We start from the raw sequence: 64,920 nt of genomic DNA, 5'->3' as shown, positions 1-64,920 counted from the left end.
TTTTGGTAAAGGTAGTAAACTAAAACTAAACTATTATTTTCACCCATTAAAAGTTGGAATTACGCAGAGGGTGTGCTAGCACACCCTTTCTCCATAGACGCTGTAGTTAAGCATCAGTCAAACCTCCTTTACGAACCAAATGGAATCAAGGTACATTCGGATAATTTGGTTTTCTCTTTCAAAAACGGGAAAAGAAAAAACAGAAAATTGAGCGAAAACCATTCTATTTTTTCTTTGTATTTTAATGATACATATATATCAAGGAAAATCATTTTTAAAATTAAAAAATCAGAAAAACAAACTGTTTTTCTGTTTCATCAGTTTCTTATTTTAACTTCTTCTAACCATATTCATTAATTTGAAATTAAACACAGACACGTTACTCATTCAGTTTTCCTGTTTTAAAAATGCAAATTTGAAAATTAAAAAAGTTACTTATTCAGTTTTCCTGTTTTAATAATGGCAATGCAAAATTGAAAATCAAACACGTTTTTAATCTTTCTTACTTGTGGCAGGAGGCACAATTGTTGCTTTCAATGATGGTGTGCATGCGTATGAACGGGATCTCCTGTAGGCTGTAATCTCTCGACTCTCCCTTTTATTTCAATTACTCAAAAAATAATAATTAAATTTCAAACCCTGTTCTCATTTAACTTTCTATTTATCACATTGTTTAGTCATTAAGTGTTTTTTAATAACTTTACTATCCACAAATACAGGGCCTACACAAAAATGTGCTGAAATTTAAAGTTTTTGAGCGCTCCGGTTCTGAGCCCCCTATGCCTATGGCTATGCCTATCCATGTCCATGACCATGTATCTGTACCACTACCAGCTAGCTACAGCATGACCAGTGCCGGTGCGCGCGTTTCCGTTTTACACCCTGGCGAAGGCATTTTCCGCAAAAATAGCAACAAAGCGACTAGTGAAGAGTCTACACACGTCGCTGGTTGCAGTGTGCGACACAGGCGAGTCCCACACCACCGCATGCAATCTGCACAGTTACTGATCAGAGCATAGAGTTCCTCGGCACTTCATGTACAGAGAGCAGTCATATATGAGTGAAATCCGAACATGATTTTGCAGTTACGTTTTTTAATGAAAAGTTATGAAAAAGTTTTTTTTTCTAAATATAAATTATTAACTAAATGAATAAAATGACAGACAAAATAAAAATAAACAGATACATATAATAGAAAGAAAATTGAAGTTTGATGGATTGATACACTTAGATGCCGAAAGATAGATATAGAAGACTGATAAATAGATAGAGACATAGATAAATAGATAGATAAATACATGTATATAGATAGAAGTAGAGAGAGAGAGAAAGACAGAGAGATGGATAGATAGATAGATAGATAGATAGATAGATAGATAGATAGATAGATAGATAGATAGATAGATAGATAGATGGGGGGGGGGGAGAGAACTTGAGAGATGGAGAGATGTATAGATAGATAGATAGATATATGGACGGATTAAGAGAAATAGAGAGAGAGAAAAAAAGACAGACAGAATGAGATGGATAGATAGAGAGAGAAAGAGAGAGAGAGAGAGAGAGGGAGGGGGAGAGAGGGGGGAGAGGGGGAAGATAAATTAGAGCAACAGATAGAGAATCTGAGAGATAGATAGATGTTAGATAGATAGATAAAGAATGAGAGAGACAGAGAAGATAGACAAATTAACAGATAAATAGAAACTGTAGTTACATAGATAGATAATAGATAAAAGATAGATAGATAGATGTATAGATGGGGGAGAGAACTTGAGAGATGGAGAGATGTTATAGATAGATAGATAAATAGATAGATAGATAGATAAAGAATGAGAGAGACAGAGAAGATAGACAAATTAACAGATAGATAGATACTGTAGTTACATAGATAGATAGATAAATAGATAGATAGAAGATAGATAGATAGAGAGAAATAGAGAAAGACAGATGGAGAGATAGATAGAGGGAGAGAGAGATAGAGAATTTGAAAGATAGATAGATGTTAGATAGATATATAGATAGATAGATAAATAGATAGATATATATATATAGATAAAGAATGAGAGAGACAGAGAAGAGCGACAAATTAACAGATCGATAGATACTGCAGTTACATATAGATAGATAGATAGATAGAAGATAGATAGATAGATTGATAGAGAGGGAGAGAACTAGAGAAAGACAAATAGATAGATAGAGAGAGAGAGAGACAGAGAAGATTAATAGATAGATACTGTAGTTACATAGATATATAGATAGATAGATATATAGATAGATAGATAGATAGATAGATAGATATATAGATAGATAGATATATAATTTGAGAGATAGATACATAGACGGATAGAGAGAAAAAGACAGACAGATGGATAGATAGATAGAGAGAGAGAATTTGAGAGACAGACAGACAGACAGATGGATAGAGAGAATTCGAGAGATAGATAGACGGATAGAGAGAAACAGAGAGAGAGAAAAAGACAGACAGATGGAGAGAATTTGAGAGAGAGATATATATATATATATATATATATATAGGTAGGTAAGTATATAGTGATATACTGCAATATCTAATAGTGCTCGACTGTGTAGGAGCTGAGTATAAATAATTTATTGGTTTATATATATATATATATTTTGGATTTTATTGCAATAAAAACTATCAAAATACAATCACAAGCAGTCAAAGACTGAAATAAGTGAATGTTTACATACAAATAGAATCATAACAAAATATAAAGTAAACATTATAAATAAATATCAAATACAATACAAATTTATACAGATAAAAATAAATGTATCATAAATAAATACAAAAGGCCAAAAGTACTACAAAGTGTCACCAAAGAAGAAAAAAGCGGAATGAAAGATTAAGAAAAAAGAGGAGAGAGAAGAGGAAAGAGGTGAGAGAAGGGAAAGAAATTGGGATAAGACAAAGAGAAGGGAAAGCAAGAGGTGGAATCTGAAAGAGAATAGGAGGCAACCCTTCAGAAAAAAAAACTCGTTATGCAATACAAGACATTTAACAATGGTAACAAGTAAATAAAGTAGTAATTGAATCGAATCGAGCACAAAAAGGGAAAAGTAGAGCTGAGGAAATAGACTCCCGAAGGAAGTCGAAGCAGTGTTGATATTGCACGAGTAGATTAATAGATGGATAGAGAGAAATAAAGAGAGACAGATGGATAGAATTTGAGAGATAGATGTTAGATGGATAGATAGATAGACAGATAGGTAGATAGAGAATGAGAGAGACAGAGTAGATAGACAGAGTAGATAGACAAATTAACAGATAGATATATCAATCATGTAGTTCCATAGATTGATTTATAACATAGATAGTGGATAGACAGATATGATAGATATAAGGATAGATATAATATGAAAAAAGTGTAATTATGTGTTTTATTTTTCAATATTTTAGCTATTATTCGTTTTCATTCATATAAACGATCATGTGCGATAAAGTAAAAAAAAATAATCATGAAGCCAACGTATATAGTTCAGCGGAACAACCAAAATACAGAGACTGAAGCTTTTGGTCTATATTGTAAGCTCAGCTGAATTTGCACGTATGTTCTGCGGATATCTTCGGTGCGGACTTTTGGATCGCGCGCCCAGCTGATTATGTAAACAAACGTAGACGTAGACTCTTCACTAGTCGCTTTGTGGCTATTTTTCCGGAAAATGCCTTCGCCAGGGTGTAAAACGGAAACGCGCTGCCGGTGCATGTCAACGAAGACTCGCAACCGGCCGGGCGCGGGCCGGGAGGCGCCATACGCATACGACCATGACGGCCGCGCCGTAAAGCTTGTCATGCTAAACTTACGTCTGTTTTCTGCTCAACGAATCCATAGAGATGAGAAGCATTGTATTTTTCTGGATCAGCTACTGAAGGAAATTCATCTTGATCACGCTGGCGGTCGTCCGACATCTTTCCTTCAACACTGGTGTTACAATTTGAGCTTTTTTTTCACGACGTCTATCTGCGCTCGCGCTCGACAGTTATCAATAAATTAACGTCTACATCGAAGTGCGCATGCGTGCACCGTACCAGTAAAGGGGAATTTCCCTATTTTTGTTTGTAGTCTCGTCGCCGAGAGGCAAGGGGATTCCCCTCATACGGCTGTCTCTGGCCTGGGGTTCATACCGAGTTCTATCAAACGTTGTGGAACATTTCATGAAATGTTTACTCAGTGAGGAGTGATTTCCACTGATTAATTTGATCCCAGCCGGTCAGATGCAAGGATTTCTAGTACCTCTAAACAATATTCATTGAAAATCAATAATTGATTCGTTGAAATGCTTTAATTCCTAGCTTCAGTTAAGTCAAGATCTATAATCATTGTGTATGATATTTTCCAAATTGTTTTTGTGGAAGAAAGTTAATCTGCATCAGATCTAGGCCTATGTATTATTGTATGATAAACATAAAACAGCTGAATCTGGAGTATGTGTACAGTACCATCAATTTTTCTAAAATGTTCAAATTTTTGGAATAGCCTTGAATTGATGCTCTTGAGAATCTGTTTTTTTTTTTTTTTTTGGGGGGGGGTGATTTTCTTTAACGTTTTAGGGTACCAGTTGCTCTGAAACAACAAAAATATATTTTTTTATTAAAATTGAATTTTTACTTGCTTATTTTTCTCCATGTATATTTTTTCTCTTCTTATAATGTGAGGCTGTAAGCCAATTGCCAAATTAGATTATTTTTCTGTCCATCAATTGTCGTTATACCCCAAGATGGGGAGGGGGAGGTGAGCTTTAAGCCCCCCCCCCCCCCCCCGCCCCAGCACACAACACTTCTTAAAAGATCCATTGGGCGATTCCATGCTAGAAAAATCAGCCATTATCACAACACTTTTCAAGCAACCTACCGTCCAAACCAGGAACTTCATAATAAAGTACTTCTGGGTAGTCATGTAAACAAATATATATTCCAACAATGAATTAGGGATGAAAATGTTGAGTGTCTTACGGGACATTTCTTTCTGAGTACCGTACGACACAACATCTTCACCTTTAATTCACCCATACTAAAACATTTTTTGTTGGTTATCAGTTTTTCATATCACTACCCGCAATAACGTTATCATTGACAAAAAAGTTTTATTGCTCAAGCATTCAGCTCAGATTGCAAATCGTTGTTAAAATGTCATGTACGACAAGTATGGAATCGCCCATTTCTGCATTTTCCAATTCTGTCTACGTGAAGGGTAAAGACCTATATTTTATTGTTTTAATGAAAACCTGCCCCCCCCCTGTAAATCTGACAAAGCCAACCAACCCTTCTAATGTCCTCTCTCCTTTCATCATTATCACTCTTTCGTGAACTAACCCTTTTCCTACTCCTCTCCTAAAATCCTCTTCCTTTATCATGTTAGTCTATATGTTCTCTAACTTCCATCATTATGTAGTCCCTCATTCTTTCTCTCCTTAATTTAATATATTCTCTCTCCACCCCCTCTTTCCAGCCCTGCCCCCCTCCATATTTGTAATTTATTTCCCCCTCTTTATTTCCAACCCCGACCACTCTTTCTATTTTTACCGCCTCCCCTTACTCTTCTATTCTTCATTTGCCTTTCTTTAATCTTCTCTTTTTCTCCCTCTTTCCCTCACTTCCTCCCTCTCAAACTTAAAGGTCAAGACCAACTCAGAAAAATGTTGATTTGAATCAATAGAGAAAAAAATCAGACAAGCATAATGCTAAAAAATTTCATCAAAATCGGATGTAAGTGAAAAAAGTTGACATTTTCAATTTTAACTTATTTTTCACAAAATAGTTATATGCACAATTTAGTCACCTGCAAATGAGAGAATAAATGATGTCCCTCACTATTTCATTTCTTTATTGTTTGAGGCAATATTTCAATTTTTACAGATTTGAAAATAAGGACCAACTTGACTGAACCATAAAATGTTAAACAATGGTACTTCCACATGTTCAGGGTGAAATAAAACTTTGTTTCACAGGAAAATGGGGAGAAAATCAGAATATTTCATATAGTTAAATACAAAAGAAATAGTGAGTGATGTCATCACTTCCCTCATTTGCATACTGACCAGGAATTGCATATAACTATTTTGTAAAATTAAGCAAAACTTAAAAATGTCATAACTTTCTTATATTACATCCGATTTTGATGACATTTTCAGTGTTGTGCTTGTTAGATTTTTCTCATTTTATTCAAATCAACTTTTTGTTGGGGTGGAATTGTCCTTTTATCTGTTGGAGACTGAGCAGGGCTGGAGCCTTTTTTTTAAAGAGGTGCACTCCTCGTTATAAAGAATGCATGTAGCATGTCCATTTATTTGAATGTAGGATAAAGGAGCACCGTTGATTAAATGCCTTGCTGACGCAGGGCATAGGTGTCATGGCCGGGGATCGGACCCCAGACTTATGTCTATTCAGGCACCATACACCACTCAGCCACAGCAGAGCCCCATAACACAAAGCTTTGCGATGAATAGCAAATATGAAAGAACGCTTCTGATTGGCTACTGCTCAGTATTTTGAGCCAAATGCGCGTGTAACAATGATCCTGATTGGTCAGTTTATTTAGCGATTGATTGCTAATCTTTGTGTTACGCTCTCCTGGACTCTTCAGAAAACATGTATAGCAAAATCATTTAGTCTCCAACAGGTTTAAGACTGTGTAGGCATACATCTCTCTCAATCTCTATTTAGTTTTTTGGATTTTACATAATAATGCTACAGAGAACACCAAATAATATTTCTTTAATCATTTAATTTGCATAGTTCAACATGTTATGCCCATCAAATGTAAACTATTATTCACACACAAACACACCCACATGCACATTTCATGCAAAGTCATGAAATTTGATACCAAATGCTGCCTCACTTTTCCACAGGGGCACCATTACATATCTGCCCTTGGACGTATACAGGTGAACAAATCACTCGAACACTCTCAAATAGTTGAAAATAATGCGGTTAAAGGTAACTGCTAGTTTTGGTAACGATATCAAAATGAGTTCGTACAGAATCCAATGAAATGACCACCAAAGTGTCTGTTTGTATAAATAAAACGCATGTGCCAAAGGATTCTGGAAGAAATTGTGTAATTGCTGAGAAATCAGCAAATAAGCACAGGATTCGGGTCAAGCGTCGGGCCTGACGCTCAAAGCAATAATTATACACAGTCCCACGTGCGCTTATCTGTGTTGGGGAAGTTCAGTCTGAACATTTTTCAGCGTAGATTTCAAGATTTCACAAAGTTCAGTTTATGTAACTGTACCAGATCTAGATCCTCGATGATATACTGACAATTAAGCCTGGTTTTACAGACTTTCTCATGAAATCAGTGTTTACTGCAACTACTGGAATTTCTCTTTAATGACGATTTACAAGATAATTCTGTTCATGTTAGCATAATTCTCCACAGGGTCTATGCCCCTAAACCTTATGGGGGCATGAGCAGTGAACCCCCCCCCCCCCTGCATGATTTTGATTTTCACCACAAGTTAACGACTTACATGTGAACCTTTTCAGCTTAGAGCGTTTGGAGACAAGTTATCTCTTCACTTTGCTTCTTTTTTCTTGTAATCAATGATGCCCAATAATTGGAACACCAGTTTGCCTGATTTGAGTGCTGCTATGTCAGGAAATCAAAGAACCTTATCTATTAAAGCGACCTTTAATTGACAAATCATGGGGAAATCACGGCTAATCTCGGAACAGAGAAGGGATTCGAGTCTTTCACTCGGCCGCATGCCTGGGGGTGTTATGTAATAGACGCCGGCATGTCTGGGAGGTCTATAGGAGAGCAATTAGTTAGTAGACTAACCAACCAGAACTAAACTGCGTGTTTTCACTTTTGAAACGTGTAACTTCACAGAGGTTATTTATTTTGGTTTAGCAATCAAGAGACATGCTATGAGTCTAGGAATTGGGATTGTTGGAAACTGGAACTGCGATGATCCGAAGTAAATAACCATCAAGAGTTCGGTCAAATTCGTGCTGTATGAACTTTTATCGCATTAGTCCGACGGGCGCTCATGACGGACAGATTATATTATGCAAGTCAATTGGCCTTTTGCAAATTTCGTATTGAATCAATTTCCCCATGATTTGTCAGTGGCTGGGCCCTTTAAGGTGGGTTTTAGATTTTAATTCAAAAGACCATTATCTGCACATATTCAGATTGTATCTACAAACTGGATCAACACTGAAATGACTGGGAAATTTTGATGCCTAAGAAGACTTGACGGGGGGGGGGGATCTTGGCTGAAAATAGGTATGCCCTCGGCTCGCTTGCTCAAACATTAACATAGAGGGCAATCTTCAATTTTCTGTTATGTCAAAGCAAAAATGAAAAAAGCAAATCAGAAGAGGCCTTCATTTTCTATTTCATCAAACAAAAAACAATCAGAAAAAAAAAAACGGAAAAAGATAAGATGTTGGTGTTCCATTTTCTGTATTTGCAAGTAAAATCAGTATGTAATGAGTTTTCAACAATTTGAGGGTGGTATCATTTCTGTATAGAACCAAAATTGGGGTTTGGTGCTTTGTAAGACAACCTTGGAAGTGTACAATGAAAGGATTTGCATGGAATTTTATCCATCAAAGTACTGTTTTATCTCACAATTACACTTAGAGTCAAAGCACTTCTCAGCCAATCAAAAACAAGGAAAGTTGACAGCTCTGACAAATAAAAATTGTTGATGAAATACTCTCCATATTCAAGCTTTACTGCCAGCACCAATACTGATCGATATCGTCACCTGGGCTCCGTAACACAAAGGTTTGCAATCAATCGCTAAATACCAATGACCAATCAGGATCATCATTGCTTGCGTGCTCTGTTTAAAATACTGACCGGGAACCAATCAGTGCGGTTATTTCATATTTGCAATTCACGCAAACCTATGTGTTACGGAGCCCTGCACTTCTTTGGCACATGTCAAGCGTTGTTTTATTGCTTCCCTGTATATCGAGTCTCGACGAGGGTCATGATGGATGCACGGCCCTCTTTCTAAGGTGGACTTCCGCTGACTCAGCCACAGCGTGCAACCGAGAGGTGTCTGGAGCATTATCTTCATCCATCCTTTGAATCTTCCAGCTGGCACTTCCATCCTGGCCGAAGGAATTCAATGCTGACAACAGCTGGCCACGTTCAGAGGCCTCCACGTAGTTCTTGGCAAAGTCCAGGACAGGTCCTTCAAAGGCCACAGGATCGTCCAACAGCCTCTTCTCCAAATCAGCAAATACCTTCTGGAGCTGTTGATGCGCTTCATGTGGTTCATACCTCTGCGTCTCCTCCACATCTTCATCATCACTATCGTCGTTGCCTTCTATCATCCCTAATGCTACTTGCTCTTCAATGGCGCTTGAGAGTTCTATCAGGGCCTCTTCCACTTGGATATCGTCAGCAAGAATGACCTCCTTGCCATCCGCTGTGATCTGGATTTCCTTGCTGACAGACAAGGGCTGGTACCATATGTCATCCTGACTCTCTTTACCTGTTATAAACAAGAACAATAATAACGTGTAATATGAAGAAGGGGAGGATATACAGGCAGAAAGATTGAAATGGAAAGACGAGAAAGGATGAAAAGAGGAAATTAGAAGTATTCTTTTCTTGAAAGTGAGCGAAGTCCTGAAAAGGACTGTAAACCAGACGAGATGAGCTGAATATGGCTTGAGTAGCGATGGTTTGAGTAGTAGCAGGATGAAGTGAAGAGAGGTTACTCGACGTTTCGGGCAGGTTGACTGTCCGTCTTCAAGAACAATAATAATGATGATGAAGATTATAATGATGAAGATGATAATACTACTACTACCTGCTACTATTATAATTATCATTATTACTATTTTATTCGGCATTTCAACAAAATGAAGTTACAAGGTAAATACATGAGTACAGAGAGGGAAGAAACAAGGATATATACAGTACAAGTCCAGGTTGCCTGGGAAGGGAAAAAGTAAATCGAATTACTGTAGCCCGCAGGATTTCCACCCCGACCTGGACTTGTACGGTGACATTCAAGAATAAAACACATACATAAAATTTACATTGAACAACTATAATTCGGCTATAAATAACATTTTAAAAATTATGTGTAAGAGAACAGGAAAATGTATTTAAATACAACAATGTATGAGTGCAACTAACTACTTGTAGTAATAATAATACTACTACTACTAATAATGATATCAGGTTTTTATATTGCTCATAATCCACTTTGTTAGGTACTCAAGGCGCTCCTTTATTATTCCTGCTCCACTATTAAGCTAACAACTCCAGTGCTCACAGATTTTGGAGGAACTTCTTCCTGCCAGTACACATTAACATCATCCGGGTCGAGTGCAGTACATTGGGGATCAATTTCTTGCTTGCTAAAATTACGCCATGGCTGAGATGAAACCCGACTCTAGGTTAGAGCTGTTGTAATGTACACTGTACACTTACTCTAAGATTGTGTTGCAACTTGCAATCAATTGCAAATCGATTTTTGTCCCGAAATCAATTGTCAGTCTGTCAATTAATTGCAAATTTGCACTTGAATGCCGGTCTGCTTTTTCTTGCACCAAGGAGCAAACATTGATATGCTATAGTTACAATTGCTTTATTAATCAAAAATTTGCAACAGAAATTTGCAATTGATTGAAAATACTTCTTGCGACATCTCTTCATATTACTGGGTCATTTCATTTATCAATCCAAACCCGTGTGTTCCACATCTCATCTTTTTTATCTAACAATTTGGTTCAAATGCAGGACAAGCAAAATCTGAGAGTTGACGCATGTGCAGATGTTGCTATCATCAGAGAGCCATCAAATGTGTAAACAAAAGATCCATCATGAATTCTAAGGAGACACTTATGAACCCTAAATGAGACACCTGTGAATCCTCAAAGTCACTTTTGAACCCTAAAAGAGTCACTTAGGAATCATCACAGAGTCACTTACAAAACCTCAAGGAGTCACGTATGAATCCTCTAGGTAACACCTATGAATCCTCAAACATTTCCTGACAAGTCCTACAGGAGTCACTGTCATGAACCCTAAGGGAGTCACTTACAAGACCTTGAGAAGTCACTTATGACATCTCAAGGAGTCATTTATGAATCCTCACAGAGTTGCTATACCCACCTGTAGCGATCTTGGTGAACAACGACCTGAGCTCTGCAGGGAAGAAGGTTCCGCAATTCTTCCCAAACTTCTTGTACACTGCCATCTGGTGTCGGCAGGGGATGCGTGCTATATCAGCATGGCAGCCGCAAAGACCCTGTTCCGTGTTAACATTGAAGGTGGTGGTTTGGCCATCTGATTTAACAAGGATTTCATAGTCAACCTCATTCACCTGCAAATCAATAAATGTGGTTTACTTGTTAACCCTTTCATAACTTTCGAAAATGCACACAATTGTTCCATTCAGTTCAATGAAGCGAAAGGTTCAGTTTTGTTTCCCAAAGGGGTAAGATCCAAATTTTTCAAGAGGTAGCTAACGAATGTAAGATACGTCAACATTATCGATTAAAAAGGATTCATATTGTAATTGCTCTAGCAATTTCAGGGGGGGGGGTGATTTAAGCATGACTTAGGGTCACTTTTAAATGCCTAGTTGCATGCGGTATAAGGCATGACCACAATGGTAAGATCATGCCAAAAGGATGCCCACCACTGTATAATAATCAATAAGATTGCTCGTTGCATATCATGTATGCGTCGGCATTTAAAGGTCAAGTCCACCCCAGAAAAATGTTAATTTGAATAAATAGAGAAACATAAAAAACGCTGAAAATTTCATCAAAATCGGATGTAAAATAAGGAAGTTACAACACTTTAAAGTTTTGCTTATTTTTCACAAAACAGTGATATGCACAACTCAAATGAGAAAGTCGATGATGTCCCTCACTATTTCTTTTGTTTTTTATTGTTTGAATTATACAATATTTTATAGATTTGACAATAAGGGCCAACTTGATAGAATCATATAGTATAAAACAATGCTTATTCCATATGTTCAGGGAGGAATTAATTGTTGTTTCACTCGACAATGAGGAGAAAAATAGAATATTCCCTATTTCATATAACAAAATACAAAAGAGATAGTGAGTGGATGACGTCATCAGTCTCCTCATTTGTATACCCACCAGGATGTGCATATAACTGTTTTGTGAAATGAAGCAAAACTTTAAAATAACATAACTTTCCTATTTTACATCCGATTTTGATGAAATTTCCAGTGTTATGCTTGTTGGATTTTTCTCTTTTTATTCAAATCAACTTTTTGTTAGGGTGGACTTGTCCTTTAAGTGCAACTCATACTTAAATCTTTGTAAGACTCCCTAGATGAAATTCATGTGACCGTGCCAGAGTGCATGGATTATTGTTATTCAATGACATTACAAATCTGATACCACAGACCTGAATGAGAGTTGGAGAGGCTACCTAGGTATAGAGAAGGGTACCTTAATTACTCGAAAGTCTTCCTCCCCAACTGGATCCAGGGCCCCATAGAACAAAGTTTAGCGATTAATTGGGAACTAGTGTTCTTTCAAATAAGTGATTAATCACTATCATCTGTGTTACAGGGCCCAGGGGCAGTCTTCTGAATAGATGTCATTTTATCTTTAAAATATTTCATCTTATCTCTTAAAATGAAACTGGTATTCTGAGATGACATTTTATCTCTCAGATAGTGCAAGCGTATTTTAAGTCAATAAATTGACACAATCTCACTCCTTTGCCACACCTCCTGGTGAAATGGATTTCCATTGGTTGAGTGATATGAGAGAGCTATAAAAGCGCATTTCTAAATGGATATTGATTAAAAAAATAGGTGTCTTTTTTTTTTACAGAGATAAAAGGAAGATAAAATTGTTCTCAGAATACCAATTAGGAAAGATTTTAAGCGTATCTCACTGATTTTAACGAAGATAAAATATTCTATTTCATCTGAGATAAAATGGTTCTCATAATACCGCCCCTGGTCAGAATAAGAAATTTAAAGGCATCAAATCACCTTATTCACAATTGTTTCTGTGCCTTGGGACTCCTTAGGGTTCCATGGAAAGATCACTCGTTCCAGTCGATTATTCCCAGCATCGATCAGCTTTCGCACGTAGTAAGAACATAAATTATGAAGCAAGTCATCAATAAGCATCAGAACTGAATACCCCTTGGCCTTCTTCAGCATCTTATCCAATGGCACCTGTGTATTCAAGAAAAATCAAGAGAATTTGTTATTTGCCTTCTTGATTTAAAACAGTGACAAGCCATATTTAAAGGTAAATGCTAGTTGTGGTAACGATATCAAAATGAGTTCGTACAGAATCCAATGAAATGACCACCAAAGTGTCTGTTTGTATAAATAAAACATATGTGCCAAAGAATTCTGGAAGAAATTGTGTAATTGCTGAGAAATCAGCAAATAAGCACAGGATTCGGGTCAAGCGTCGGGCCGACATTCAAGGCAATAATAATACACTGTCCCACGTGCGCTTATCTGTGTTGGTGATCTTCAGTGTGAACATTTTTCAGCATAAATTTCAAGATTTCACAAAGTTCAGTTTATGTAACTGTACCAGATCTAGATCCTCGATGATATACTGACAATTAAGCCTGGTTTACAGACTTTCTCATGAAATCAGTGTTTACTGCAACTACTGGCATTTCTCTTTAAAGCAACAATAATTCACCCAAAAACGAAATTTGATAGTTTTCATGAGCTTGAAAAAGAACATCCTAAGCTTTTAAAAGATGTGTAACTTGTCAAAACTGATCAACAAAAACTAAAACAAACAATAAAATTCATCAACATGAAAATCCACATTTTATTGTTCGAAATAACCCTTAACTGAGCTATTTCAGACCAGTATATACTGGGGGGGGGGGGGGGGGGGGGTGGTCAATTTGCCCCCCCCCCCCTCAGATCTCGGCCGCTGATTGCGCAATCGCTGCAAAAATTTGCAAGCGCGTAGGCCGGATTCAAACTACAAGAGTGTATAGTAAAATTTTCAAAAAATATTTTTATTAATTAATTATGCAAATAAGCATATGAAATTTACCATAAATTTGTTTTTTTGTGTAGGTACATGTATTTGCCTTTAACTCAATTTATATAGCTAGTAGAATGCTAATTTTTGGTGGGAGTATCAATTATTACATTAACAATATCTACAAAACAATAGCAAAAATATAATTAATTTCTTATGTATTTTATTGTTTTTTAAATTCTTATGTATTTCTTTGTTTTTCCCGATGAACTTTGTCAAGGACCCTTTTGCGATCATAAATAGCATAAAATTAATCCAGTTAAACCAACAATAGTAAAAATAATCATACATTTATGATGTTTGGTTGAAAAACACAATTTGCGTTGTACACGGAATCACGTTTTTGAGCAATTTCTGGTCTGACATGCACTTACAAAACTTTGCATAATTTTGGAACCGCGTACCCGGGGTCTCAAAAGATGCGAAAGACTTGAAAGTAAAAATTCAGTGAGCGGCGCAGTCAAAAAAATTTGTGCGACGGCGTAGTGACAAAACATGTTGAGGGGGGTGTTTACCTTTGCCATCCAATGTAAACTACCATGGTAACGATGCTCAACAACCAACCAAAATCTAGGATTCCATGGAAGTTACAATTCGATGGCAAAGTTATCATAGTAACTTTTATGCAACGGGACCCAGGATGGAAAGAGGCAAATATGGACAAACGCCTTGCCAAAGGATGCGAGAGCTGTGGTGGGGTTCATACAAATGACCTTGTGGTTCAAAGTCCTGAGAAATATCTGGAGCCACAACACCTCTACACACCTGTTGATATGTATCAAAGAGAAACACAGTTATTGACTGACCTTGACTGATGGTAAGACTTGGTTTTCAAACAAAGCAGGAATTCTATGGAGTGCCACAGACCACATCTCCCTTCGCTCATAAAGCTCTCCCAGATAATCAACGTACTCCTTGTACGCACGATTCTCTGCATCCTGCTTCGCGAGGTCATACAGGAAGTTCAGCTCGTCGGGTGTCCTCGCATCAACGACAGCCTTGAGGTGTCGCAGAAGCTCTACCCGATCAACCTTCCCGATCCTGTTTCCAGGATCCCACAGCCAGTCCTTTGCGGTTCGGACGACAGCATGGGGATTTATGAGCAGTTCTGCCATTGGGTAGACTTCGTGCAGGGCCAGCATCTCGTCAGCGTCGTCTCTGGTTATCACCGTGCTTGGTCCACTGTGCCCACGCTCGAAGAACGAGAACTGGGGCAAGAGCTTGTGCAGCAGCTGGAGACCTAGGGTGAGAGTCTCTGGAGTGCCTGAGGATGCAAGAAGAATCCCAAGGGGAAGTTCTCCTACGGGACTCGGGGTCAGGAGGAAAGTGACCTTCCAGTTCTGTCTCTCAAGACCTACCCTCGTATCAAGATAGCATAGCTCCTTGCTGGTTGGCCAGAATTCATGTGTCCGCCTCATGGAACCCGAGCAAATTGCGATAACGGTGTGACCTTCTTTCGTGGTGGCCATCTTGTGAAGGTTGTTGTTTACGTCATTGAGTTCTAGCTTTGATTTTATCGCATCTAGAAGACTTTTTCGTATCCTTTGATGGCAGTCTGGCTTGTAAATGGAGTAGTACAACCTGAAAAGAAACAAAACATTTGTTAAACCCATAATCACGCACCAGGAATTCTTAATACCCCAAAACGTTATGTGCAGTAGATTACATTACTAAACTGCAATATAAATGCTCTTATATTTACTACCAGCCAATCACTTGAAAAGGATTTCTGTAGATATTAATTGCTACTGCAACTCTCTTACAACATCAGACCCTTGATGAATGCTGGTAAACTAGCCTGTCATAATGAAGAAGGCCAGCAATTCCGAGTCACAATTCAGCTAGAGACAGCCTTCTTCCATAGATTTTGTACTCGTTACTCTGGCAGAGGCCAAGGCCAAGGCCTAAAAAGTGTTGCCTCGACTACATCCTTGACGTATAATTAATTATGCTTGTAAAAACACCAACACCAAATTTAAAAATAACCTGATAATCCTACCTATAGCAGTATTGGATGTCCGGACAAAGCGACCTGTCCGCCGACTTCTCTGCGTAGTCTGACCCATAATCTTCCTGGAGACTTCTCTTGAGGGCTTCAAGAGCTCCAATAGGTTTGTAGCCATCCTCATAGAGCTGCAGGAGCCTGGCCCTGGTGTCTTCCGACACATCACGTCTTCGCATTGCCTCGGCGCTCCGGATGGAGTGGTTATGAATGTTGTATATGGTGCATTTCGTTAGGTAGCCACAACGGATATGGGGATCTATTGACCGGCTTTGGGATAGCAACAACAAAAAAATGATTTTAAAGAGCAATTATGAACATTATTCTGGTGTCAATAATACTACTACAAAAAAGTGCTCATGGAAAAGCCTTTGATATCAACATTTCATGGGAAACAACAAAAACAAACTTGTGTTGATGTAAAATATACGGTCCTGTTGCTGTTTTCAGCAAAAAATCAGCTTATTCTGAAAACCAGATGTGGAGGACCGAGGGCTCCAGGGAAAACAAATTATACAGGGGCTGGATGTGATTTAGCCCGCTAAATGCTCAAACACCAGAATAACATTCATAATTGCTCTTTAAAATCTCTTTTTTTTTGCTATCCCAAAGCTGGTCAATTGTAAAGAACAGTTTAATTCATACTTATAATACTAGAAATAGGAATCAATACCACAGATGGAATGTGAATACAGAATTTGCTTTTTATTCATGTAGGCATCATGCTCCTTCAATCTGGAATTCACTCCCTACATGTATAACCTCAATTTCATTTTATAACAGATTTAAGCACAATGTAAAGCTATATTTGATCAAACGTGACTCTCGTTGAATTTCAAATGATTTTTGTCTTCTTTCAACTCTCAGTCCCCCCCTCTGCTTTTCATTCTCTCCTACCCTTTACATGTATGTTTGTTCTGGGGTTTGACTTGGTGCAAGACGCAATTCATTTTTACTTACCGAATATTCACTGAATTTGTTCTCCGCTTTTATTAATTGATCAAATCTTATGTTATTAAGGGAGCTGTCTTGACAAGACCTTTAGGCTTTTTTTATAGAGCTATACCCAATTTCAATACTCTTTCTATGACAATATGTATACTATTGAATTACAGTACTGTACTTTATTTCATCTTGAATTGCATGATGTGTTGTAAAATGTTTTAGATATTGGAATTGAATAAAGTTGAATTGAACTGAAAAAAAAAGAGCCATAGAAATCCCCATTCATTGTAATGGTAACTATTGCGTTCACACACACATTTTATTCTTCATCAATCCATCCTCTCATTCTATGCTATTAACTCATGGCTTACTATTGTTTCCATCACTGTTCATAAGCTCTCTTTCATCATGTCTCCACCCCCAGACCAGTTGTGTAATATTGACCATGTTGTATCACCCCCACCATGAACAACCCCTTGTTCAACTCCATGGCCCATATTCAGAAGTCAGGTTTAACTGAAACTCAGGTTTAAAGTTGTGGTTTAAATATGGATAGCCAATTGTTACATAAATCACTAACGGTAGAGATATCATATTTCAGCTCATTTGACTCTCAAATCATTCATAATTGTCTAGGAAGTATAAATAGATGATTGTCTTCACCATTGAAGAATCAGGAAAGAGCACAGTAAATATAAGAAACATACAACTTAATAAAAATTTTGACACTTTTGGCTTCCCATAATTTTAACAGAGTTAGACAATGGTCTAAGTTAAACCTGAGTTCAGAATACGGGCCCATCTGTTTATACTTCCCTTATCACTATGCCCTCCTCAGAATATTATGTACATGTAACTATGTACAGAGTATGATATATTGTGGTTTAGTATGGAGAATACAGTCAGTTGTGATTGTGACTCCAACCCAAGCAGTCATGCCCATAGGCGGCGGAAGCGGGGGGACGTGTCCCCCCCCCCCTAAATTTGAGGTGGGGGGGGGGGGGACTATCCCCCCATAAATTTTTTGTTGGTAATTTTTTTTTTTTTTGCTTGTCAATTTTTTTCCTGCGTCCCCCCTATAATTTGTGGTTGCTAACCTTTTTTTTTTTTGCTTGTCAAAAAATTGTGTGGTGGTCCCCCCTAAAATTGTTGGCTTCCGCCGCCAATGGTCATGCCTAGTTACTGAGTAGAGATCAAGACAGAGTTCAAATGTGTATTAGAGTCAGAATACTCATACACAAAAGTAATGCTTATCCAATTTTGCAGAATTAGGCAGAAAGTTGTGAAAAGTAGCCCCTGAAAATCAATAATAATAATAGCTGGGTTATACAGTGCTTTTTACCTGTGGATACTAAAAAATTGCAATCATTACCCCGGCTTTAGCTCGAGCTAATCATCACCAGTGCTCAGTGCATGCAGGGATTTAATCCCGCCGGGGACCCATTCACCTCACCTGGGTTGAGTGCAGCAAATTGAAAAAAAAATACCTGGAAGGTGTTTCATATATCTGTTCGTAAGTTAAGAGCGACTTTAAGAACGACTGGTGATCATTTCTTGTGGTAAATGGTATATTCATTGGCGACGGTTTAGTGCGTAAGAAAGGATCACCAGTCGTTCTTAAAGTCGCTCTTAACTTACGAACAGCTTTATGAAACGGCCCCCAGGAAGGCTCCCCATACATTATGCAAATGCAGACGGTTCAATCGTTAGTTATATTTTCATAGAAGCGTCTGTCTTGCAAAGCGAAGGCTCTTTATGATAATACTTACTTCCATCTACCGCTCTTGTCCCTTTGCCGCTTCACGACCAGGTAGACCCGGGCCTCACACGAAGTGTGCTTTGAGGACTTTCGAACCTGTTCCTTTTTGGCTGGACGAGTATTATGATGGCATCCATAATCCACCTGTATAAAGATAAATGTAATGATAGGAATACCTCCATTTTAATTTACAGTGCAGTGACTGCACTCTACTTTGCTTCTTACATGTTTTTTAAATAGTTTTTTTTACATCCTACATAAATTAAATCCTGTATGCTGATTGGTTTAAACAGTATCATGTGATCAGACATATTCTCATTATTTTGCGATGATGTCGAAAATTGAACGCCCACCGAAGAAAATGTGCTATTCTGTGATGTCAATGATGGAATAGTCGACTATTCCATCATTGACGTCACAGATCATGATGGCGCAATCACTAATACACGTTCCGCGCACTGAGCGCGTAGGTATAAAGCACTTCAGAAAAAGTAGGTCAGTCAGCGTGGCTGGATTGGTTCAGATTAAAAAAAGGATGAACTAAGAGTACAAGAACTAGCTTATCAAGATCTATTGCTCTAACTTATCAAAGTAGGATATAAAACAAATATACCAGGCTTTTATTTCGAAAGTATTGAGGGAATTAATCATCCTCGGTTGTACTGGCAAAATCACTATTTTTCCCTCTGGGCTTTGTCGGGAAAAAATACTAATGCCAGTCCAACCTCGGATGATAATTCCCGCTATACTTACTCAAAGCCTGGTATATTTGTATAATGTACAGGTAAACTGAATTCCTCATGAAATATAATTTGCGCGGTTATCTATCAAAGCAGAATGAAGATCACTGTATGTATATTTACAGATTACCATGGAAGCACAATACAATGATAGAGCGCTTCATACTTTGCGAGTCCAAGTGCTTGATTGAATGTAATTATTACATCATTGGTGTTCCACGCATAATGTGCACCATCTCCACTCCCTGTGGTGTATCCTGTCTACAGCAGCCACCGGTCAATAATAAATGCCACCTTTGTGTTTCCCCTCAGACGACTCATATGGTCCGTATTCTGAAGTCGGGTTTAATATTGTGGTTTAACTATGGATAGCCAATAGTGGCATAAATCTATAACAGTGTTACTTCAATACATGTATATCAGCTCACTTTCTCTCAAATAATTCTAAACTGTTTCGAGAGGATAAATAAGATAGCTTTCTTCACCATTCACGAGTTAAGAAAGAGCACAATAATCATAAGAAATAAACAATGTCATTAAAAGTTTTGACATTTCGGCTTGCCATAATTTTAGCACTGAGTTAGACCATGATCTAAGTTAAACCCGACTTCAGAATACGGGCCATAGAATACAGATTTCACTGTTTTATAAATTAGCTAAAAAAGATGTGTTCCATGAAATTGCCCAGCAGTTCTTTTTGACTCTTAATATTTCACATGATCACCCAAATATGGCTTTGGTGTTGGCTGCTACATGTATAAACAGGCTCTCATTCATAGAATATGTCTCCATGAGAGTCAGCAAGTGTTCACTATTGATAGGTAGTTGGCTGCTGTAGAGAGGTACCACACCGCAATTAAATTTTTTAAAAGTCATACCCTGAATGCATTTCTCCTCCTGAACTCCGGAACTTTTTGGAAATTTGGGTACGTCTTTCTGACCCTCCATGTGACGGGTGATTTTCCCATCAAAGACTTGAACCATGCCTCGGCCTCCTCCTGCGTTGAAACCTTCATCCATATGATGGCCTTGAAATTCTCTGGATTATCTTCCGATGCTTCGAAGAGCCACACTCGGTAGTGATAGCCATTGGGTAGGTAGTTCTGCAAGGGGAAGATCATATTGAACAAATTAGTCCTGTAGCTTGGATTGTTTACCGGACTGGATCCTGCCAAGTTGGCATTGTCCGGCTCGGAACTTTACGGGTCGGGCTTCACTTTGAATCCAACTCGGTAATAAACCCGGATGGCCTTTGATAATATTTGAGGTGTCATTTTTCACCGCGATATAAGTCATGAAACTGTTTTTAACAAGCAATCCATCCACCAGTAGTGTGATGGTCGAGGGGACAGGTCAAAGGTCAAGCATCCCTACCTTATTTTCATTCTTTCCCCATATTGATTTTGGTTGATGTATATGATCGGACCTCCCGAGTCATGGCCTTGTGTGTGAGAGATCAAGACGAGATAACCTATAGTTAGCCGGCTCAGGCCGCACATGCATACAGTGCAGCTGCGCATGTGATATCATGTGACTGGTCATGTGATTGGCTGAGAGTAATGGTTTCACTGGGTGAGAATTCCATATTGTTTACAGGTAAAGGCCAGTCGGTCCATTAGGCATGGTCATAAATCAAGAAGTTTTCCTTTTGATACGACTGTGATGACATGCAGAATATTTTTCTCTTTTTTATAAAATAATCTGTCCGGGTTTATTGAGATATCTTTTATATTATATTTTTTCTGCTAACCATAGAAGTCCCCCCCCCCAAAAAAAAAAAAAAAACCTTAGTGTTGACATATTCCACAAAGTCGGTGATCCGAAAATAATAGCTCAGCTGGGTGCAAAACATTTTAATTCCCAATTAAAGGAGACATCGAAGAGGGTGGACTGGGACGGATGATCAAGAGGAGGATGCAGTTAGAGGGAGAGAGAAAGAGAGAAGGGGGGGGGGCAAGAGCAAAAAAAAATGTGTGAGATGAAGAGATGAGATGGGCTATTCCACGGTTACCCACGTTACATTTGGAGACACCTTGGCCCGTATTCTGAAGTCGTGTTTAACTTAAACTCAGGTTTAAAGTTGTGGTTTAAGTATGGACAGCCAATTGTTACATAAATCACTAACAGTAGAGATATCATACTTCAGCTCATTTGGCTCTCAAATCATTCATAATTGTCTAGGAAGTATATATAGATGATTGTCTTCACCATCGATGAATCAGGAAAGAGCACAGTAAACATAAGAAACGTACAACTTAATAAAAAATTGATACTTTTGGCTTCCCATACTGTAAACCACAACTTTAAACCTGAGTCTAAGTTAAACCTGACATCAGAATACGGGCCCTTGACTCATACTTAAAGCTGTAAGTCCATTATTATTGATAGGAACTAAAAATCTCTTTATCACAACAAAGAACGCAGTCTGACTATCCTTTGTATAAAAACAAAACTTGGGAAATTTTATTATGCTCCTGGGAAGTCTTTGAAATGTGTCGGTTACTCATGTTACATGATTTGGACATGCATAAAATGAAAAGTCGACATAAGTGAAAAGTGTCCTCAAACAAGGCTTTTATGAAAGTTGCTTATATGATATCCATTTCAAAGAAGTATATTAGGGAGACAAACTTTGTATATAATTAAAAAAATAAAGAACACATGGTTTTTACTAGGGGTGCAGATAAAGTGGTTACTCACATTATGGTTACTCACATTACATTTTGTCCATGTATGGTCAACAACATAAATGTCACTAAAAATTTCAATAATGTGTGTAAGATTCATGTTTCTGTTTCTGTAATAATATGAGTAGGATTCCAGACACCAGTTTATGTTTAAAGGTAACATTCTGAATAAGTTTTCTCCTCTCTTTTTACTTAGTGGTCAGTATGTTGGTAATGTATTCACTAAACTGTACGAGATCTGGCTTGGGCTGTGTTAATCAAAAAATGTAAAACAAATGCATTCCATTTCTTGCCTCAAGCAATCAACATCAATTAAAGAACCAGCAATAAGTATTTAAGTAAGGCAAACACAATTAAAATGTAGGTCAGATGGGCTACATTATATATTGAATTTGAATTTTTAAGCTCATGTCCACCAACCTATGGAATTGCCCAGATGACTAAATGGATGATATGGAGGTAGGATGATATCGGTCCGATACTTTGATTGTCAAATTTTAATATGAAATAAAAAATATATTTTAATTCATTTTTTCTACTTAAAGGGGAAAACACCTTTTTCTAAGAGAGTAAGTTTTTTTTCGGATTATTCTTCTTGATCAATAGGCCTATCACACAAAAAATATTATTACCGGTAGCTGAAAGCTAGAATAAGACAGATAAAAATAAATCATGCACAAAAAATAGTTTGAGTAAAATATTCTATGGCTTCAAAGCAAATATGGCGATTGAAATTAACTCTTTCTGCCACCTCCACCCCCCCAAAAAAAAACCTTTATGTATGGTAGACAGAAACGATCTCTGTGAGAGCCTGCTTGAAAATTGGGTCAAGAGAATGATAACATAATAAACGATGTGGTTTGTAATCTGCCTCTCGATTTCAGACATCACACAAAAAGCAAAGCACATAATCACTAGTGGTGCACAGACTCGTTCTGTTGACCGCTAGCTGCACTGATGATAAGCATGTGAGGGATTGTGAGTTGGCCTAGTTGGATCTCAATCCTCTCTCTGCATTACTACTGGATAATATAAACAGTGAATGAAATATTTTGGGGGTTTGTATCGTCTTTTGAGAACAAGGCCAGGTGATGTCGGTCACAAATAAGAGTCAAGTAGGTCAAAACATTGCATTTTTGCATGGACATGAATTAATTTTAGCTGGTCCGGGATGCCGAGCCTTTCCGGGTTGAGTTCTTATTCTGATAAGATTTACGAGCCGGGTTCGGACCAATTTGAAGGAAACAAGCTACAGTGCATAGAACAAATATGTACAGCAGCCAGGTGCCAGAGGAGATGGTTATAAATATGGTTCCCCAAGTGACACCATGGAACACGATTTTCCAGAGGGGCAGACCCCGGCCCTGAAGGAAAATCGTCGCATTCGCGTCACTGACGGGATCATAATTAATTTCACCAAACCTGCGATCGAAGGCTGTACAAATATTTGGTTTGTATCCGTCATCGGTATTATCACAACAGATAAGAATTTTAACTGAATATAATAAGTAGGGCTCGACATTAGCAGTTACGGACGCACGCGTCAGTAACGTTGGGGAAGAAAAATAGGAAACAAGATGGCGGCGTAAACATTGGGGGAGTCTCTCCCGTCTTTTCATGATATTTTTTTGATTAATTCTTGTTTAAACATGAAATCGATAGCGTAGAAATGTCCGAAATGAAGTTGTATCCCATTTACAGGATGTAGGGCTAGATCTTTTAGTAGGAAAGAAGAAATCTCAGGGGCGAAAGTTTGAGATTTTTTGGCGAATATGTGTAGATGAATGCAATAGAATAATCCCTGGCTTCGTGGAGAGTAAGCATACGCTATAAAATGAATTACTCTCTAGTCTAACGTTAGAGGCTCCAGGGTGCATGCCGTTTCATTAAGCTGTCTGTAAGTTAAGAGTGACTCTAGCTCTAAGAACGACTGGTGAACCCCCGGGGGGGCCACTTCCATTCACGAGTGGATACCATGCGCGACCATGAGATCTCAAAAAGCACCCTAAACACGTATTTTCCTTATTCTGAAAATGCACCCCTTAACAAGTATTGGCGTGTGAAACCCTACCCTTAACAAGTATTGGAAACAAAATGATACTATAGGCAAGTATTCCCTGATTTGAACCCCTAAACAAGTACAGCGATATTTCAATGTTATGTCGCGGACGTCGGTTTTACCTTTACCTACTGTATGGGTACTAGTATTCAACCTGGCATAATTCAAAGATTTTGACATATTCCCCAAAATATTTAGAAATAGGGAATTTATCTTAATTTCATACCTTTGTTATTTCCAGGGTAATCTGTTGTCGATATTTTCTTTGTCAATCTGTCGACTATATGCGCGGAGGATCGAATTATGCGGCGATGGCCTTTTGCACTGAATGGTACTAGTATTCAACCTAGTGAGGATTGATAGCAAATCTCAAAAGGGTTTAGATTGCTAAATTAGATCTAGATCTATGTAAGTCTCTGGCTTTGATTAATTCCCTGTTTGGTCTCATCTCAAATGGTCTAGTCCATAGTCGGATGGGACAAGGGCAGATTGAGAGACAGGGCCATCTTTCATCGCTAGGTTGAATACTAGTGCCGACGGGTTGAATACTAGTACCAAAATCAGTCGCCGTATAATTCGATCGCCCGCGCACTCAGTCTAGGGACAGTGATTTTCCGCGATCGCGGAAAACGGACGGAATTCACGGAAAGGGCCTTTTGAAACGGAAAGTGGCATTTCAAACGGAAAATCACGGAAAACGTATTTTCCCTCAAAATACACAGAATAGCAACAGAAATTACTCCAAAATCACAACAAAATGAGAATATTAAATGGCCCAAAAAACCCAGAAAACACAATCTCACTTCGCTACTATCACACATTCACACATCGTGACTGCACTTGACATCAGCACACTCGATTGTACCCCGCACCGTACGCCGTACCCGTACCCAGCCAGCCGGGTGTTGGGCTTCACATGCACACATATCGTTCAACTCCTTACACGGTCGTGTGTTGCTGCCCTCTACGTTTGAAGATGTAACAGCACGATATCGTGGTCTTAAAATCCAAGATGGCGGATTGGCAATAGCCGTTGACTGATGATAACGATGTCCAAAAAACCCCAAAATTATCGATGAAATATCATTTCACCGTGAAATAATGCTAATAATATGAAAGGTGAGGATGTATGCATGCAAAATGGGTGTGTAAAAATATGTTATGCACCCGCATAGATCCGATTAGAACGGATTTTATTGTGTTGTTGGTACAGTAGCAGATACAAATTTTGACCAGTGCGAGTATGCGTGTTGTGATTTTGCTATTCAATGTGTAAACGGAATTGTCACTTTTCCGTGTGTACAAAGTCTATGGGGAAACGGAATTTCCGTTTTCTGACATGCTGAAACGGAATTTGAGATTTTCTGAAACGGAAAAGGCAATTTTTTTAAACGGAAAATCACTGTCCCTATCAGTCAACTGGTTGAAGAAAAAAATAACGGAAAAAGAATAACCAGCATTTGCTCTTGGAAATAAGACGGGTCTGAAATTCAGGTAAATTCTATATTTCTATATATTTGAGGAAACTCTCCAAACGGGTTGAATACTAGTGACCTTACGGTACATCATTGGGTTTAGTACAGCCCCACCTCCCACACCTCGCGCAAATCGTACTCTAAACACGTAGTCGTAGAGTTGACTCCTGGGGCAAAAAGTACATCCTTTATTAGTCTCGATTTTTTATACCCTCGCAAATTTGACCCTAAACAAGTAGCTTTCCTAGCGAAATAGATACCCTTTTTTCATTATTTCAGTGTTTTTGACACCCTTATTACGTTACGTAGATAACGTGCCCCATCTTGAAAAAGACATCCTTTTTACGTGTCTTTTTGGTCGTGCATTGTATCCACTCGTCAATGTAAGTGGCCCCCCCGGGGTGAACCTATTTTAGGCGCAAAACCATCGCCAACCAGAAGAAATGATCACCAGTCGTAAAAGTCGCGGCGCTAATGCAGTTTCGCACCGGCCGATTACCAGCTTACCTCGTCACCAATACTTGTTCCCAAATGTCATGACAAGTCTCTCAGTCACATTTCGAGGTCAATATACCCACCTTTTTTCCAAATATCGCGATCGGGAACGGCTGTATTTCAGCTTTGATCTCGATGTCGTTGTTCGAATCCTCAGACATCACTTCGCTGATCTATCGCTTGGATTCGCCGTGCGCCGTAATGTTGATATAGACTGAAGTTATGCGACCAAAAGATTCGCCTGCAGCATGCTGGCAGTTTGTTCGCCACATGTTCGCATGATTTGGTTGCTAACTTCAGTCCATATTATATTATTTTACAAATATTAAATTATTTTACGTGATTATAAATAATTAGCAATATTATGTCAACTTTTTATTACGTAAAAAATTTTAATATTTGTAAAATAATACTTTTTATCTATAAATTGTTATTCAAAACGGCATTGCGTATCGGAAGTACGTAATGGTACGTAATACATAAGCGGTTCAAGGGTCGTCGCCATTGTATTTGCGTTGTTTACATGTGGATCGAGGGGTCTACGCGACATCAGTCTGGTAAGAAACCTTAATTTTTTATACTTTTCTAGTGAGAATTTTTAAAACCTTCTTACGCATTTAGGCGTAGAAATCAATAAAATTCATAAACTTGAATTCATTTATGTCTTAAGAGATGGATATCCTAGGGAAATCCATCTTTGTTTTGGTGCTTCTCTTCTGCGCCTACTGGAAGAGTGTCAAGACGTCAATGATGAAGAAGTATATATCATTATTTTAAAAGTCATCATCATTGCATCCTCAAGACTACTGGTAGGGTGTCTGAAGCCACACCGAAAAGTGTCAGCATAAAACAGGCTGATTTAGGGAAAAATATGGCACATTTTTTTCGGGGAAGTTCAGGCTACTAGAAAAATGTGATCTGCATTGATTATTAACTTGTGTTTGGCATATATTGAAAGAGAAAATTCAGGGGCTTCTTTTGACAGTAAGGACAAGTTTATATGATCATTTTAAATAAGGATTTAGAGATAAATTGCAAACCCTTATTTTTGTGTGTGTTGAGATTGCCATTTCTCCATGCGTTTTCTATGGGAAAATGAAATTTCTGTTTTGCACAATTTTTTTCACTTTGTCGCAATTTTTCATTGTGATCTGGTTTCCAAATCTTTATAAAAATCATACCATCAGATAGAGCATAAAAAATCCTATTGGACTCTTTATGGACAAGTTTTTGGCATTAATAATAAATTCATAACAGCTCTCGGAAGCTAAAAATTTGGATTTGTGTGTGTCCATTTCTTAACTACACAGTCTATGGCAGAGAAATGCTGAAAATTAACCTAATTTCATTCTTCTTTTTTGCAGCCAATAATTGGCCAATAATTGGATTTTTTTTCAAAAATGTTACATTTCTGTCAGTCTGTAGGTCATTTCTCGGTAAGAGTTCCATATGCACCCCCCACTAAAATTGAAAATAAAAACATGGAGAAGGTTCAGAATTAATATATCTAGCCCTAATATCGAACATACATGATGGGGAAGTGGAAATATATACCAAAATATGGCTTTATTCCGTCAAATTTCGAGCGAGATCTTGTGCGTGTAATAAGCCTGTTCACGGTTGTAAACTGCGCACGAGCAGAAAAAGGTCATTGGAGACAGCCATGAAGGTGACTTTCAAATTCACTGACATAGGCATTTGTGATTTGATGATTATTCATGTATTCCTTTCAAAATATTTGTCACATCCAAGCTGAAGGGTAATAAATAGAGCCTTCATAATCACTGGTATTTGACAGTAGCCTAAACAATATTCAAATGTGCCAAAGGCAGACAATAAAACAGATTTCTAAACTTTATCTTTGATGTACTATTCTAGTCACCTGGTCTATACAATGCCATTTGTTCTTAGAATTTGAATACTCTACCGGTAAAGCTTACGCAACATCTACATTTGAAAATGATAGTGCTTATCCTAATGAAAAATCACAAAGGTCATTGGAGAAAAGTTGATCATGAGCTAACCGTGAACTGGCTTATTGTCCATAGACATAGGTTTATTTAGTCAGTAAAGGGTCTGCGAGTCAAGACTAGCTGAACTATCTGCTGATAATCGTAAAAATACCCTTTCCGGTATCAGCGCTTCTCGCTAGCATAGCGGGAAAGGTCTTGACTGCAGATCAAACGAGGTGAGTTCGAGTCCCAACTAAGTAACGTCCATGCGCAGTGAGTCGCCATGTGCAATTTTTTTACTGTTGCGCCACTCACCTGTCACTGCTTGACTACAATGGTTCTAGAAATCTTTTGCAATGTTGAAAAGTGTCTTGTGGCATCTGATATTAATCCTCAGTAATTCCCTGAAATGCTGCAACGTTTGGTTAAAAGATCCAGCAAAAGACAAAGGAGTTAAGCGCAGTCAAAGTCAGACTTGCAAACTTGGTCCGTACGGTGCGAATTTAAGCTGCCATTTTTCTCGGGCGACGATTTGAGACGCCCACACGTACACTAAGCAATCGATGTTTCCAAAACTGCCCGATCAAGTTACCAATATTTGGTATCAAAATATAGATTATAAAAATATGCTCACGATCATTTCATTTTGAAGGTGGGGGTGACAATTGTTATCAAAATAAGAGGGGTTGGCGACTCAACGTATATCTTAACCCACGGAGAGGTTTCAACAACGCAGCTGAGTCAATGCACTTTTGTGTACGATCGGTGCGTGTGTGTGCGCATGCGCGATATGTCTGTGTAGTAAATGTATTGGATTTTTCGAATCGGCGACTCAAAATATACCCATCATTGTGTCGCCGTTCCGGAAGTGTGTAATTCATGATGTTTTTACTAAAAACTGTAGCAATTTCAGGAGAAAAGTTTATCATATATTTCAAAGGATTTGTGGATACTTTCATCTCATCCAAAGATTTGGCCTTTTTGGGTAATTTTTTTTTTTTTGGTTGCAAAATTGAAGGTTGAAGACTGCCGATGGCGACTCACTGCGCATGGACGTTAAGAACTTAAGGTAAGCAACAGTAAAAAAATGATAGAAAAATCTGATTCTGAAGTGAAAGAACCGGAAGTCTCAACAAACTTTTGTTATTTTTGGTGGGGGGTGCATATGGAACTCTTTCCCATTTCTCTTCATATTCACAAAGAAAATGTGATATTTTCTTGAAGTTGAAATAAGAAAAATAATTTTTTTCTCCAGATACCCTACTACTGGCTACCCGCGCCAGCGACGCGGGCCCGAGCTCCCTGACCCTACCCTGCCCCTGCCTGGCATCAACTCAGGCCTCTCAGTCTCACTCTCAGCTCATGAAAATGAACTTCCGAAGTTCATCACTTTGAACATGCTCTTAAGTTCAAACGCAAAATTCATATTTGTCCTCGTTATGCTTAGCTTCTAATATCTCACCCTTAAGAGTTTTTCATGGTCATCAAGGACATCACATTCAAAAATTACCTCCGACTCCGTTTCGGACGCGGTTTTCATCACCACTGCTTCAGCCATTTCTTGCTAGCGATAGCGCGAGCTCGCATATCGCGCTCGCTCAGCCGCGCGCCGCGCTCAGCTCCACAGGCTCGCTCGTACCCACTGCGCGCGTACACGTGCATAGTAATATAATGACCAAAGACCTTATAATATATTGTAATGACTCTCTTTTTCTTCTCGATATAGGATGATGTTGTTGTTGATGCATGATGATGATGAGGATAATGATGAGGAGGAGGAAGGTCGAGGATGATGTGATGATGATCGATGGTGGTGATGATGATTATTCATATCTGCCTTTTTTTTTTACCTGGTACGAACAAGTTAGAAAGTGATATATGTGACGAAGACAATTAAAAAAGAAAATATTTGTAATATTCTGACACATAATAGCTCCTTATAATCGATTACAAATCCCTCCCAATATTGTGATTGGCTGCTGAAACTTTTGTGATCGATTGCTTGTACTTGATATTCATTAACTTATCCTTTTACAATATACATTGAGAAGACTGTGCAATCCTACCAGGTAGCTCAGAATTTTCGGCTCACGCTCCGTGCTCGCATTTCTTAATTTTGTTCCTTTGAAAAGAAATATTAAATTCCTTGATTTTGGTAACTTGGAATAAATTTAGGCTCGATATATTATTCACCGATTTTTGTTAAAAATCATTCTTTGAAAATTCCAGGAAACGTCTACGAATTTCGGGAAATTTGTTTTGGATCTATACAAACTCAGACTAGGCCTAATCACCAAATATCAGGTAATTAAAGACCTCATTTGCACATTCTTTCTGAAAAAAGGGGACACAATCTGGTAATGAGTCAAATCATTTCATGAATGAAGTCTGTATGTAAATTGTTCCACTTTTTCGGACCTATAAAACGAATATTATGTTGATAAGAACACGTCCTGTGTTTTGGCAAATTAATTAATGAAGAGGAGTGTGTATTGTATTTATATAGAATCTGATTTGTATCAAACAACTGAAAAAAATTAACAGGCATAAGCCAATTGATACACTGATAAATAAAAATACATTGCTGGTAGGTTGTAATATCTTCTAAAGTAAGCAGTTTAAACTGAAAGTATGATGTGCTAACTTTAGATCTTGGGCTTAGGTTTGCTCCACCTACGATTCTCGACTTTTTAATTTTTGTTTTGTAACAAGTTTCTTTAGGTTAAACGGAAGACTACTACCCCAAATTAACTTGAAAAAAAAACTGTTAGAAATTGTTAACAACTTAAATAAAAATATTCGTGGTGGGATTTTTGGTGTTGGACCGATAACTTTTATAAGTTACTAAAGTCTATGGCCCGTATTCTGAAGTCGTGTTTAACTTAAACTCAGGTTTAAAGTAGTGATTTAAGTATGGGAGGCCAAAAGTATCAACATTTTTATTAAGTTGTATGTTTCGTATATGTTTACTGTGCTCTTGCCTGATTCATCAATGGTGAAGACAATCATCTATTTATACTTCCTACACAATTATGAATGAATTGAGAGCCGATTGAGCTGAAGTATATCTCTACTGTAAGTGATTATGTAACAATTGGCTGTCCATACTTAAACCACAACTTTAAACCTAAGTTTAAGTTAAACACGACTTCAAGAATACGGGCCTATGTGAATGGCTCAGAACCAATTAAGGGGAAGTTCACCCTAACAAAAAGTCTATAGTAAAAATAGTATAAAAAATGAAATATGTAAAAAGTATTGCCGAAGGTTTGGGAAAAATCCATCAAAGAAGTATATAGGTGTTATAATTTTAATTATTTGATTTGTGACGTCATAATGCGAGCAGCATTCTTACATAGCGAATGGTAAAAAATGAATGAAATGTAATTTTCTCAGAAAATTTGAAATGTTTTTTACAGAAGCTTTGGTATATCAATAGACAAAAAATTCACAGTCGATCATAAAGAAAAAACAAAACTTTATTATTAGGAACCATTTGAAAATGAAATCCTTGCATTTTATATTACATGAAATATGGGGCAGCTGCTCGTTTATGACGTCAAAAATCCAAAACTTTAAATTCAAATAAATTTTTTAATCTTCAACGAATTTTCCTCAAACCCTCACTAGTATTTTTTATTATTTTTCTTTCTGTTTTTTTTTTACAACAAACTTTTCTTTGGGGTGAACTTCCGGCCTTTAGTGGGAGAAAATCACTGACGATTGTTATACGTCACTGAAATCCTTCTTTCTGATTGGCTGAGAACGAATCACTGACTAATATTGTTTGATGAAACGCTCTCCCGAATGCATGCTGCCGTACTTTGGCAAAAGGAAGCAAGTTACAAAAGTATAATTTGTTGTAAATGAGCAATGTGTGTTCGTCATTTACATAGACGTTCAGCATTTAGACTGGAGAAGGGTAATAATAACATATTATGTTATGCAGGGCCCGCTGGAAGAGCAGTCTTATGATTGAAGTGGCTACCCTGGGTAAATAAAACGTTATTAAATTAAATTAAATTAATGCAATTTAACAGCATATTTTCGACAGTATCTTTCCATAAGAACGATCATTTCTTCCCAAAATTTTGCCTGAACGTGCAACGTGCAAAGGGCGTTTCAGAAACAACAATAACTCAAATTGGACTGATGTGTCACTTTCTTCTTTTTGCCAAAGTTGGGCATCAGAGCATAGAAAGAAATAATCATTTTTCGTGTAAAATCCGAATGTATATTTTCGAAAAATTAAAAATTGTTTTAATCGATCATATTCAAAGGAGTCTCACTCCAAAGAGTATTACAATCGAAATATCACGTAGTAAAGTATTTGTCAAGATAATCATGTATATGTTGTAAAAAAACTAAATGTTTTTAATAATATTTAATAAATTTTACAAACAAAAAGCCTAATTATTTTTTAATCAATTATTTTATCCTTATCAATTATTTAACTGTGTTTTATTTTGTTTTTTAAAAGATATATAAAAATAAATTCAACATAATTGTAATATTAAAATTTTAAATAAACTCCAAATTTTGTCGGGGGATGTATTGATTTGCTTCCCTTATTTAAAAACTGAACTTTATTAGGGTTTATTGAACAATTTATTAAGAGTGTGCTGTAAGTGGGCGATTTTTTGTTTTACTATGGCAACAGTTCTTTTGTGCTCGTTTTAACTTAACTCAACATGAAATGGCAATGTTTTTTCTCTCGGGTCCGAGAAAAAAGTGTGCCGGGCCAAAATCCATAATGGCCGCCCAAACCCCCCCAAATCACATTTTTGACCACAAGTTCTTTACTAGGTGGTCTTTTTTTCTCTGGTTTTGGTCTTTATTCATATGTTTTGGGGGGCAAGCAATTTCTTTTTCCAAAAATTATACTTTTAAACCATTATTTGTAGAGTAAAAAGGTGATTTTTACTTAAGTTTACCCATTTTTAGAGCCCCCTTTTTTCAGCCAAAAAGTAGGTTTCATCGTCTTGTGGTTCTGGGATATTAAAAGAAACGAGTTGAACAGTAGCAAGCAGCTTCATGTAGCTAATTGCTTTTATTCCTTTTAATTGGGGTTTACAGATATTTGCGAAATATATCTTATCAAATAAAAGAAAATATAATCCATAGGGGCTATACGGTATACAATGAACTGTATGTGTATTACACTGCATACATGCATATCCAGCATGCATTGACCACTATGACATATAATAAGGCCTGTATATAAGCTATTATAGTGTCATAGAAATGACCTCCTGATGTTTAGAATTAGATTATAAATTTGATTGCTTTTGTCAGCTGATGTACACATTAGCTTACCTACCGGGGGGGGGGGGGCAGAGGGGGCCGACTGCCCCCCTGACGAGTCACAACCCATGCAAGGGACGTATCCCTGCCCCCCTGACGAGTCACAACTGATCCCTGACGTGCCACAAGCTCCTTTGAACTTGAAGACCTTTTTTTTTTGCTTGTCAGATTTGTTTCTGGTACGAAAAACTTTATTTGCGGTTGAAGACCTTTTTTTTTTTTGCTTGTCAAATTTTTCGGCGGACGAATTTGCCCCCCCCCCTTTGGAAAATTGCACATAAACATACATCATATTCACGTACATTCATCACATTTTAGCCATATCTTCTTCATTTAGAGGTTTTTTTTTTTTTTACCTGGTTGTGGTGTCTAACCCTATGTTAATGGGGTCAGGTAACTACCATGGTAACACTAATTAACAGCCAATCAGAATCAAGGATTCCATGCAAGTTACCATTGGATGGCAAAGTTACCAAAATTGCAACTTTTATGCAACAGGGCCCAGAATAGCTACAGTGTAAATGCCATAATGTGGGGCTGACTATAATCCCGCTGAATTAGCATATATGCAGTGTATTTGACAAAAAAATCTTTAATTTCTGAGACAAAACATAAATATGACACTATACAGAAACAGATCTATCAACAAAAGTTTGAGAAAATTTCAATGAATAATAAGAACGTTATGAGCATTTGAAGTTTAGAGCATTATTGTAAACTAGATCCTCCTTTTGGCAATGCAACACAGATGTATGATGTTACATGATTGTGAACAACTTTCCCATTGCTTTTGTATACATTTCACTTAAAATTCCTCTTTTATCACATCTATCGGTAGATCATGTATTCTTTCTATATAGGATGGCATAATGTAATACAAATTTTAAAAGAATATATTGTGAAGAGTTTGTACCACCATAAGAGCAAAAGCAGACATTTTGGGGGTATTTTATAGTCCATCAAAGGGACAGTTGTTCACACATCTTGGTCACATTGTCAGAGCAGCAATATTCAAATGCTCATACCTTTCTTATTATTTGTCCGAATTTTCTCAAATTTTCTTTGTTCTTATTCTTTCATTTTTCTATTTCCATACAAGCCCATTTGTTCGAAAGGCTTCATTCCCCTTTTAAATCAACACAACAACAACAACAACTATCTCTTTGCTCACCAAAACGTTTGACTGTCCAAGAGTCTCTATAATTGACACGGGGACAAACGAAATGCAAAATATTTCCAAAAAAATAACTGCATTTACTCATGTTTCTACTTGTATGTAGTACACTGTTTTTAATCAATAGAATATGTTTTTATTTTCAACAGATTTTGTACTAAAAAATAGTAATGAATTTTACTGAACGATCATTGAGTATGTATATACAACTGGGGGCCGTTTCATAAAGCTGTTCGTAAGTTAAGAGCGACTTTAAGAACGACTGGTGAACCTTTCTTACGCGCTAAACCATCGCCAATGAATATACCGTTTACCACAAGAAAGGATCACCAGTCGTTCTTAAAGTCGCTCCTATCTTACGAACAGCTTTATGAAACACCCACCAGGTATGGTGAAGCACGAAACATAAAACATAAAGGGTTTGGAATGAACTCAGACTGAGTATTATTTCTTTCATTATAATTAAACTTTTCGTGATTAATGAATACGTGATACTATCAGAGTACAAGTCCTATTTTAAACGCAAATAACAAGAATAGTTTTAGATTTATTTGAAAAATGGGTAAACTGTAAAAGTACAAGATACAATAGATACAATGATATAAATAAACTAAACATATAGTTTAAAATGTCATACTAGTATACAATTGAAAATCTGTCATGATTATAAGTTTTAAAGTACAATGAGAATTCTTGATATTAATAGATGTCTGATTCTCTGGTGTGCAGACGGGGGTGGGGTGGCTTCTGGGGGAATGGACCCCCCCCCCCCGACAAAAATAAGACTATTATAAAGAGGAGATAACGAAACAAATTGGTGAATGTGATTTCACTTTCTGAATATCATGTAAAAGTCTATCACCAAATTAGAATCTTTGTATTACAAAGGTCACAATGATTGTTCTTGCTCAATATGACACTGCTAATCAGATGTCGTTAATGGAAAGATTTGTTTCCAAAAACAGGAATAAATACGTTAATCTTTTCAAAAGACGTGATGAAAATAAATCAGAAGTCTGAATTAAGTGTTTCGTCGCCTTTTCAAATTTGCCAATTAAAACAAAACATTAGTAATTGACTTTCTTCAATTCAGGTATACATTCATGTATGCACAGCGATTTACATGACAAATGAAATACGTAACCCTTTTAAGATTATACAATTAAATTTACAGTGGAAAATCTCTGTTTGAAAGACATGAAAGACAAACGGTACACATTTCGAGACGAATTCACTAAGAAAGAAAACAAAATATTAAACTGTAAATTACAAACTTGAAAATTCAATATCCCATGAAAAGGCTTTAATAAGAGAATAGTTTATTACCTAACAGCCTATGCAATCCCAACTGCTTAAGTTTTAACAAAATAAATTCTCCAAGGGCTCGTTGCAAAAAATATTTGCGTTTGATCGCAACTAAAGAAATCAGGCACGATTCCTAAATAAAGTCTTTTATTGGCTGATTATTAAGAGTTGATTTAGCGATTGATTTTTTAAGAGATGTTTTTGATTACATCTCTTCTGCAACGAGCCCCTGGGCACCATCTTACACAGAGTTGCGATTGATCCGATCAACCTCAACTATGGAAAGCCAGCAACGTCACCATCTAAACTGCATGTTTGTTAAGATATTTTACAGATATGATGTGTATATTCATTGTTTTCTTGAAAATTCAATGTGTTTCTTTTTATTTACATAGGACATTGCGCAAATTTAATGTAGTAGAAATCATGCAATTGATGAATTTCCATTTAGCTGAGGTTGACCGGATCAATCGTTACTCTTTGTAAGACGAGGCCCCGATTTGTAAGAAGAATAGTCAAAATTGAATCGAAAGGAAATAAAATTGGCAAACTCATAGAAACTTCTTTAATGCCACAGTCACAAATGCCTTCATGAACACAATACATGTACACCGATTTGTATACCCCCCCCCCCACACCATGTACATAACATCAATGATATAAAATTGCTCGTATGGTGTTCGGAAAGGTATTCGTGACCGTAGCATTAATTAACCAATTAATTTGATGCTTAGGTCCTGTATAAACTTAAATTAACTCTTCTGTATATATATCATTGTTTATTCACATTTGGTTAAATACCATAAATAGCTTTATATCCAAATTATTTTTTGAGCTCTACGGCAGTATTCAACATTGAGCAGTGTACATAGCGAAAACTGTGTCCTTGACCGGTTTACATATTAGGACCACACCATACATTTTACACCTCTGGTGTTAATGTTGCGGTGTCAGTTCAACACACACGATGTTATGACAACACCTGTGGTTGGTACTCTTTGGTGCTATGTTAAATCTATAGGGCGTGGTCCTATTGGTACACCAAACTGGCGTCGCTTTTTAACACCTAAAGGTAAAGTGTATGCATCTCCAATAAGAACGTTCGGGTCCACTTTACTCGATGTTTTGTGAAAATTAAAAGCCAAATATACGAAGGGTAGGGTAAATTGCAACCGACCTTTTAGGAATGTAGGGGGCCTATTTCTCGAATGGTCGGGTCACGCAAATTGCCCGACCAGACACAATCATGATAACCCGATTGTGAAGGCACAAGCCAATCTTTTCTTTGTCAGTCCGAATCGCCATATTTCGGATTAGTATCTGTTTAAAGTCTTACTTTGTTGCATTTCGCTATCTATACGGGGAAAAAAAATAATCACATAAACAAAAACGCAAGTATCCCTCTTCATTCCTATTCTTTTTGCCCTCAATGCCCCCCCCCCCCCTCCCTACGCCCCCATTAATTTTGACATAACCTCTGCCACAGTTTTGTTTTTCATATCCATGTTCCTAACAATAATGTATAGCAATTTATAAATTCACATCGTTGCATAGAGGCAATCGATGATATCCGGATAAGCGACTCCGGTTAGATCCGACCCTATATGAGTACCATTATGATTTATGAATCCGGCTTGAACTAGAACATCCATTTACTTGTAGAGTATGGCTGGGCGACTGTTATATGTATCATAAGGTGATTCCCTTTGGACCTGCGAGGAAGAAAGAAATGATAAAAGCATGATTTTTATCAAAAAATTCAAATAGAAAGGAGAAAGGAGCCAAGAATATAGGAAATCAAAATTCAGCAATTATTATCTAATATATCTCGAAAATGTGTTGTTGAACGATTTGATACCGTGAGCAAAGCTATTGGTCAAGACAGTGTTGTTTTATATGAGAGACCAAATATTTTGTGAATGACAAACTTTTCGAATCTGTCCTGGCGGTGAGTCCAAAGACAATTCCTGTGTTGTCCATATGGAAATCTCATGTTTTTTGGGTTTTTTTTTTTTTTTTTTGGGGGGGGGGGTTGTATACAAATGTACGAAGGAAGTGCAGAGCTTGTTCGCGCGTGACGATTACTTTTTAACAATAGCACGAAGAAAAGGCATCGTGGTTTGTGAGAAACGTTCACGAGTATTTTTTTTGTCCTTATCGTTAATTTGCGCCAATTGAAACGAAAAACGACACCGGCAAGCAACTGGCGAATCATCCAAATAAAGAAGCGGTAGTGGCGACTATTCCATTTATTTGACCTTCACGTCCTTCGAAAAATATCCATAAGCCTGTTGCTGCACAAAATGTCGGTGGCGTCAATCTGTGAAGAATTTTTCCAAAACAACACTGCAAAGATTGTCGCAGCTTGCACAAATTGACGCCGCAGAGATTGTCAATATGCCTGCACTTAATAGCTAATAAGTTCCGTCTATGATGGTCTACTAATAACTTACAAAAGGCTAACCACTCTGTTCACCCCCCCCCCCCCATTTACCCCTTCTATTTAATGGAAACAGAGAGAGAGAGGGGGGGGAGAGTAAACATGGCATCATAACATAATCTCGCTGTTACCCCATCCCCGCTAATCAAAATACCCAAGCGAGTGGGGTCACTTACATCAGGGGGCGGCACCCCCATCGGTCCCCCGAATCCGATGAATCCATTGATGCAGCAGTCGACAAACATCGCCATCAGGGCAAAGATGAAGATCAGACAGCTTGCCACGATGATAGTTGAATACAGGCCCACATTGGCCTGGTCCCTGGTATTATCCGTCACGGCAGGCTCGAGATAACGGAGGTAGAGAGACCAGGAAAGGAGACCCATGCAGACTGCAGAAACGGCGAGGGCTAAGAAGTTAGCTAAGAAGACTGTCATGGAAAACTGTTTGAAAAAAAACAAGAATGGAGGTTAAACTGACCCTTGGTGAACACCCGATAGGTATACCTACTGTTTAGTCTCACATGGCCGTAAGCAGATAATGTTTTTTCGGCGGGGGGGGGGGCACCTAACAATTTTCAAAGAACACCGGAGTGAGAGAGCGAGCTTGTCATGGGGGTGCTTTGTTTTGCGTTTTATAGAGTGAAATTGAACGATTTGGTGCACACTTTTTGTGATTTTTTTGAAAATTTTCTGTAAAAGAATGTAATTTTTCAAAATGTCTGGGGTGGGCATCTGCCCCAGCCCCCAATGCATACGGCCATGTGGTCTCATCTAGCATGGTCTAACCTTCAACATCTTACGTCGTCTACAACCAGGTCATCTACTAACCATACGGAATAATTGCCATTTATATAGCTCAATCACCACATTTCTAATTTCCAGTTCGCTTTCGTATAATATCAAATTAATATAACACCTGTCGGTCTAGATGGCTAGATTAAATGTTAATATTTTTCGACAAGCGTAATATTAAGGTATTACCTGTTTTTTCTAACCCTTGTACAAAATGTATTGGAACATCTTGAAATTAGTAAATGGATTAAATTGAAATTAGTTGAATACCAGATCTTTACTGATACTGATTTTTAATATCAATCAAGATCAAGAATTTTCATTAAGAACAAAACAACAACAACAACAAACAAACTAATCATCACAGATAAAATCAACAACAGCAAACTAATCCAAAAAATATGATATCTTACTTACCGGTAATTCATAATAATATCTGCCTGGCTTCTTAGGTTTGTCAAAAGCTTCAACTATGTTTGCCAGCCCACACAAAATGATCTAGGATATTGAAAAAAGGAGAATTAAACAATAAGAGTCTCAAAATGTGTTACACAAGAAGAGATTGGAAGAAGAAAAACAAAAATATATTAGGGGTAGTTTGTGATATATTCATTTTTTTTATTATCATTGTTATCATTCCATTTTTCATCTTTTAAAGGAGAACCGAACTTTCGGGACCTGTTACCATTTTCCACATACATGTACATGACATAAAGAATATCCTGAAAAAGGTATACATACCCCCCTACTTTGGTATAAAAGAGAAAATGGGACTATAACGTAATTTGGTTTGAAAATTAAAAAGGAAAAACACATTATGTTAATAAGGGAGGAATTTTCGGATCAATAATGCATTTTTTCTCGAAATATATAAAAATATACTAGCGATAATTATTCATTGTTTTAATTGGCAATGGCGGGCAACATAATTATCATAAAATGATGACAGTGGCATCCTGTGTAACGAGATATCATGAGTTGTACACTGTAAAAACTGCGGTGTTAAAACTGACACCAGTTGGTGTTAATAGAGGACCACATCGTGAGGTGTTAAAATTACACCCTAGAGATTAAAAATAACACCGAAGCGTGTAAATGTATCAACCAAAGGTGTTGTTATGACACCTATATGTGTAAAACTAACACCACCAATTCAACACCAGTGTAAAATAACTGGTGTGGTCCTTTATGTACACCGGTTAACACCACAGTTTTTGCTGTGTAGAGATCTTGGGCTATAGTGTTACCACATGGTTACAGCATTTTGGATAAAAAATTGTGAATTTCAGCACTATGAACGGATCCGGGTCCCGTAAAACAAAGCTTAGTAATCATCGTAGAAGAATATCTTTACGATTGATTGCGTTGACTACAATGTACAATCAATATCTAATATTTGCGTTACGGGACCCTTGTCCCCGTGCGACTAAACTTGCATCTGGGGGCCGTTTCATAAAGCTGTTCGTAAGTTAAGAGCGACTTAAAGAACGACTGGTGATCCTTTCTTACGCGCTAAACCATCGCCAATGAATATACCAGTTACCACAAGAAAGGATCACCAGTCGTTCTTAAAGTCGCTCTTAACTTACGAACAGCTTTATGAAACACCCACCTGGTAAAAAAAAAATCAAAATACTGTTTACCGAAGTCTAATCTCTACCTTTTCATTTATTCCTCTTTTCCACCCCTTTTCATCTTATTATACGCATGTTATCAATAATATTACCCAATTATTTTTACATGCATTACTTTTAGTGGAACCCCTCCACCCCATTTCAATTTCCATATGCTCTACTTTATACTGCTATTCAAAAATGTCTTTCTGTTAATTTGTATCTGATTTAATATGACTTTGCATTTATGTTTGAATGGAAATGAAAATAAAGAATTGAATTAAATGGAATTGAAACACACACACAAAATCTTTATAATCGGGGTGAATGATGATGTTTTCTATTTCATTTAAGATGCGAATGATGTCTATATCTTAATATGCTATAGGGACATTTTTTTTTTGGGGGGGGTTATTTATTTTTTGTTCTGGTTTTAGTTAAACGAGTTATTTATACCTACATTGTTATTCAAGGGACACTGCACCTCAAGCCTTGTTTGTTTGTTTTATTTCCGTCATAAAAAATACATAACAATATAAATACATGTAAAGAGATACAAGGAGTAACATATACATACATAATGAAATAAAATCTAAACATTGATTAAAAGAGAGAAAAAATATGATTGAAACATGTTAAGAAAGTTAAGAGATCAAACTTAAGACAAAAGACGGTTGGATAACCCATATTCAGCTGCACCAATTATACGTGCGGCTGGTCTTCCATGGGGGCCTATTTTGTTTATGCTTAGTTATCATGGTTATAATTATTTTCAATGTAACATTATATTCTGTCAATTTGTTTTTGTTATGCATGGTAAAAGTAAAACAAACAAACATACACCCAGAAATAAACAACAAAAACAAACACATTTACGTGGTACCCACCACAAGACCACACCACATCGGGACTCCCGCTGCTCCGTTCACTACTGGTGCAGTACTTTGGGCCAGATAGGCGGTATCTTTTCCTAAGATGAGGAGCCCGAGTCCCAAGACTGCCATCGCACCACCACTAAAACCTAAGAACTTCTGTCTGAAACGCATCTTCGTTGGTGGTTATTATCCGTAGCAGTCAAACCTGGGACAAGAATATCACAAAATAGTGTGAGAGTGAAGATGAATAAAACTTAAAAAAAAGAAGACTTCTCTTTAAAAATTTCGAATAATGCAGACCTCTGATTGGTCAAAAGGTGGTAATGTATTTGGTGTAAGTGGTTAACAGAGACAGCAGGCATTCTAGTTCATTGATTGGTGGATATGATTTATGTCATTTCAAGTTCAACAATAAAATTACAAAACAATCGGAAACATAATAATATAACAGAATTCAATAAAATGAGAACTGTTGCCATCTCAAAATTGCGAAAGTGACAGACCTGAATGGGAAAATGGCAAAAATACTTATTGGACTAACACAGAAATCGTTTCATTTTTCTGATTTACTCGTAATGAAATATCCTGGACCTTAGTTAACATTTCACAAAACCGGCTATTACATTATTACAGGAAACCTTAACAACAAAGAGAATGAGCAAGGGCGAGGAGGGGCAGAGGGGGGGGGGGGGGCAAGCTGAGGTTGGAGTAAACAGAGAATGAAAGATATGGTTGGAGAGAGAAACAGAGAGAGTGGAACATATACATATATGGGGAGAGAGGGGAGGGGAGAGAAATAGAGAGGGGGCGCACGCAACACTAGACCTAGTCGCAAGTACACCCTGTACCAATGGAGTAACCTACTCTCAAAATGTATTCAGTTGTGTCGATTTGAAGAATCCGTATTTTGCTACCACAGTACAATCATTACATTATGATAGATCTTATGTTGCATTACTGTAGAGCACTTAGAGAATTCTCATAAAGCAAGTGTTAGCGCTATTTACAATCTAAAAATTTAAAATGAAGTGCTAATTTACCATTTTAATGTCCTTGTACACTGTTAAAAAAACAAATTTTACAGAAATAAATAAGATTTTGTAGAAAGCAATAACAGAATCATTCTGTGAATTCATAAAACAGGAATGAAAGATATGGTTGGAGAGAGAAACAGAGAGAGTGGAACATATACATATATGGGGAGAGAGGGGAGGGGAGAGAAATAGAGAGGGGGCGCACGCAACACTAGACCTAGTCGCAATTACACCCTGTACCAATGGAGTAACCTACTCTCAATATGTATTCAGTTGTGTCGATTTGAAGCATCCGTATTTTGCTATCACAGTAAGATCATTACATTATGATAGATCTTATGTTGCATTACTGTAGAGCACTTAGGGAATTCTCATAAAGCAAGTGTTAGCACTATTTACAATCTAAAAATTTGAAGTGCTAATTTACCATTAATGTCCTTGTACACTGTTAAAAAAAACCCAATTTTACAGAAATAAACAAGATTTTGCAGAAAGCAATAACAGAATCATTCTGTGAATTCATAAAACAGGAATCTTTTTACAATTTAACAGAACAGGTCTGTTTAAAAAGGGGAAAATGGTGTTTTATTTAAGGACATTTGTAAGGTTCCATACATCAAATACCAATTTCCTGTAATTTTACGTGATATAATGTAAGATTACGCATCTGGTAAGATTACAGGTGTTCTCGAGACTCTGCTGCAGGAACTTCTTTTATTTTAAGGATAAATTTTCTAACAGTGTATAGTGACTGCACTTTGAATGCCGATTTTCTAGTTCAAATTTGAATAACTAAATCAGCACTCAAAGTGCAGTCACTATACAAGGACATAAAGTGCTAAATTAGCACTTCATTTTTTAGAGTGTAAGCAAGTATAATCATAAATGTATATGGATGTTAATAAAAGTGATAAACTTTTTAATCAATGGTTAGTTTATCGTGAACTTAAGTCTATTAATTCTAGGTGATTGCTACACAAGAATCCATTTTGCTTCGCATTCTAAGTACCCCCTCCCTCTAAAAACATTATCCTATATATATTTAAACTGAAGTAGGTGTACTCATACTACAGAACACGGTACTAACTAGTCAATATTACTATATCCATAGAGTTGTTATTCAATATGCATATCTCGCATATTTAAGAGAAGAATGAAATCATGCAGAAGGTGTATTACACCCTTCCGTTGCAGGATGCGAAGTACTTTTGAATCAAGAATAAAAGAAAATATTTGACCTGCTCGTTGAACCTTATCCCTTACACAATATTGAACCTAGCGCAAACAAATTGAAAAAAAATATATATGAAAGAGAAAATGGGTATAGGCACGACAAAGATAGTGGAACGTACACAAGAGTGTGTGTGTGTGTGACATGCGTGAGGGAGAGCAAGGAGAAAAGGGAGGGGGCTAAAGGGGGAGAGAAGTTGAGAGAAAGGAGAGGAGAACTGAAAGGAAATTAGAGGGAAAGAGATTTTTAAAAAAGGTTAGAGAAAGGGGAGACAAAGGGATAGAGGGAAGAAAGAAAGGATAAGAGAGAGAAAGGGTAAAGAGAGGGAGAATTAGAGAGCAGAGGAATGAGAAGGAGGGATTTAAAAAAGAAGAGAGAGACAGAGAACGGAAGAGATAACGCGGGAGACAGGGTATAGGGACAGGGGGAAAGTCAGATCAAGGGCGGAAATCTGTCTCCAAAGGAAGGGGGACCAGGGGCTGGAATTTTTGACAAGCAAAAAAAAAAGAAAAAAGAAAAAAAAAGGTTATTACCCCAAATGTAAGATCATTTCGACCAAAATAAAAACGACAAGCACAAAAAAAAGGTTATCACCCAATAAGTAAGGTTTTTCTCGTCCAAAATACATGTTTTATTTCAATTTTTTTTTTTCCATCATAAAAGACCGAAAATAGTAGGGGGACATTTGATATTGTGTCCCCCATACTATTTTGTGTAGAGGGGACACGTCCCCCTTTCCCCCTGGGATTTCCGTCCATGAGTCAGATAAATCGACAGAGATGGAAGGATTGACAGAGAGAGAGAGAGATTTAATTTCATTCATTTCCACAAAATCAAAATATATACAAAGCAATATACAATACATTTCAAAATAGTGGTAGACCTAATGAAAGCTCATCAGGCTTGTTTGGATGGCCCAAAACAATTTTCATAAGCATTCATAATTATAGACATTGGCGGCGGAGCAAAGGATTATCTTTTGTGTTTGGGGGGGGGGGACGCCTATTGTTGCGTCCCCCCCCCCCCCCAAACACAAAAGATAATCCTCTGCTCCGCCGCCAATGATTATAGATATACAAATGGCATGAGATAGGACAGGAAAGAAACAGTGCGGCTATTAGATTATTTGCCAAGAGAAATGGGTTGCTGTATATGTTCAGTAAATGTCGTTTTGTAAATAAAATTGAGAAGTTTACATGTCTTTTCTGTCTGATGATTAACAGAGAGATTGGTCCACAGTGCCTTGATAAAAAAGTGGTTGATTTTTGAGAGATAATTATAATGGAAAGATAGAGAGGGGAATTCACTGCAGTATCATCGAGGCTAGTAGTTTTTAAAAACATATTTCGGTTCGTCTTACAGTTTTCATTTGCCAGAAACTTTGGGGTCCCTTTACACTTCGGATTGAAGTCACGAGCTTAATATTCAAATAACGTTGCTCATTTCTTATTCTCGTGAGCACAAGTGATCATCCCTAACATGTTTAAGATTGCTTTCGACTTACGTCGCCGGCCAGGTTGCGTCCGCCCCTTTCACCCTTGAAAATAATGACGTTCTGACTACGCTTTTCATGCCTATAACAATAATGATATTGTTTGTATTCATTTTGCATGTTTGCCCGTGTTTTTACGGGTGAACGCCTATTCTCATAACCATGATAACTACAACTGCATTGAATATTTCATTACACCCGTTTGCAAGGCATACTGCTGGGCGTGGAAGCTTCGAAATGATTCGAACTCACAATTATTTTTTATTAAAAAAATCAATATAATTGTACATTGACCTACATCGACAAAGAAACATGATCGTGTGATGTTGCTTTATTTTTTTACCTAACCTTCAATAATAATAATATAATCATATGGATATTCATAAGGCGCAAAAAAATATACACTGTACTTTTTTTTCTCTCCAAAACGTTTTAGCTTCTCCATGAAAATAAATATGTTAATTTATTCTTTGCATTATCAAACGGGTTCTCCAGGCTGAAATTGATATGACTTGAACAGGTTAAGTATACAAAAATCAGACAATAAAAACACTGACAATTTTGTCAAATGTGGACAAGGAATAACAAAGTTATGAAATTTTAGTGATTGGCATGACTTCTATGAAACAGTTCTATACATGCTTTCATGAATATTCAATGGGAAAATTGACGATGTCATATTCCCCATTTGTTCTTTTGTTTTTCATAATAAGACATTTTGATTATTCAAATTTTGTCCTCCGGGAATTATAAACATTGAACTGACAACTGATTGAATGCTTTAGATATCCATTGCTGCAACTTAATCTTTTATAAGGGAGATATATCATACACACATGTATGAAAATATTGAATAATTTATTATTTCATTTAATAACATAAGAAGAGGGAAAGTGGGGGACACATCATGAGTTCACCTAATAAATCTTCATGAGGACGTGCATATTTTCACAAAATATTTCTAAACTTTAAGATTAAATAACTTCGTCATTTTGAAATTTTCAGAAATTTGCTCGATGAATTTCACTCTATTAATTTTTTTTTCAGCCGGAAGTATTCCAGCAGGTATATTTTGAAGACTAGTTATATATAATTCAGAGTCAGTGAGAGGCAACACATTGTTTTAGTCATTTCACTACCCCCTTTAAGCCAATTTCATAAAAAAAAAGATATACCGACATGCCTCTTTAGATCGTACACCCTAATCAAATAATATTTTTGTAAAAAAAAAATCCACGAAAGGAACGATCTACGAGATTTCATATCACTAGTTCTGATGCAATAGTAACAACAACCAATACCACTACAACTACTACTACTACTACTACTACTACTCAGGCGCGGATCCAGGAGGGGGCCGAGCCGGCCCCGGCCCCCCCTATTTTTTGACAACCTGCAGAAAAAGTGTACTATAGGAAAAACACTAAAGAAAAGTAGGAAAGAGGTATCATACCCAGGATGTGTAATTTACAACCTCGTAACGGCCGGCCCGACCCCGAAAGGAACGAAAAAAAGGGTGAGGGGAAGAATTGGAAAAAGAACTTTATATAAAAAGTTTCGCTCGCGCTTCGCGCTCGCATTGCCTGTGCCAATGAATCCCTTTCAAGAGGATTAAATGACACTTATATATCCAGATCTGAAATCAATTTGCACACAATATTTTAGCTCGCACATCAAGCTTTAATTACTTTGTTTGTTTTACACAAATTGTTTATATCAAAATTTTCAGCTCGCGCTGCGCGCTCGCATTGTTTGATTTGTGAGTTACCTATCCTCTTTGGAAATTCTTACCAAAATTTGTCAAAATGCTCCTTTATCATGTCAGTATATAAAAAAATTGAGCTTGTGCTTCGCGCTCGCATTTGATTGTTTGAGACACACAGCTTTTTTTGTATTTAAATAAAAACGCGCTTAGACTGTCCAGTTTTCAGGTCGGAATATCAAAAAGTTTGAGCTCGCGCTTCGCACTCTCATTATTTAATTGGTGATACTTGCATCCTCTTCATTAATCACTAAAAACAGTCCTAATTGAGTCCCTTTTCACGTTACTATGATAAAATTTCGGCTCGCGCTACGCGCTCGCATTGTTTAGTTGGATACTTATCTTTTTCATTATTATAAAATCTCCTCAGAATCTTCAGGTCTAAGGACAAAAAATATCAAAGAATTTGAGCTCGCGCTTCGCGCTCGCATTATATATTAAGACGACATGATATACCTTATCTTGTTTATAACAATAAAAACTAACATATAATTAAAACTTCAGTCTCTAGTTAGGACTACCCCCTGAACCCCCCCCCCAAAAAAAATCAGATTATAGCGGCCAATCGAGAAAATTGTTGATGAAAATATTTTTCGGCCCCCCCTATTGGCGAAAGCTGGATCCGCCCCTGCTACTACTACTACTACTACTACTACTACTTCTACTACTACTACTACTACTACTACTACTACTACTACTTCTACTAATACTACTACTACAACTACTACTACTACTACTGCTACTACTACTACTACTACTACTACTACTAATTCTACTACTACTACTTCTACTACTAACTACAATAACTATAATGATTATGATGATGATACTACTAATAAATAATGACAGTAGTAGTAGTAATAATAATGATAATAATAATAATAATAATAACAACAAGTCGCAGCAAAATGATGATAATAATGATAATAATAAAAAAATGACCACTAGACTAACTTTGACGACGGTGGCAACATTTGTGATTCCGTACTAACCATAATACTAAAACAACTTCTACAACTAATCCTCATGTTATTACTATACTACATTTTCTGTACTGCTGTTGCTGCTACTACTACTTCCACCACTACTACATAACTCCTAATTCTTCTCATATCATGATGGATATATGAAACAAAAGAATACTTAAAAAATAACGACAATACTTGTATAAATCTTGCTGCATTAGTTCCTTTTTAATATACCTTTTTCACAAAAGATGCTTAAGTTCAGGATGGTAATGTTTGTTTGTATTTATTTCCATATAAAAAATGATATATATACATGCTCAATTTAACATAACGTACAGATCATAATTATGGAGGATGTCCCATTTCAGCGGTATTAATAAAATACCACTGTTCTTCCATAAATCTACATACATCAGTTTGAGAATATGACCTTCCAGCGGAGTTGCTAAATGCTTAACTGAAAGTTAAGAGCAAACCTTCATTTTCTATACATATTTATCTTTACAAAACAAAGCAAATACTCCAGGATTATGTCAACTTACCGAATCTACAAAGGGCGGATCAGTTAAAAACTCTTTTAATTGCCAAATAACCCTGAACCTCACAACTTCAAGTGGCGATCATTTGAATAGCGTACTGATATTACACACAGTAGTTGCACTATCTCACGGTTAAAGTCACATCAATACTTCCCGTGGGAAAGACTGAGTGTGACGGTGCGCGCGCGTGTGTGTGCGTGTGCGTTAGAGGAAAATGGGTGTGTCAGTTCTGGGGAGTGTTTCATCAACATTTTCATCCGACAAGTTGTCAGATCTGACATCTTTCCCTGATGTTGATTGGCTGAGAGGCACTGTTCCTATGGTAACTGTCGGATGAAATGGGACTTGTCTGATAAAACGTCTGACAAGTCCTTTCATGAAACGCTCCCCGGGGCAGGTTCTGGGTTTTAAGGTAGGGTTTGGAGGCCTTACATCGGATCACCTTACTTTTGATGTTGCCCCGCCTTTGTGAATATGATGGGAGACTATGCGACGTTAAAATTGGTGAATAGAAATGGAGGCTTTTTAAAATACATTTTAAAATAATTAATCTAATAGAACAGATAAGTTGGATTTAAAGAAAACAAAACGAACTTTAACAGGGAGGGCCCTCAGTATCACATTCAATTATACAAATTAAAGTGAGATGGGGGATCTTAACATGTAATACAGTTAAAATCAGATTATACACTTTGTTGGTTAGGAGTTCTTACGCAATAAAAAAACGTTGTTTAAAAATTATACAATGCTGTTCACAATATGACCCTTACAGTAATTCTTTAAACAGTTTGAACAAGTGTTTAAAATCTTAAACAACAAAATATAAGTATATTGTAATTTCATTTTTCAATAAACAAAGCATGATTGCTTAAAATGTTATACAACCACTTTAAGGTTCATTTAGCAAAAAACGTTGTTTAAAATTTTAAACAACGTACTGTGTAATTAGGCAACATTTATGTTTATGTCGATTAGGACTGTCATTTAGTGTGTCATCACACATGATCATTACTAAATACTATATGAGAGTAGACATTTTATATGAGAGCATGCTAATACAGACTATACTGAATGTCAATGTATACTACTATTCAGCAAATATTTCAAGAATGCCATTAGCTTTTGTGTTTCTAAACAATCTTTGTAGTCTTCTGATGCACTGGAATGTGGTTTATGGCCCCAAACATGCCAAAGTTGGAAGAGTAATTCAAACAGAATGCATCATTCACTGTGCTTGAATAGTTTCGATATGTCTAAATCCAAGTGCATATCGTAATTATAATTCAGTCACATTTGCTATACGGCGGCCGTACGGCGAGTCTAAAGCAGCCATTTTATTCATTTTTATTCATACCACCTAATAGGGGCCGCAGAAGCGGGGGGGGGGGCGTTTTTTCCAAAACGGTGTACAAAAACGTAAAAATGACAATGTGATTGTGATTTATGGCATGGTCAGCCCCCCCCCCAGAGGCGTCGATCCTGGGGGGGTAGGGGGTGCGATCGCCCCACCAATGAAAATATTTGGGGGGGGGCAAACATATCATTTTGACCCCCCAATAATTCCGGATATGCATTAAAAAAAACAAGATTGTAATGTTCGGCAAGCGAGATTGAGATACACAACTCGTTCTTTATTTAAAATCGTGCTCAAAATGTCCGCTTTTCAGATTGGAATATAAAAATTTTCAGCTCGCGCTTCGCGCTCGCATCATTTCTGTAGCAAAAACCCATACTTTTCATGATTAAATTGGTGAATGTAAATGTCCCATTTTCAGTTCTAAGCCTCAAAAGAACTGCTTCAATTTGCAATCATCTTTTCTTGGATATATAGCTTGTTCTTTATCAAAAACGTCCAGTAAACTGTCATTTTTTCAGATCGAAATATCAAAATTTTCAGCTCGCGCTTCGCGCTCGCATCTATTCTCTTTTAGATACAAATCTTAATCATTGGTACCAAAAATGCTTAGAATATCAAGTTTTCAGCTCAGAATATAAAGAAATTTGAGCTCACTCTCGGCACTCGTACTATCTGTGTAGTGAGATACGTGTCTGTGTCTCATGAGTCATACATATATATAGATATATACATATATATATATATATATATATATATATATATATATATATATATATATATATATATATATATATGTGTGTGTGTGTGTGTATATATATAATATATATATATATATATGTATGCGTGTGTGTGTGTGTGTGGGTGGGTGTTTTGTACGATCGAGCGCCTTTGGAACGTTAATGATTTCGCCCCCCAATCTGAAAAATGGATCGACGCCCCTGCCCCCCCCCCCCCACTTTGAAAACCGTTCGGTGGCCCCTGCCTAGTATGTAGCTGGTACCAACATTTTAAAAACGACTGTTTTTGACTCGCCGTACGGCCGCTGTAGAGCAAATGTGACTGAGGCATTAGTAATACTATAGGCTCTATAATAGGGCAACTATCCACATCGCGACACGCCCAGTTCCAGAGGGACGGCTATCGGCATTATCCCACATCCCTTTGTGGTAAGAACACAGTGTCATACAGTGTATGCACAGTATGTTCACAGTATGTCAACACAGTGGGAGTATGAAGATAATTTCACACTGTGAACATAATGTACGGGGTGAATATTCACTGTGTGCTTCCATAGCCTATGTGAAAATTTGACTCTGACAGTTAAAGGGATGGTCCAGGCTGGAGATATTTATATCTGAATAAATAGGGTAAAATTCACAAAGCAAAATGCTGAAGATTTGATCAAAATCGGATAACAAATAACGAAGTTATTGAATTTTAAAGATTTGCATTATTCCGGTGAAACAGTTCTATAGGCATGTCTTCATGAATATTCATTTAGGTGGGCTGATGATGTCATATCCCCACTTGTCTTTTAAATTGTTTTTTCCCCAAAATTTTACTACCAAAAACTATAACGATTGGATTGACAAATGATTAAGTGCATTAGTTATCTATTGCCGCAACTTATTTCGTCTTAATGGAGACACATCATTTACACATGTATGAAAAACTGAAACAATTATGATTTCATGTAATATAATATAAGAAAAAGGAAAGTGGGGACGTGATATTATCAGCCCACCTAATGAATATTTATGACAATGTGCATATGACTGTTTTCACAAAATATTGATAAACTTTAAAATTCAATAACTTCGTTATTTGTTATCCGATCTCGATGAAATTTTCAGCATTTTGCTTTGTGAATTTTACTCTATTTATTTAGATAAAAATATGTTCAGACCGGACCATCCATTTAAAATGCTAAATTCAAGAGCGTGTAGGTGATTTCACACTGCGATGGCACATAGTGCCACATACTGTGTTCACAGTATGTTCACACAGTGGGGGTATGGAGATAATTTTACACTGTGGACACATCTATAGCTTGACTATTCACAGCGTCTTTACCTATTTGACCATGTGAAAATGTGACAAGTTTAAATTCTTAAAAAAAAATAACATTATGATTTCACACACACACTGAACGCAACATTTAACACACAATTAGTATCGAACACTATGGTTTTTTTTCTTTTTCTTTTTGCGGTATACGCAGGCAGGTTATAATATCATATTTTCATATTCAGGGACTTATTTGAACGTAATTTGTCACAATCTTAATAAACTATGTAATAATCTGAGATTGGTCATGGTTTATTTTCGTTGTCTTCGTTGAGAGTCAATGGTTATCTTGAAAAAGAAACAATGTAATGACTTGCAAACAATTATCATGTGCATTGACGTTGACTTCTATAAAACCCTTATTTCAAATATAAGATGAAATATTTGATTCGTAATATGAATGTAACTTAATGTTTAACGATTAGCGTTTCCCTCCATGGGTTACTGGTAACCATTTCCAGGGTTGATTGTGTAACTGTATGGAATAAAGTGAATCTTCTTTATTTTATGAAAAGTTTTTGTTTTGTTTTTTATAACAGACATGAAAGTTGAAAGAGTTTGCATTTCAACTTTCTAAAATATGTACGAACAAGATTCATGTGCCTTAAATAATGGACAGAATCCTCTCATGATAATTGATAATTTCTTTGAAAGAATTCCTCCCACTTCGAAGGCAATACCGGGCTATTATGTTAACGGAAATTAAAATCTCCTAACAGGTCATTCATGATAAAAGAAAATGGTAATCAAAATGACCGCAGCTTTTCATCATGATTGGAATAGTAATTCAGATATGACCGGAATATATTTAGACCGACCACGCAATACTAAGATCTTTACTTCCTTTTTTACAAATTCGAATGAAACATCAAACAGAGGACATAAATACCCTATCATCAGGTAGACACATACAACACGAGTTTTGACAAATGTCCCCCGATTCTCAGGTGGTGGTTTAGTGTACAATTAGTTCTTCTGATTCAGGAATTCCATATTTCATTTCTTTTCAATAGATTTCTATTCTGTCTTTTGTGTGTCTCATAATGCACTTCACATATCTTTAGTTGCTGCTCAATGGACCGTTCTGTGGATGGCTCTGTGGTGTCACTAGGAATTTCTGTCCGAGGCCCTGTCCTACAGTCATTTGCGTTTGATCCCGTGAAGCACAACTATGGAAAGCCAACAACGCCAACATCTAGAGTACATGTTTGCTCAAACTATTTTCTGAATATGATGTATATTCATACATCCATCGCTGTCCTGCCAATTCAGTGCGCTTCTCTTCGGTTACTGAAGTACATTGTTCAAATTTCCTTCATAAAATATTATGACATTGACGGATTTCCATACAGTTGAGGTTAATCGGATCAATTGAAACTCTTTGTGAGACCGGGCCCAGTTCTTTTTTCCCTTTTTTTGTTCTGTTTTTGCCCGTTATAGAAGTGGCGTTCTCACATTTACTCTGTCTTCTATTTTTCTTTGCCTTGACAAGTCCATAGGAATACAGTTTTGGGAAGTTTGGAAATAACTATTCAAATTTCGAAATTCTTCCCATGATAGAAAGAGTAACCAAATACATAGTCAACTGAAAACGATTGCGCATCATATGCCATCGACCCCCTCCCTCCCCCCATACACATTCAGGTGGTAACCCAGACCCCGCTCAGACGGAAATTTCATTGGTCAATCGAAAGTGGACGAGACAACCCTCTCCGATCGGCCGTGTACAAAAGTCCCGAATTGAGGGAAGGCACGCCCCCCACCCCGGTACGAATGTGCTCGCTTTCTTAAAATCCTTTAATAGGGATGTAACACAGCCAAACACCGATCCATTCCCATCCTCGAAAGAAATATTTCTATATGGTTTATTAAGTCTTTTTGGCTGGGAGGGGGGGGGGGGCACAAGTTCGTCAAAATGGGCGAATTCATGGGAACATCACAGAAGGTGCTTGTTAAGTTCACTTTGAGAGAGTCAGAGAGATACCATTTTACCAGCACTGATCTACAAACTAACACCAGTGATTACAAGTCGTTTAGGTTTGTGCAAGTGCAACATAATTATGTTCAATAAGGCCATGCATGCACCTTAAGTCACTCTAAAAGTACCCAAAGATGAGCATGCATCGTGTATGGGCACTAATCACAATCGCTGCAAAGTTGGGTCACGGTCATGCAGGGATTGACCGGACAGTAGTAGGTTAGGCCTGAACAGCAATTATACTAAATTTGATTTGATTTATTTATTTCCACATTCCAATAACACAAATATATACAAGTGTAATCGTTTTTTTCTTAGCATAACATAACAATACGCAAATGACATAATGAATAACACATGCATACATAATATTCTAACAATCTAAATGAAATATACACTGCAAAAACACCGGTGTTGATTTAACACCATCCCGCAATCTATATATGTCCACACCAGAGAAGTGTTAAACTACACCAGTTTGGTTTCGGTCTAACGCCAGATAGGTGTTTATACAACACCAATTAGTATTAATAATAATAATAATGATATAGGGTATTTATATTGCGCAAATATCCACCTTGTTAGGTGCTCAAGGCGCTCCTATATTACCCGGCTAAGCTAGGCGTTCATAGCACACACAGCTTTTTAAGGAATTACTTCCTACCGGTACCCATTTACCTCACTTGGGTTGAGTGCAGCACACTGTGGATCAGTTTCTTGCTGAAGGAAATTACGCCATGGCTGGGATTCGAACCCACGACCCTCTGTTTCAAAGTCCGAACAGCATGGGTTTGATTCTTAACTGGTGTTATTTCAATACTTCTCTGGTGTGGACATATATAGATTCCGGGCTGGTGTTAAATCAACACCGGAGTTTTTGCAGTGTATTTATTTATACCTGATAATTGTATTTAATTAATGAAATAAATAGCAGGAAAAAAAAATATATACATATATCGACATAATACATTTTGAAATGTGGGAGACCTCCATCATTGACATGGTTTAGCCGATGGTATATCAGACAACAAGAGGCTTACACCAGTTGCTTGTGACAATTAAAAAGAAGAAGGTGATAGCATTTTTAATAGCATTGGAAAACATTTTTATAATTACGAGTCTTTTCCAATTTTTCTGCATCCTCCATGTTTGCCTCTTTCTGGATCTAGACTACAGGAGTGGCCTTGGCACGAAGTGACAACGAATACGTTTCCCAAGATACGTCATTTTCAAAGGTAGTTCTTCACTTAGAACTATTTAGCTTCTGGGCGGGCCCAGCGCTATTATTAGCATTGGCCAATATCTTGCACTCACAAATTCATTATTTACATAAGGAAGTTTGCTTTGTAATATTTCAATGAATACTGCGCCCATGTCATTGTCATAATTTCATTATTTGACGTACAGGTATACGCTGCCAATTTGCTTCTCCGTCTTTTCATTTTTTTATAAGGATTTAAATCTGCAATTAAAATATCTGTGTTAATATTAGAGGAAATATATATTTTTGAAATTAAACAATATAATAATAAACCTTTATTGTCGATGATCTATACAGTAATTGATCAATTTCATTATCAAAGATCGCATCTTTAGGGGTAGTGCCAATTTGATCTCTTTGAGTTTACGATCGTTGAATAGGCAACATTTGAGTATTTATAGTGTGATACGCTGGTCAAGTTATACTTCCTCGAACAGACCAACCCTTTCCAACTCCACTTTACTTCGCATTCACCGATCAGTTCTCGCAACTGGAGCATATACATAGTCCATTCTTCATTGTGAGTATCTCAATATTTTTGTTATTATCAGAGACTTCTCTAATACTATATTTTACATTTTTTGTAATTTCTTCTGAGAAGTCTTTTATCAAGCTCTGATTAATGAGGAGTCAAGTTGACTGTTGGGTTTTTACAGGATTGTTTTATATTTCTCGAGAACGGTGTCTTCAGCAACGTAACAAATCCGTTCTGCTTTTAGCCTACCGCTTACCTGTACCTATTTCCTGCCTGTAATATGACATGTCTTTATTATTATGCATTATGCATTTTTCCATCTTGCCTCCAAACTCTCGTCCGGTATCCTCTTGTGAGGGATCCGCTATCGCATCATTCAAAACACTTATTAAGACCTGTCATATTCATGTGTTCATCATATTGTCCTTCGATTTTTCAAATTTTTGCTTGTTGTACACTATTTTACATTAATTTTGTAAGCACAACAGCACAATGTGAATGTTATTGTTATAATAATAATAATCGTGATTATTGTGATTATCAATTATCATCATCATCCTTATCAACATCATTATTAATAATTATTACTATTACTATATTGCTCCTAATATCTTATTAATGTAATTACTATTATCATTATTAGTATTATTATCATCATTATGTACATTAATAGTAATATATTTTTTTCACTGCTGTTGTTATTACTGACGTTATATCCATTATAATAATAATATTACAACTACTGCTGCTGATGCGGCTTCTACTGTTTTTTTTCTTCTATTTTTTAAAACTAAATAAGTGTAACAGAAAAAACAATCAACAGTAGAAGCTGCAGCAGCAGTAGTAGTAATATTGTTATAACAATGGAAACGATAATATTGTAAACGAGTCGATGACACTTGTCATAATGGTGATCGGCATATAAGTTAAGGTAAAACTACATGTACCTTGAATTCATCGAGCTTAAATTAAATATTCCTTTTTCGACGCGAGGGTCTTGGTATTTTCTCATGCCTGGGCAAAATTTCCCCTTGTCGCATTTAACATCGGATATTATTAAGAAAAAAAAGCAATAACGGTGGGTGAGGGTAGCCTTGTCGTACACCTGGCCCTATTGTGAAATTTTGTGACCTGTTTTTGGACATGGCAGAGGTTAAATCATGTGAATTATATATTGAGAGAAAGAGAGGGAGGGGTAGCGATAAAGGGAGAGTGAGAAGAGGGGGGGGGGGGTACATATCATGCCTATGCAGCCTTTTTGCGACTAACAGACACATGAAGAAACCTACATCAGAATGAACAATGATTATGGCAATGGAAATAACGTAATTACCTTTGATTGATTGATTGATTGAATTTATTTTTTTCTTCATTTCATACAAATTGACAAAGTATATAAGTAGGAACAAAACATAATATGAATAACAGAAATGAAAAAAGGGAACTCACTGGAAAGCTTCGCTTGTTTATGTGAGTCCCCTGAAATAAATAACTGATTAAAATTTATCAAATACAAATAGAAATTAAGAATGTTCAATAGAATATTTGAAGAATACTAATGGGGTCAAGCTTCGTATGTTAATGCACTATAAAAAAATTAATACCATCAAGTCAATATATTGATACCCATGGCATACCTTTCGTTAATAGTATGGAGTTTGTATTGCTAGTGAGGGCTTTGGTGGTACAGGTTTTTGTGGGTTTCGAATTTCGATGAATATTTAAATTCTTGTACAAAAGAACACAATTTTTGGAGGGGAGCGCGCCACTACCTTAGCACGAGCTGCCTTTGAAATTTAAGAACAAATATCACTCGAGTGCAAGACCAACAATGGTTTTCATAGCCATTCCGTTTAGTTAACCTTTGTTCAAGTATTTCGTCAAGGTTTTTTGTTCTCGAGTCACGTGATGGCATTTTCGCGTATATAGTTATCATAATGGAGGGTTTATCACTTAAAGGTGAGAATCCTCATCGTTTATAAGGGTGCATTAATACAAAAAGCCCAAAATATTTGTAAGTCTTTGGCGTAAAACCATCAAATAATAAGGTAAAAAATATTGTTTGAAATCATTAATTTGTGACATCATTATGCGAGCAGTTGCCTCTTGGCCATGTATATGATAAAAGAGGTAAATTGCCAATTCGTCTATTACCAACTCGTCCACTCATCACATGGTCTACCTCCTTGTAGTATAATGCCATTCCGTCCATCAGCATTACGTCTATATGAACCACTTGGTCCAATTATCATTTCGTCTAATCACCAGTTCGTCTTTGACCATTTCTTTTCAGAACCAGTTGGTCTAATATCCCTTTTATTTTCATTAATTTTGCCCAATTAACACTTAGTCCAAATAGAGAAAATGGTACATGGACTAAATGACTATTGGACCAACTGGTTAGACGAAATGGTGAGTGCACGAAATGGCAGGTATAGACTATGTGGATAGTGGACGAACTGATGGTAGACCAAATGATAGTAGACGAGTTGGTAATTGGACGAATTGGCATTAGTCCACTAGCGTACCTACGGGGGGACGGGAGGGGGGGGGGGCGCCCCCTGACGAGTCACAACCCATGCAAAGGACGTTGATTTATTTTGTTTGTATGGTTTATGATTATGTTGTATTATTATTGTATTCAATGCAAATTTTTGTAAAGCGCTATGGTACAAACGTGAATAGCGTTTCTTAAATACAAGTACTATTATTATTATTATTATCCCTGCCCCCTGACGAGCTTGAAAACCTCCCCCCCCCCCCTGACGACCTTCGGAAGACCTTTTTTGCCCCCCCCTAACGAGATTGAAGCCCTTTTTTTTTTGCTTGTAATTTTTTTTTCTGATACGAAATCCTTTTTATGTCACGGTGATTGAAGACCTTTTTTCTATTTTTTATTTTTTTTTATTTTTTAAATTTTTTGCTTGTCAATTTTTTTTCTGGTACGAAATCCTTTATATGTGAATGAAGACCTTTTTTTTGCTTGTCAAATTTTCCGGTTTTGCCCCCCTCCCCGTGGAAAATCCTAGGTACGCCACTGCATCAGACCAATTGAAAATCAACCATGTAAGATACCATAAATTTTCACGGCATTAAAGGGTTTATGATGACTGAAAATGCTTTAATGATTGAACCGGATATAAAATGAAGTGTCTCATGATTTAATGAATAAACTTCCTCGGGTCACAGTTATCAAGTTAGCTTTTCCCATACCCAGCTCGTCTAAAATGATTTTATTTCATTAATCTACCCACCTTTTTTTTTTAATTGCTACTCTTTTTAGATTTGATCTTGAAAACGAAAGACCTACGCCACCTACGATGGGATTTAGGAGACGATTCATCGGGTTCACAGGGGCCATGCAGATATTGCTAACCCTGGCTATGTTGATTTTGACGGCACAACTTGCAGCCTTTTCCACGGTGCAAATTACCAATAACGCCGTAGGCACCCCTCTTTGGGGTGGTATAATCGTAAGTCATTTGCACTCGAAATAAAATATGATAATGTATCTCTGTGCTCAAACTCAATCATTGATAAGGGTGATTTTGCTATTTGATACATTGAATTTAATCTTCTTCGATATAAATTTGGGTGATGTCCCCAATAACAATTGATTTCCATATCCTAAGTATAAAAAGAGCCGTTCTATTACACGTATCTCACGAGCATGACAAGTTCGTTATTAAAGGGAATATTGACAAAAAACAATGTTTTACTTTTTTATAGCGCCCCCTCTCGTGGTTCCGGAAGTGGGTGAGATGACCCAATAAATAACAATTTTTTTACTGGGCCAAAAAAGGTTGATAATTTATTTGAAGATTATCCACTTTGGAAATAAATTTTTACATTGTTCCTTTTCCGGTTTCATTCATGGTGATTTTTATTTTTTCATTTTTTTTAAAGAAATACTTGACTGTATGTTTTGGATTTAATCCGTGGAGTTGAAAAGAAGTAAAATGAAACTGTAAGCCACATCATTTATGACATCTAACCAAGTTTGAAAGATACATTCAACACTCAACCCCCTCCTTCTGTCTCTCGTATCTCTGTTCGTCTGTTTCCATCTCTTCCTTTCTCTCTCACTCCTCAACCTCTCTCCCTCTCTGTCTGTCTGCTGTCTCTGTCATGCTCTATCCATCTTTCGCCTTCTTTCAGTTTGTCTCTCTCTCTCTCTATTATACACTCTAAAAATCAAGGATTTAAAATAAATCCAGATCGGCTGTGGATAGTGACCAGCCGAATGTTGGATTTATTTTAAATGTTTAGGTATTAACTTTAAAACTTTCTAAAGATTTAAATTTAAATCTTTTAGATTTAGATTTAAATCTACAAGGTTCAAAACTAAATATAATATTTGGCTGGTCACTATTGACAGCCGATATGAATTTATTTTAAATCCTTCATTTTTAGAGTGTATCTATATCTCTGTAATTCTCCATCATGTCCATAATCTTTCCTCTGATATTTTTTTCAGTTATTGATGTGCGGTGCTGGTAACATCATAGATGCCCTGGAATCTCCCTCAAAAAAACGGTCTCCACAACAGGACTACATGTTACCTGTGAGTAGAAAAAAATAACTTACGAACCAAACTAATGTGTTAAAAAAAATATCATACTATTCTCTTTCTTCTTCTTCTTCTTCTTCTTCAATCTCCTAAGTATTATTATTATTATCATTATTATTGTTATTACTATTACTATTATTGTTATTACTATTTTTAATATTATTAATATTATTATTACTAATACTACTACTACTACTACTGATATTATCATTATTTATGTATTTATCTATTTTGCCCGTAAGTTGAAATAAATGACTTAAGAACCAAACCAATGACAATTCATTTTGTTAAAAAATAAGTAAATAATTAGGAAGCTATGAGCATTTGCAAGTTTTGATCACAAATGTTATGGATTTTCCACCATTGCCAAGCCTGGTGTGCAGATGGGGGGAGGGGGGGGGGGGGTGCTTAAGGGGTCATGGACACCCCGCCCCACAAAAAAACACACATGAGAAAAAAAGAACAATAGAAAGAGAAATAAAGGGAAAAGGAAAGGGTGAAATGTAATATCATCTTTTGAATATTGAATATCATGTCAAAATCTTTCATAAAATTTGATTTTTTTTTAAAACAAGTTTGTTCTTTACCTAATGTTAAATTTACAGTTTTAGTTCAACAGCCATGGACGTTTTCTCACCATTGGTTGTCACTTTAACACTATCAGGTGTTATATGTTCATACTCTAGAGTGTAGACTTAACATCTTAGGCGTGGTCCTGTAGGGACACCGTAAAAACATGGTGTCGGATTTAACATCCTATTTTTCATAGTGCCAGTGTAAGTAATACACCAAACTTTATTCGTGTCCACAGCTCAACTTCACCACCCTCCTTGCAAATTTGACAGCCTTCGTCGTCTCGGCGCTCATCCTTGGTCTCTTCTCGTGGTCATTGAGCCCGGTCTTAGCCGTCGTGGTCATACATTTCTCGACCATCATCGTCGCTGCTAGTCTTATCTGCATATTCTCTCTATTCGCTCTCTTTGCTGATTGTTTCGGTGTCTGCTTTGCACCGCCCCCGCATCACCAGGTAAGTACTAACAGGCCTACGTTTTAAATTGCAAATTCGTCCACTGTCAACACGTCCACTCACCACATGGTCTACCTTAATTTAGTCTAATGCCATTATGTCCATCAACATTTCGTCTAAGAACCATTTGGTTCTATAACCCTTTGGTCTAATCATCACTTCGTCTAATCACCAGTTGGTGTATGGCCATACCGTCTCATAACCAGTTGGTCGTTTTATTTTCATTCATTTTGGCCAATTAAACTTATTCTAATGAGACCAAACGGTATATGGACTAAATGGCTATTGGATAAAGTGGTGATTAGACGAAATGGTGAGTGGACGAAATAGCAATTAGACCATGTGGATGGTGGACAAACTGATGGTAGGTAGACCAAGTGATAGTGGACGAGTCGGCAATTGGACGAATTGGCATTGGACAAAATGAAAATAAACCTTTTTAAGATGCAGTCACACCATCGAAATCGACTCTAAAACCATCCGAAAGAATGTCATTGTACATTACGTAATAACGTTGATCGGTCTAAAATCTATTTTGATCGTGTGACTGTATACCATTTTGGGCTCGTGCCATCACATTGGGTTGTCGCGTCGGGTCGGGCAATCGCGTACACCCACTGATCTCTCCACTAACTGTGCGTACACCCAACCATTCGAGAAAAGGGCCACTAATTTCCCGAAACGGCGGTCAAGTTTTCCCGACCATTCGAGAAAAGGGCATCCCTAATATCCGAAAGGTCCTAGTTTACCCTTTCTTTTGTGGAAATCATAGCAAAATTATCGAATGGTCGGTTAAACTTGTCCGGAAATTTAGGGCGCCGTTTTTTTTTCAAAATGGTCTGGTACACGCAATTGCAACACCCAAGACGATAACTCGATGTTATGACAGAAGCTGCATTTTGTCGCGGTAACGTCAATATACCCCAACAAATCTAACTCCCAATCGACGTATGCGATGTCATTGAAATTAAAACTGAGATTTAATTTGTCTCGAGTCGCTTTCGTGAAACCATTTCTGGCTTCCTTTGATATATAATTGCAAGTTCGATTTGAAAAAAAGTTTTAACAAATATTTTTTATAAATCCTGGAACAACCGGAAAACGATCCTATCATACCGGGCAGTTTTTTTTTTTTTTTTAACCACCAGGTTATTGTTGATCCATATACCACAGTCATGTTGTAGGTCTATATATTATATTATAATCATCACTATCATAGGGAAGGGGGGGTGCGACCCCTCGATTTTAAAATTTTGTATATCAATCTATAAGCAGATGGGAGAGGACAATTCCCGCCCCTACACTCTAAAAAAAAAGTTTACACAACATTGGGTAAAATGGGAACATGTATGTTGGTTGGGTAAAACAAAAATATTTTGTAAATATTACGCAATGTTGCGTTGAAATAGCCCGATATGGGGTAAATAAAAATACCCAGTAAATATGCATGTTCCCTTTCTACCCAATATTGGGTAAAATTTACTCAGTGTTTTTAGAGTGTAAATGGACCAAAATTTCACGAAATCGCCATCATGCATGCCATGTCTACAATAATGATCCATGAATCGCTACAAGCAAGGAGTTTTCTACAAGCCTATATGTCATTGTTTCCAAGTTGTTTTTCTAATTCTTTGTTTAATCTCACGTTTTGTTTTTGCAGAGACCGTACTACGTTGACTACGATGGACCACCCCGCGGCATGCCAAACCAAGTCTTCAAAGCATAAGCATTTCCGAGATTTGAAAATCAGACCTTACGCGAGGAATCGAAATACTGAACTAGTATCAGGTTGATTTGTTTTTTTAATCTGAAGGTCAACTTGCACGTGACCGTGCCGAGGCATGATGATTGGCGTATTAATCAATGAAAAGTATAGATGACCACGCCTTTTCTTAGATTGACGAATGGGAGGCCTTAGATAGACTAAAATTGGACTAATGGCGTAGTCAGCATTGTTGCTGTTGATTTCGGCTTGTACCATCCAGATGCGAGAATTTACGCCTATTTTTATTTTATTTTATTTTTTACCGTGCATCACCTTTTCCCGTAAACAGTAGGTGTACGGCGAGTCGAAAACAGCCATTCTATTTCATCATCATTATTATTATTATCATTGTCATTATTATTACTATTACTATTGCTATTATTATCATTATTATTAATTATTATTACTTTTTTTTTGGGTGCGGGGGTACCAGCTGCATATCATGCGGTTCATATATTATATAGAAATAAATAAAATTGCTGTTTTCTACTCGCTCTGCCGGCACGCTAGGGGAAATGTGATATGGTTGCCATTATGATAGATGTAGCAAACGAAAAAAAAATCTTGAAATAAAAATGAGTCACTTGAAAGGTTATTTATAATGTCGCTGACTTTATTAGATAACACATGAATAGAATTACATATCTGTCTATGATATTGTGTCGAGATTCAACAATAGAGGTTTACCTTTCACTATCCAAAAATGTTTGTATATATTGCGTAGTAAACAGAAATTAAATATTTATTATTGATGTATTTTACTTACAGTAATTATAGTTTGATCATTTCTTTACCTTATTTATTTTTACCAAATATGGAATGATGTTCTTTTCAAAAGTTTTAATGTTGATTTTCGTAATGTGTGAGCGTTTTTGGTCTAGTGGTTCTGGCTCCTGACAAGCAGAGAGTTGTGGGATCGAATCCCAGCCATGGCATTTTCTCCTTCAGCAGGTAATTTACCCCATTGTGCTGCACTCAACCCAGGTGAGGTTAATGGATACCGGGTAGGATCTATTCCTTGAATTGAAACGACAGCTCGAGCTGAAGCCGGGGTACTAATTACAATGCACATCGGAATAGATTATTTCTAGATAAATGAGGCAGCGTAAATCCATATTATTATCATTATGTTTGACTACGCAATGATGACGTTAGATCATTCCGATTTCGAAGGATCTCATGCGAAATAGTTTCACTTTAGAAACTTCCAGAAAAAATAGATGAGTTTTTTTTCTATAAAATAGCAGGAAAAACGTTATACATTCGACTTACTCTGATATCCTCACCTTTGGCTAAATATATTCTAGAACATAAAAAATAGAAATAATGAATTAAATTAATGTTTTGTAAAGCACCAACCAATCAAAATAATTGTCTGTTGATCAAATATTCAAGATATTTTTCATTGGCCAATCGCAATCACTTTTAGTAATTTTAATCAGTGTGCTCTAAAGTACGCCATGTAATATCACGAATAAATTAGAGTGTATTTAACATGATATATGGGATTTGTTTTGTTTCTTTTTTCTAGTTATTTTTTTTGTGAGTTTTTCCACAAATAAGTGATTCCAAGTGCAGGATATGACATTTGTTTGGTTTCAATTACTTTAATCAATAGTAAAGAAAAAGAAAGAGAAATCCCCACAGAGTATTCACATTTAAGGTCAATCCCACTCTAGAAGAATATTGATTTGAATTAATAGAGAAAAATCAAACAAGCATAAAGCTAAAAATTACATTAAAATCGGGTGT

The 64,920-nt window shown here is 36.8% G+C and overlaps 4 protein-coding genes across 7 annotated transcripts in view; 1 reads left to right on the top strand and 3 right to left on the bottom strand.

Moving 5' to 3' along the window:
* Positions 1-4,023, bottom strand: part of LOC129263694 (indoleamine 2,3-dioxygenase 2-like) — a 20,602-nt gene extending 16,579 nt beyond the window's left edge. Inside the window, exon 1 of the mRNA XM_064101168.1 lies at positions 3,824-4,023. Coding sequence (XP_063957238.1) covers positions 3,824-3,928 — 105 coding nt within the window. The 5' untranslated portion in view covers positions 3,929-4,023. The remainder of the gene's footprint in view (positions 1-3,823) is intronic.
* Positions 4,024-6,723: 2,700 nt separating this feature from the next.
* On the bottom strand, positions 6,724-29,807 carry LOC129263695 (uncharacterized). 4 transcript variants are annotated; one of them, XM_064101165.1, is made up of 8 exons: positions 29,600-29,807; positions 20,348-20,572; positions 18,740-18,873; positions 16,023-16,295; positions 14,830-15,604; positions 12,991-13,179; positions 11,115-11,325; positions 6,724-9,480 (listed from the first exon to the last, which is right to left on the bottom strand). In XM_064101165.1, exons 1-8 carry the CDS (start codon positions 29,693-29,695, stop codon positions 8,969-8,971), a joined length of 2,415 nt encoding a protein of 804 aa, XP_063957235.1. In that variant the 5' UTR covers positions 29,696-29,807; the 3' UTR covers positions 6,724-8,968. The 4 variants fall into 4 exon arrangements, 3 of the variants coding, with proteins under 3 accessions (XP_063957235.1, XP_063957237.1, XP_063957236.1); XM_064101167.1 differs by having other exon boundaries at positions 29,648-29,709; XM_064101166.1 differs by lacking the exon at positions 29,600-29,807 and adding an exon at positions 26,269-26,366.
* Positions 29,808-34,704: 4,897 nt separating this feature from the next.
* LOC129262849 (uncharacterized) lies at positions 34,705-48,816 on the bottom strand. The gene is made up of 5 exons (XM_064101164.1): positions 48,672-48,816; positions 41,655-41,847; positions 39,572-39,652; positions 38,537-38,803; positions 34,705-37,632 (listed from the first exon to the last, which is right to left on the bottom strand). The coding sequence occupies exons 2-5, from the start codon at positions 41,811-41,813 to the stop codon at positions 37,573-37,575; spliced, it is 567 nt and encodes a 188-aa protein (XP_063957234.1). The 5' UTR covers positions 41,814-41,847; positions 48,672-48,816; the 3' UTR covers positions 34,705-37,572.
* Positions 48,817-55,720: 6,904 nt separating this feature from the next.
* Positions 55,721-64,667, top strand: LOC129263166 (uncharacterized). Its single transcript, XM_064101163.1, has 5 exons — positions 55,721-55,851; positions 59,090-59,279; positions 60,284-60,370; positions 61,188-61,403; positions 63,064-64,667. The coding sequence occupies exons 2-5, from the start codon at positions 59,127-59,129 to the stop codon at positions 63,127-63,129; spliced, it is 522 nt and encodes a 173-aa protein (XP_063957233.1). The 5' UTR covers positions 55,721-55,851; positions 59,090-59,126; the 3' UTR covers positions 63,130-64,667.
* The last annotated feature ends 253 nt before the right edge of the window (positions 64,668-64,920 follow it).

The sequence above is a fragment of the Lytechinus pictus genome, chromosome 6 (genome assembly GCF_037042905.1).
Source record: "Lytechinus pictus isolate F3 Inbred chromosome 6, Lp3.0, whole genome shotgun sequence".
Classification (NCBI taxonomy): domain Eukaryota; kingdom Metazoa; phylum Echinodermata; class Echinoidea; order Temnopleuroida; family Toxopneustidae; genus Lytechinus; species Lytechinus pictus.
This window is presented reverse-complemented; position numbering and strand designations above follow the sequence as displayed.

What these genes read in the sequence shown, in the direction of transcription:
- LOC129263695 (XM_064101165.1), bottom strand. Translation starts at nt 29,695, where the DNA reads ATGGCTGAAGCAGTGGTGATGAAAACCGCGTCCGAAACGGAGTCGGAG. An exon ending in ACCATGAAAAACTCTTAAGG is followed by an intron (nt 20,573 to 29,599) that starts GTGAGATATTAG and finishes TTCCCCTTGCAG; the next exon opens with AACTACCTACCCAATGGCTA. An exon ending in GACATCCAATACTGCTATAG is followed by an intron (nt 15,605 to 16,022) that starts GTAGGATTATCA and finishes GTTTCTTTTCAG; the next exon opens with GTTGTACTACTCCATTTACA.
- LOC129262849 (XM_064101164.1), bottom strand. Translation starts at nt 41,813, where the DNA reads ATGCGTTTCAGACAGAAGTTCTTAGGTTTTAGTGGTGGTGCGATGGCA. An exon ending in CGATGTGGTGTGGTCTTGTG is followed by an intron (nt 39,653 to 41,654) that starts GTGGGTACCACG and finishes TCAATATCCTAG; the next exon opens with ATCATTTTGTGTGGGCTGGC. An exon ending in GATATTATTATGAATTACCG is followed by an intron (nt 38,804 to 39,571) that starts GTAAGTAAGATA and finishes TTTTTCAAACAG; the next exon opens with TTTTCCATGACAGTCTTCTT.
- LOC129263166 (XM_064101163.1), top strand. Translation starts at nt 59,127, where the DNA reads ATGGGATTTAGGAGACGATTCATCGGGTTCACAGGGGCCATGCAGATA. An exon ending in CTCTTTGGGGTGGTATAATC is followed by an intron (nt 59,280 to 60,283) that starts GTAAGTCATTTG and finishes TATTTTTTTCAG; the next exon opens with TTATTGATGTGCGGTGCTGG. An exon ending in CACCGCCCCCGCATCACCAG is followed by an intron (nt 61,404 to 63,063) that starts GTAAGTACTAAC and finishes TTGTTTTTGCAG; the next exon opens with AGACCGTACTACGTTGACTA.